This window comes from Urocitellus parryii, chromosome 4 (assembly GCF_045843805.1).
Source record: "Urocitellus parryii isolate mUroPar1 chromosome 4, mUroPar1.hap1, whole genome shotgun sequence".
NCBI classification, from domain to species: Eukaryota; Metazoa; Chordata; class Mammalia; order Rodentia; family Sciuridae; genus Urocitellus; species Urocitellus parryii.
The window spans coordinates 3,631,195-3,700,697 of NC_135534.1; the positions used below are offsets into that span (position 1 = coordinate 3,631,195).

Genomic DNA, 69,503 nt, shown 5'->3' on the forward strand with positions numbered 1-69,503 from the left:
GGTGGAGGTGAGAGCAGAGAAGATGGTGGAGGTGAGAGGAGAGACCTTGGTGGAGGTGAGAGGAGAGACCTTGGTGGAGGTGAGAGGAGAGACCTTGGTGGAGGTGAGAGCAGAGACCTTGGTGGAGGTAAGAGGAGAGATGATGGTGGAGGTGAGAGGAGAGACGATGAAAGGAGAGACCTTGGTGGAGGTGAGAGAAGAGACCTTGGTGGAGGTGAGAGGAGAGACCATGGTGGAGGTGAGAGGAGAGACCTTGGTGGAGGTGAGAGGAGAGACCTTGGTGGAGGTGAAAGGAGAGACCATGGTGGAGGTGAGAGCAGAGAAGATGGTGGAGGTGAGAGGAGAGACCTTGGTGGAGGTGAGAGGAGAGACCTTGGTGGAGGTGAGAGCAGAGATCATGGTGGAGGTAAGAGGAGAGATGATGATGGAGGTGAGAGCAGAGACCATGTTGGAGGTGAGAGGAGAGACCATGGTGGACAAGGTGAGAGGAGAGATGATGGTGGAGGTGAGAGCAGAGACCATGGTGGACAAGTTGAGAGGAGAGATGATGGTGGAGGTGAGAGGAGAGACGATGGTGGAGGTGAGAGGAGAGACCTTGGTGGAGGTGAGAGGAGAGACCTTGGTGGAGGTGAGAGGAGAGACCTTGGTGGAGGTGAGAGCAGAGACCCTGGTGGAGGTAAGAGGAGACATGATGGTGGAGGTGAGAGGAGAGACGATGAGAGGAGAGATGATGGTGGAGGTGAGAGGAGAGACCTTGGTGGAGGTGAGAGGAGAGATGATGGTGGAGGTGAGAGGAGAGACCTTGGTGGAGGTGAGAGGAGAGACCTTGGTGGAGGTAAGAGGAGAGACCATGGTGGAGTTGAGAGGAGAGACCATGGTGGAGGTGAGAGGAGAGACCTTGGTTGAGGTGAGAGCAGAGACCATGGGGGAGGTGAGAGCAGAGACCCTGGTGGAGGTGAGAGGAGAGACCTTGGTGGAGGTGAGAGGAGAGACCTTGGTGGAGGTGAGAGGAGAGATGATGATGGAGGTGAGAGCAGAGACCATGGTGGAGGTGAGAGCAGAGACCATGTTGGAGGTGAGAGGAGAGACCATGGTGGACAAGGTGAGAGGAGAGATGATGGTGGAGGTGAGAGCAGAGACCATGGTGGACAAGTTGAGACGAGAGATGATGGTGGAGGTGAGAGCAGAGACCATGGTGGAGGTGAGAGGAGAGATGATGATGGAGGTGAGAGCAGAGACCTTGGTGGAGGTGAGAGCAGAGACCTTGGTGGAGGTGAGAGGAGAGATGATGATGGAGGTGAGAGCAGAGACCTTTGTGGAGGTGAGAGGAGAGATGAGGGTGGAGGTGAGAGGAGAGACCTTGGTGGAGGTGAGAGGAGAGATGATGGTGGAGGTGATAGGAGAGACCTTGGTAGAGGTGAGAAGAGAGACCTTGGTGGAGGTGAGAGCAGAGACCTTGGTTGAGGTAAGAGGAGAGATGATGGTGGAGGTGAGAGGAGAGACGATGAGAGGAGAGACCTTGGTGGAGGTGAGAGCAGAGACCTTGGTGGAGGTGAGAGGAGAGACAATGGTGGAGGTGAGAGGAGAGACCTTGGTGGAGGTGAGAGGAGAGACCATGGTGGAGGTGAGAGCAGAGAAGATGCTGGAGGTGAGAGGAGAGACCTTGGTGGAGGTGAGAGCAGAGACCATGTTGGAGGTGAGTGGAGAGACCTTGGTGGAGGTGAGAGGAGAGACCATGGTGGAGGTGAGAGCAGAGAAGATGGTGGAGGTGAGAGAAGAGACCTTGGTGGAGGTGAGAGGAGAGACCTTGGTGGAGGTGAGAGGAGAGACCATGGTGGAGGTGAGAGCAGAGAAGATGGTGGAGGTGAGAGGAGAGACCTTGGTGGAGGTGAGAGGAGAGACCTTGGTGGAGGTGAGAGCAGAGATCATGGTGGAGATGAGAGGAGAGACCATGGTGGAGGTGAGAGGAGAGACCTTGGTGGAGGTGAGAGGAGAGACCTTGGTGGAGGTGAGAGCAGAGATCATGGTGGAGGTAAGAGGAGAGATGATGATGGAGGTGAGAGCAGAGACCATGTTGGAGGTGAGAGGAGAGACCATGGTGGACAAGGTGAGAGGAGAGATGATGGTGGAGGTGAGAGCAGAGACCATGGTGGACAAGTTGAGAGGAGAGATGATGGTGGAGGTGAGAGGAGAGACGATGGTGGAGGTGAGAGGAGAGACCTTGGTGGAGGTGAGAGGAGAGACCTTGGTGGAGGTGAGAGCAGAGACCCTGGTGGAGGTAAGAGGAGACATGATGGTGGAGGTGAGAGGAGAGACGATGAGAGGAGGACCTTGGTGGAGGTGAGAGCAGAGACCATGGTGGAAGTGAGAGCAGAGACAATGGAGGAGGTGAGAGGAGAGACCTTGGTGGAGGTGAGAGGAGAGACCTTGGTGGAGGTGAGAGGAGAGACCATGGTGGAGTTGAGAGGAGAGACCATGGTGGAGGTGAGAGGAGAGACCTTGGTTGAGGTGAGAGCAGAGACCATGGGGGAGGTGAGAGCAGAGACCCTGGTGGAGGTGAGAGGAGAGACCTTGGTGGAGGTGAGAGGAGAGAACTTGGTGGAGGTGAGAGGAGAGATGATGATGGAGGTGAGAGCAGAGACCATGGTGGAGGTGAGAGCAGAGACCATGTTGGAGGTGAGAGGAGAGACCATGGTGGACAAGGTGAGAGGAGAGATGATGGTGGAGGTGAGAGCAGAGACCATGGTGGACAAGTTGAGACGAGAGATGATGGTGGAGGTGAGAGCAGAGACCATGGTGGAGGTGAGAGGAGAGATGATGATGGAGGTGAGAGCAGAGACCTTGGTGGAGGTGAGAGCAGAGACCTTGGTGGAGGTGAGAGGAGAGATGATGATGGAGGTGAGAGCAGAGACCTTTGTGGAGGTGAGAGGAGAGATGAGGGTGGAGGTGAGAGGAGAGACCTTGGTGGAGGTGAGAGGAGAGATGATGGTGGAGGTGAGAGGAGAGACCTTGGTAGAGGTGAGAGGAGAGACCTTGGTGGAGGTGAGAGCAGAGACCTTGGTTGAGGTAAGAGGAGAGACAATGGTGGAGGTGAGAGGAGAGACCTTGGTGGAGGTGAGAGGAGAGACCATGGTGGAGGTGAGAGCAGAGAAGATGCTGGAGGTGAGAGGAGAGACCTTGGTGGAGGTGAGAGCAGAGACCATGTTGGAGGTGAGTGGAGAGACCTTGGTGGAGGTGAGAGGAGAGACCATGGTGGAGGTGAGAGCAGAGAAGATGGTGGAGGTGAGAGAAGAGACCTTGGTGGAGGTGAGAGGAGAGACCTTGGTGGAGATAAGAGGAGAGACCATGGTGGAGGTGAGAGGAGAGACCTTGGTGGAGGTGAGAGGAGAGACCTTGGTGGAGGTGAGAGGAGAGACCTTGGTGGAGGTGAGAGAAGAGACCTTGGTGGAGGTGAGAGGAGAGACCTTGGTGGAGGTGAGAGCAGAGACCATGTTGGTGGTGAGAGGAGAGACCATGGTGGACAAGGTGAGAGGAGAGATGATGGTGGAGGTGAGAGCAGAGACCATGGTGGACAAGTTGAGAGGAGAGATGATGGTGGAGGTGAGAGCAGAGACCATGGTGGAGGTAAGAGGAGAGATGATGGTGGAGGTGAGAGGAGAGACCTTGGTGGAGGTGAGAGGAGAGACCTTGGTGGAGGTGAGAGCAGAGACCTTGGTGGAGGTAAGAAGAGAGATGATGGTGCAGGTGAGAGCAGAGACCTTGGTGGAGGTGAGAGCAGAGACCTTGGTGGAGGTAAGAGGAGAGATGATGGTGGAGGTGAGAGGAGAGACGATGAGAGCAGAGACCTTGGTGGAGGTGAGAGCAGAGACCTTGGTGGAGGTGAGAGGAGAGAAGATGGTGGAGGTGAGAGGAGAGACCTTGGGGGAGGTGAGAGGAGAGACCTTGGTGGAGGTGAGAGGAGAGACCATGGTGGAGGTGAGAGCAGAGAAGATGGTGGAGGTGAGAGGAGAGACCTTGGTGGAGGTGAGAGGAGAGACCTTGGTGGAGGTGAGAGCAGAAATCATGGTGGAGGTGAGAGGAGAGATGATGATGGAGGTGAGAGCAGAGACCATGTTGGAGGTGAGACAAGGTGAGAGGAGAGATGATGGTGGAGGTGAGAGCAGAGACCATGGTGGACAAGTTGAGAGGAGAGATGATGGTGGAGGTGAGAAGAGAGACCATGGTGGAGGTGAGAGGAGAGACCTTGGTGGAGGTGAGAGGAGAGACCTTGGTGGAGGTGAGATCAGAGACCTTGGTGGAGGTAAGAGGAGAGATGATGGCAGAGGTGAGAGGAGAGACGATGAGAGGAGAGACCTTGGTGGAGGTGAGATCAGAGACCATGGTGGAGGTGAGAGCAGAGACAATGGTGGAGGTGAGAGGAGAGACCTTGGTGGAGGTGAAAGGAGAGACCTTGGTGGAGGTGAGAGGAGAGACCATGGTGGAGGTGAGAGCAGAGAAGATGGTGGAGGTGAGAGGAGAGTCCTTGGTGGAGGTGAGAGGTGAGACCTTGGTGGAGGTGAGAGGAGAGACCATGGTGGAGGTGAGTGCAGAGAAGATGGTGGAGGTGAGAGGAGAGACCTTGGTGGAGGTGAGAGGAGAGACAATGTTGGAGGTGAGAGCAGAGACCTTGGTGGAGTTGAGAGGAGAGACCTTGGTGGAGGTGAGAGGAGAGACCATGGTGGAGGTGAGAGGAGAGACCTTGGTGGAGGTGAGAGGAGAGACCTTGGTGGAGGTGAGAGGAGAGATGATGGTGGAGGTGAGAGCAGAGACCATGGTGGACAAGTTGAGAGGAGAGATGATGGTGGAGGTGAGAGGAGAGACGATGGTGGAGGTGAGAGCAGAGACCATGTTGGAGGTGAGAGGAGAGACCATGGTGGACAAAGTGAGAGGAGAGATGATGGTGGATGTGAGAGCAGAGACCATGGTGGACAAGTTGAGAGGAGAGATGATGGTGGAGGTGAGAGCAGAGACCATGGTGGAGGTGAGAGGAGAGATGATGATGGAGGTGAGAGCAGAGACCTTGGTGGAGGTGAGAGCAGAGACCTTGGTGGAGGTGAGAGGAGAGATGATGATGGAGGTGAGAGCAGAGACCTTGGTGGAGGTGAGAGGAGAGATGATGGTGGAGGTGAGAGGAGAGACCTTGGTGGAGGTGAGAGCAGAGACCTTGGTGGAGGTGAGAGCAGAGACCTTGGTGGAGGTAAGAATAGAGATGATGGTGGAGGTGAGAGGAGAGACCTTGGTGGAGGTAAGAGGAGAGATGATGGTGGAGGTGAGAGGAGAGACGATGAGAGGAGAGACCTTGGTGGAGGTGAGAGCAGAGATCTTGGTGGAGGTGAGAGGAGAGACCTTGGTGGAGGTGAGTGGAGAGACCTTGGTGGAGGTGAGAGGAGAGACCTTGGTGGAGGTGAGAGGAGAGATCATGGTGGAGGTGAGAGCAGAGACCATGTTGGAGGTGAGAGGAGAGACTATGGTGGACAAAGTGAGAGGAGAGATGATGGTGGATGTGAGAGCAGAGACCATGGTGGACAAGTTGAGAGGAGAGATGATGGTGGAGGTGAGAGCAGAGACCATGGTGGAGGTGAGAGGAGAGATGATGATGGAGGTGAGTGCAGAGACCTTGGTGGATGTGAGAGCAGAGACCTTGGTGGAGGTGAGAGGAGAGATGATGGTGGAGGTGAGAGCAGAGACCTTGGTGGAGGTGCGAGGAGAGATGATGGTGGAGGTGAGAGGAGAGACCTTGGTGGAGGTGAGAGGAGAGATGATGGTGGAGGTGAGAGGAGAGACCTTGGTGGAGGTGAGAGGAGAGACCTTGGTGGAGGTGAGAGCAGAGACCTTGGTGGAGGTAAGAGGAGAGATGATGATGGAGGTGAGAGCAGAGACCATGGTGGAGGTGAGAGGAGAGACCATGGCACAGGTGAGAGTTGAGACCATGGTGGAGGTGAGAGGAGAGACCTTGGTTGAGGTGAGAGCAGAGACCATGGGGGAGGTGAGAGCAGAGACCTTTGTGGAGGTGAGAGGAGAGATGATGGTGGAGGTGAGAGGAGAGACCTTGGTGGAGGTGAGAGGAGAGATGATGATGGAGGTGAGAGGAGAGACCTTGGTAGACAAGGTGAGAGGAGAGATGATGGTGGAGGTGAGAGCAGAGACCATGGTGGAGGTGAGAGGAGAGACCTTGGTGGAGGTGAGAGGAGAGACCTTGGTGGAGGTGAGAGGAGAGATGATGATGGAGGTGAGAGCAGAGACCATGGTGGAGGTGAGAGCAGAGACCATGGTGGAGGTGAGAGGAGAGACCTTGGTGGAGGTGAGAGGAGAGACCTTGGTGGAGGTGAGAGGAGAGACCTTGGTGGAGGTGAGAGCAGAGAAGATGGTGGAGGTGAGAGGAGAGACCTTGGTGGAGGTGAGAGGAGAGACCATGGTGGAGGTGAGAGCAGAGATGATGGTGGAGGTGAGAGGAGAGACCTTGGTGGAGTTGAGATGAGAGACCTTGGTGGAGTTGAGAGGAGAGACCTTGGTGGAGGTGAGAGCAGATCATGGTGGAGGTGAGAGGAGAGACCTTGGTGGAGGTGAGAGCAGAGACCTTGGTGGAGTTGAGAGGAGAGACCATGGTGGAGGTGAGAGGAGAGACCATGTTGGAGGTGAGAGGAGAGACCTTGGTGGAGGTGAGAGGAGAGAGAGACCTTGGTGGAGGTGAGAGCAGAGAAGATGGTGGAGGTGAGAGGAGAGACCTTGTTGGAGTTGAGATGAGAGACCTTGGTGGAGTTGAGAGGAGAGACCATGGTTGAGGTGAGAGGAGAGACCTTGGTGGAGGTGAGAGCAGAGAAGATGGTGGAGGTGAGAGGAGAGACCATGGTTGAGGTGAGAGGAGAGACCTTGGTGGAGGTGAGAGGAGAGACCATGGTCGAGGTGAGAGCAGAGAAGATGGTGGAGGTGAGAGGAGAGACCTTGGTGGAGGTGAGAGTAGAGACCATGGTGGAGGTGAGAGGAGAGACCTTGGTGGAGGTGAGAGCAGAGAAGATGTTGGAGGTGAGAGGAGAGACCTTGGTGGAATTGAGATGAGAGACCTTGGTGGAGTTGAGATGAGAGACCTTGGTGGAGGTGAGAGGAGAGACCTTGGTGGAGGTGAGAGCAGAGACTATGGTGGAGGTGAGAGGAGAGACAATGGTGGAGGTGAGAGGAAAGACCATGGTGGGGGTGAGAGCAGAGAAGATGGTGGAGGTGAGAGGAGATACCTTGGTGGAGTTGAAGGAGAGACCTTGGTGGAGATAAGAGGAGAGACCATGGTGGAGGTGAGAGGAGAGACCTTGGTGGAGTTGAGAGGAGAGACCTTGGTGGAGGTGAGAGGAGAGACCTTGGTGGAGGTGAGAGGAGAGACCTTGGTGGAGGTTAGAGCAGAGAAGATGGTGGAGGTGAGAGGAGAGACCTTGGTGGAGGTGAGAGGAGAGACCTTGGTGGAGGTGAGAGAAGAGACCATGGTGGAGGTGAGAGGAGAGATGATGGTGGAGGTGAGAGGAGAGACCTTGGTGGAGGTGAGAGGAGAGACCTTGGTGGAGGTGAGAGAAGAGACCATGGTGGAGGTGAGAGGAGAGATGATGGTGGAGGTGAGAGGAGAGACCTTGGTGGAGGTGAGAGGAGAGACCATGGTGGAGATGAGAGGAGAATCCATGGTGGAGGTGAGAGGAGAGGCCATGGTGGAGGTGAGAGGAGAGACCTTGGTGGAGGTGAGAGCAGAGACCTTGGTGGAGGTGAGAGGAGAGACCATGGTGGAGGTGAGAGCAGAGAAGATGGTGGAGGTGAGAGGAGAGACTTTGGTGGAGTTGAGAGGAGAGACCATGGTGGAGGTGAGAGGAGAGACAATGGTGGAGGTGAGAAGAAAGACCATGGTGGAGGTGAGAGCAAGACCATGGTGGAGGTGAGAGCAAGACCATGGTGGAGGTGAGAGGAGAGACCTTGGTGGAGGTGAGAGGAGAGACCTTGGTGGAGGTGAGAGGAGAGACCTTGGTGGAGGTGAGAGGAGAAATCATGGTGGAGGTGAGAGGAGAGATGATGGTGGAGGTGAGAGGAGAGACCTTGGTGGAGGTGAGAGGAGAGACCTTGGTGGAGGTGAGTGCAGAGACCATGGTGGAGGTGAGAGCAGAGACCATGGTGGGGGTGAGAGCAGAGACCATGGTGGAGGTGAGAGCAAGACCATGGTGGAGTTGAGAGGAGAGACCATGGTGGAGGTGAGAGGAGAGATGATGGTGGAGGTGAGAGGAGAGACCATGTTGGAGGTGAGAGCAGAGACCTTGGTGGAGGTGAGAGGAGAGACCTTGGTGGAGGTGAGAGGAGAGACCATGGTGGAGGTGAGAGGAGAGACCTTGGTGGAGGTGAGAGGAGAGTCGATGAGAGGAGAGACCTTGGTGGAGGTGAGAGCAGAGACCTTGGTGGAGGTGAGAGCAGAGGGTGCTCCGGCGTGTTGTGCTCCTGGGCAGTGTGCTCCTGGGGAGTCTCTTGAGTGTAGGGGATGGTTCTTCCTTTCTCTGACGCCCTTTTGCCATTTTAAACAACTTTCTGATGGAAACATTAGCTTTGTGGCCTCGTTCAGTTTTCTAAGACTCTCCGTAGGGGTGGCTGCTGGGGCCGAGGGCTCCCATGAGGCTCCAGGGCCCTGGGGCTGGGAAGCGGCCACCTCTGTACCAAGGCTCTCTATGGAGGGGAGGCTCTGCTGGCTCTGCCCAGGGTCATTCATGCAGAGTCACCAGCACTGCCTTTCTCACCAGGGACAGGCCAGGCAACTGCTGAGCATGGCCTGGGCTGGGGAGAGCAGGGCACCCTCTTCCCTCCCTCCTCCTTAGTCGACAGGCTGGATGCCTGTGGTGTCCTTCGCGGAGGCAGCCTGGCCCCGTCACATCAGCAGGCACAGGTGGAGGTGGAGGGGCCGTGGTGAACCCCGGGCAGCCAGAACTGCCAACTTTTTGTTGTGGAAAGCGGGGTCCTTGCCCCATTGCCAATCCAATGCTGAGGCCAAGGCTTGGAGAAAAAGGCAAAAGTTGTATTGACTTGTTAGCAAAGGAGGAGCTGGGGGACTCACTCCATCGCCGTGTGGGACAGGGCTGGGAGTCGAGGATCCTCAGGAGACACGATTGATCAGGGTCGTCCCGGGTCCCGGAGGGCCGCTGCTCCAGGTCCTGGGCTTGGGGTTCCTTTATTCCGGGGCAGCGAGTCTCTTCCAGGCGTGAAGGACATGGCGGCTCAGCCTGTGATGGGAAGAGTCTGTTTCCCCCCATCAGGGAGGGAGGAGGAGGAAGGGAAGAGATGTCCATTTTGAAATAAGCCACTTGCAGTTGAGCAGCCGGGTTTGAACAGGGGCGTGGAGTGGCCCCCTGGACGGAGGGCTCAGGAGCAGAAGCTGGAAAGGCCAGCAGCTGTTTGGGTCACAGAATGCTGGTGATCACTGTGACTTCTTGTCCTAACTGGGAACGCCAGGCGCTCCAAGTTCAAAACTGTCAAGTGTGTTTTCTGGCCAGAAAGAATGTCTAGCACATAGTAGGGATGCAAGACAGAAAATCTGTCCAGGGGCTGGGGCTGGGGCTCAGTGGCAGTGACACTGGGTTTGATTCTCAGCACTGCCTACAAATAAATAAATAAATAAAATAAAGATCCATCAACAACTAAATACATAGATCTGTAAAAAGAACAAAGAAAATCCGTCCAAGGGTGGTGCCTCTCCCAGGCTGACAGTAACCCCTGTTGCAGGGGCCTGGGCTGGCCCACGCAGCCAGCAGCGGGCGGACTTCCCGGCCCTGGGGTGGGAAAGCAGACTGGCCCTCCGGCCCCACACTCCTGGGCTCCCCCTACAGGACAGAGACTGCCCCTCCGCACTTGGAGGACCACAACTGCACGTTTTAGTTGAATGTGTACGATAAAACTCCTCTCCCTTTTGTTGTTATGCTTTGGGAACTTGTCTGAATGTTGTACAGCTGTTACACAGTAGGACTGAGTATAAAGGTTGATGTCCTCACTGTCTGGAACTTAACGTGAAGCAATTAACTTCCAGAACCTGGACAGAAACCACGTTCCATGAGACTGCACTCCCGGGAGCTGCCACCAGGGGCAGCATGTGCACATGCACAGTTGAACCAGCCTCCAACTCGGGCGCCACTTCTGAGCGCGCGGTGGGCTCTCTTGGGGTACTGGAATCCTGGGTGGGAGACTGAGAAAGAGTCTCTAGGACGGCCTTCAGAGGGCTTTGTGTGGTCCACACATGCCTGCATTACTTACACAAACACTCAAGTCTAAGCACCTGGGTGCTGGGGTACTGTGCTTGCCCAGCCTGGGAGAGGCCTGGGCTCTCTCCTGCCCTGGAAGATAAATGAGAGAGGAAGTGATGTCCTAAGGCCCAAGCCAGGTTGCCCAGCACCGGGGAGCACAAGCTGGTGACCCTGCAGCCCAGATCACCTAAAGAACAGAGCACCCAGCGTCTGTTTAGGGGAGGAGCTGGGTGCTGCCACGGGGAAGGGGCTGAGCCACCCGGAGGCCCCAGAACTCAGCTCTGGCCCCACTGCACGCCGTCAAGCCCTCCACGTAAAGATGGGCGGCGTCCCCGCTCTGTGTGGCCACTCGGGTCATCCCTTGGCTCAAGAGGACCCACAGGTCTGGTCACCAGTGGACGCCGGGCCTGGGTCACTAGAGCAGGTCCTGTTGCAGGCCCAGGCCACGGGCCTTGCACTTTCCGCAGGGTGGAGGTTTGGGAAAGCCTGGCACTGGCGCCGTTTGTGCACAGCCCCGGGCTCCACCCGAGTCTCTGTGTCCTGTTTTGGTAGTTCCGGCGAGATTCCAGTCTTTGTCATTATTGGTACCTGTGAGGGTGATCTGTGACCAGTGAGGGCTCCATGATCACCCAGGGGCACTGTGAACAGTGTCCCTGTGAGATGGAGCTGTGTTCTGAGTGCCCACCCACAGGTGGCCCCTCCACCCGCCCTCTCCTGGGCTCCCGGTCCCCTGAGACACAATATGGAAATGAGGTCGATGAGATAAAAGTCTCTGAATGCCCCAGTGGAAGGAAGAGCCTCACCTCTCCCAGTGTGGAGCAAACATCGGGGTGATGAAGCCGCCCTGGGAGGCCCCGGCAGCCGGGCGAGGCTGGAGGCTCGGCCCGTGCCCACTGCCCACACTGTCAAGGGAAAGGCCCTTGAAGCAAGTTGAGTGGGTGATCTCAGGGAGGAAGCAGCCTCTGGCCGGGCAGCACCCTGGTCTGGATGGAAGACCTGGCCAGCGCACCTCCTCAGCCAAAGCCTGACCAGGAGCAGGGTGCTAGCTCCCTCTGCGTCTACAAAGGCTGAGAGGAGAGCGGCTGCAGAAGAGCCGGAAGCTGGCAGAGGCCCATCCATGAGCTCGAGGACAGAGTGGCTCCGGGACACGAAGGTGCAGGAGAAGCAGCGCCTGGTCCTGGAGAGGCCACGCAGGGAGCTCGGCCGAGATCCTCAGCCCGTCGGCAGTGGGCACTGAGCAGCGGTGTCCCGTGCAGGCAGCGTGGGCTTCTGTGGGACCCAGATGCACTTAGGACACCACAGCAAGAAGTCAGGGCAGGCTGTCCCCAGGGCACTGATGCTGCTGGGCTTGGAGGTCAGCCGCTGCTCACTGTCCAGGACCCTCGGGAATTCTACCGCATTCCTGTCTGTGCTGTGAGCGCCACACAAAGCCCGAGGAGCAGCGTCTGTGTGCCACCTGTAACTGGAGATTCCACGTCCACTTGATGGAGATGGACGGTCCCACACTTCGGTCGTGAAGTGCTCCCGGCAGGCCTGGGCCTGGGAGCAGTTTGACTTTCACGTCACACTATTAAGAAATACCTTTCTTATGGCTCCAAGGGGCTGCAGAGAGGGAGTGCCCTGGAGGGTCTGGGGCAAGTAGGTCGCCCACCTTCTGGAGAGGATCCACCAGTCTAGACGCCATTGAGAACACCTGTGCTCCGTGGGCAGGAGACGGGAAGAATTTGGTCCCAGTCCTCATGGATACTCTGGGCGTGAGTGGGGGGATAACTGAAGGCGTGGTAGAAATGGCAAGTCACGAAGGAGTGGGGCTGGCAGATGTGACAAGCTGCCACCGGGACACAAGGCAGGGTGAGCTGCTGCTCAGCACCAGCCGAGAAGGTGGCTTCCTGAGATGGGTGCACTCCTGCTGAGGGTGCTGGGGAGGAGTCACCAACACGGCAAACTTCACCGCCATCTTATCAGGTTTCGGCAGCCACCACCACTCCACAGCAACCAGCAGCTTCGAGACTCTGCATCAGAAAAGAGATCACTCGCTGCAGACTCTGACGGTCGTTAATGATTTTTAACAATAATGCATTTTAAATTAATATTTGCATGTGGGTTTTTAGAAATAATGCTATTGCACACTTAATAGAATACAGTGTGAACTTCACTTTTATATAAACTGGGAAACCAAAAAAATGCATGCAACTCTCTTTTCTTGGTATTTGCTTTATTACGGTGGTCTGCAGTCGTACCCACAGTACCTCCGAGGTGGGCTTGCAGATCCACGGGATGGTACGTGGAGTACTATACAGCAGTGGAAACCCCACAGCCACACCTGTCAGCATGCAGGAACTGCAGGGGCTGGATGAAGCCAGTACGTCTCAGGAGACTCACCCGGGGTGGTGTGCCACTCACAGAAAGCTCGACCCAGGCGTCGTCTGTAGGGATGTGCCCAGGTATAAAGGGAGGGAGAGAATCACTGACACAAGCTTCAGTGTTGGCTGTCTTGGATGGCAGGAGATCCAGTGGGTGAAGCTCGCTTTCTCATGGTGGCCATGAACTTGAACTTGCCTCTATCTGGCTATGCCTCATAATACAAAATAAAACAAATGAGACTAAGCCCTGCCCTTGGTGCCCCAGCTCAGACCCGGCTGCCTCTGTTTCTACGGTCTCCTGGAGCTTTGTGGGGAGGAGACTGCTCATCCCAGCTCAGGTAGCCCCAACCTCACACTGAATTGGAGGCACAGGGCTGGCAGCTGTGGGGACAGGGGTGCTGGGTCCAGTGCACAGTGGCCTAAAGAGGTACTCAGTCCCTTGAGGGACTGTTGGCCCAGGTGCCCCCGGGCCCCACAGCTCCCAACACTCCCAGCTGTTGGAGATCCCTCCCGGGTGACGTCCCGGGATTGGGATCAGCCCACGCAGGGCTGTCCGTTTTCCCAAGACTGAGGGATTGTCCCAGACATAGTTGAACATTAAAACTGGAAGGAACCAGGCAAACCTGAGCCAACTGGCCACTCCCCCGGGTGTCTGGTCCCCGGTGGGAGGGTTGGCTGGCCACGGTTGGTTTGTGCTGTCGGGTGCACCAGCCGGGACCTTGCTGCCCTTCCTGAAGGCCGCACTTTCCTGGAAAGGAGCAGGCGATGCCAAGTTTTGTCCTCCAGCTGCTGGACAGTCCTCCTGCCCCTCCTGGGGACAACAGGGTTCGCCTGAGCAGCCCTGGCTGGGCGCTGATCTTGCCGAGGGCAGATCCAACTGGCAAAATCAGACTGGAAGGCCCCAAGGCTGGCAGCCAGACCCGAGAAATCAGCCACCACTCCATGACCGTCACGGGTGGCCTCTGTCCTGGGACATCATCAAGTGGATCTTGGCACAATTCCCTTAGGAAGAGCAACAGTAGCCACAGCTGTTTCCCAGGAGGACTGACTTCCTGTGGGCATCAGGGGTGTGTGGGCTCTGGGGGGCACAGGCAGCTCTCCGATGCCAGAGCGATCCAAGAACCGCCAGGTAAAGGTGTCAGAGCACAGGATCTCAGCCACCTAAAGGTCTCAAGTGGCTCTGTCGCTCAATGTCACCATCAGGCAGCACCGCCTCCATCAGTCAGTGTTCTGTGGGGCTGAGAGGAGGCTGGTTTCACAGCCAGCGCTGAGAAAGGCAGAAAGGAGCACAGAGCCAGTTGGCTTCAGTCACCGGCCCTGCAGGGACAGGAAGATGGAGCCAAACGACCCAGGACTGGAGAGCATCAGGTGGCTTCAGGTGCCAGGGTGAAAGCAGAGGGAACCGCATTGTGTCAGCTGCAAATGGCCATTTAGGGCCCTGGGCTGCGACCTCTCCTGATTTCCAGGAAGGCTGGGTGACATCTTGGTTTCAGCTTGGAGAGAGACACTTCAGCGGAAGTGACTCACTTGGCCTTCAGCCGGTCCTTGGAGCCCAAATCACAGCCAAGGCCCAAATCTCTTATCACTTAACATGCACATTTGTGTAACTGACTTGTGCTTTGTTGTAAAAGGGTGCCAAGGCTGTTGAAAGTCTGCCCAGGGCAGCAGGCGGGTACGGTACTTCTTTCCCGGTGAGCACCATAATGAGGTACCTTCCTTTCCAACAAATGGACTAGGTGAGTCTCAGGACTGAGAACCAAGAGGTGAAAGAGGTCCAAAGACAGAAATGATCACACATCTATCCACCACCTAACAGTTGACCCTTCCATCTCTCAACCCATTCATCTACCCATCCACCCATCCATCCACCCATCCACCCATCCACCCATCCATCTACCCATCCATCCACCCATCCATCTACCCTCCCATCCACCCATCCATCCACCCATCTACCCATCCACCCATCCACCCACCCATCCACCCATCCATCCACCCATCCACTCATCCATCTACCCATCCACCCATCCACCCACCCATCCACCCATCCATCTACCCATCCACCCATCCACCCACCCATCCACCCATCCATCTACCCATCCACCCATCCACCTACCCTGGGCCCCTCCTCTTACAAATCAAGTCAGCCTGCTGGCGTCTCCAATTTTAAGCTCCTTCAATACCCTCACCCTCTCCCTTGGGGAAATCTGAATTAACCAGAAGAGACAGGGAAGGGACAGGAGACAGAGCCAAACAACCCAGGGATGACCCTTGGTGTTGTGATCCTGTCACCCTGCGGGGACACACGGCAGGGCACAGCTTACAGAGCCCGGGGCTTCTCTGCAGCCTCAGGACCCCATCAGGCCCTGGACCCCCGGCACAGCAGTCCTAGTGGGTTGGAAGGTGGGCTGGAGGCGCCTGGGGGTGCGGGACATGACGGCGCCAGGAGGTGACCCCGACATGCTGGTGTGTCTGGCTTCTGTCTTCCTGTTGGTTTTGAAGACATTATTTTGGACAAAAGTGGATGGAAACAGACAGGAACTTTCTTGGTGAGAAGACCATTTCAGAGACTTGGATGCGTGGATGACCCCACCTGGCGGTCCTGCTCTTCCCTGACCCCAGTGGTCCTCAGCCACAGCTGTTTTGTGCCCCTGCTCCCTCACAAATGCAGGGCTTTGTCCCCGGGAGCAACGCTCCTGGCACCTGGGGGAGGGGTCCGCCCTGGAGACAACCCTCAGGGCTCAGAGGCAGGCCCAGGCAGTCACACTGAGGGAGCAGCCCTACTCTGCGTGGCCACCCAGAGCAACCGCCCACGGACTCCCTCTGGCCAGGGAGTGTCCGGCTCACTTCACATTCCCGAGAATGCAGTTCTGCCAGGTTTTACACGGTAGCCCAGGCTCCATGCCCGCATGAGAGGTGCCCGACACCCTAAGACGGCAGGTGGCCTGTTTGGTCAGGCACCCCCGACCTGCATGTGATACTGTGGACACAGCCGGGCTGCGAGAAGGGCAGACCACGGCGAGCCACCACCCCGGCCTGCCACAGAGCCACGTGAAGCAAGACGCGTGTGGCTGAGTGTGGGGAGAAGAGGGAGCACAGCACACTGCGTGGGAATGTGACCCAGGAGCTGATATCTATCTGCCACCACCCAAATGTCCGGCCATCCCCATGCTGAGCCATAATCCCACCGTGGAGACATCTACAGTGGTCCTGTGGGAGGGGCTGTCACCTGTGCCTGTGGATGACGCCTCAGAGGCTGGAGACCACCATCTTGCCCCGTTGTGCTCCTCCCCTCGTCCACCAAGAGAGGACACAGATTGTCCCCTTTTGGCCTTTTGCTCCCTTGTGCCATGTGAGGACTTCTAGATGGCAGGTCTATGCCTGCTCCAGTCTGCACCTCTGATCCCAGCCTCCTCCTGCACCTGTGGGAGAGGACGCAGGCGGGGGCAAGGACAGGGTGCGTAGCAGGAGAGGAGGGGGAGGGGCCTCAGGGGGAGCGGCAGGTGGAGCCCAGCTGGTCTGGATAGGCTCCTGCAGGGGGCTCGGGCCAGGCTGTTAGGAAATCCCGCAGCGCTCAGGAGCGCTGCTGGAGATCCACCTTTGGGATCTGCCCAAGGGCGCTGTGGGCAGGGCCTTTTCCGCCGTGCAAGGCCTGGGAAGCAGGCTACGGAGGGACGCCCCTGTCCCACGGCTGACTTACCATGGATGCCTTGGGCTTTCCGTTCCCTGTGGCACAGTGGAGGAGCCACATGGTGTCAGGTTGGCTCACCAGGCTCAGCAGCTCTTCACCCAAACCCTGGCTGGCCCCAGGGGCAGCTCTGGGCATTAGTGCCAGGTGGAGGTGCCCCTCCACCCCTTCAGCTCACTAGGAATGGTTGTTCAGAAACTTATCCCGCAATAGCTTGTTGGGGACGCTTTGTTTCCAAATCACAATTTGTTAAACCACAGTAGCAATCGTTACCGTTTCCCCCAGCTGCCATCTGAGTGCCACACTGGTTGGGACATTGTTCACATTTTGTAGATGTTAAAACTGAGACGTGTCAGTGCTGAGTAACCTTCTGGGGACCTTGACCCTCTCTGCCTGGCGGAAGACCTGTGTCCTTCACTGCTGCCTGCACCCCATCTCAGTCTAGCTCTTTTTTAAATTAAATACATTCCGTCGCTACCAGAGGATATGAGCTCATCTCTGGGCTCAGCAATCCCACACTGCAGAAATAGGGGTCAATCTTGAGTCATCTCTAGTGACCGCCAACACCAATCTGAAAACCCCGAGGCTCTGAGAGCAGCTCAGAGATGTGGCCCCTGAGCCCGGGCTGCCGGCTCCGGCCCCCCACACTGCCCCCACCGTGCCCGCCTCACCTGGGGAGCTTCTCTTACCCGGTGTTTGATGGAGGGATGCTTGGACCTACAATTGTTTGCCGGGGTCCTTAAGACAAAGTACATTGGAAGAGAAGGAACGTGTGTGCGCGAGCGGCTCTGTCAGGACCGCTGCAGGACCTCCAAGTTCAGAGGAGGTGGCTTTCGCTGGAGAAAAGGACCAGGCATTTCCTTTTGATGACTCAAATAATTATTCACATAATGGTGAGTGACAGTAAAGGCCTAAGGCAGCACGCGGAGATTAAGAGTGACATTAATTAATCCAGATGAACAGGATTAAGGCCCAACTAAAAATAGGCAAAAGTGTTCAAGGGACTTTTATCCAAAAGAAGATACTAAATGCAGATACACAAGTAAGCAGTGAAAGATGCCCAGGGTACTTGGCCATCACGGCAATGCGCATTAAAACCTCAAAAATGTTATGTGGAGCGTCACCTGGTGCCGTGTGGCTCCACCCCGGGTGAGCTCCTAGGAGAGCGAAGTCCTCTGTCCACACGGAGGCTCAGGCGTGGATTTCCACAGTGCTGCAGTCCATAGAGGCCAAAAATCCCGAAGCTGAAACGTGCCTGTGCTGATTGGCAGGAGCCAGCGTGCGTGGTGCTTCTGCCAGCCCACTCCATCCCACGCAGACACGACCAAGCCCCGACAGGCACCAAGCCCTGACATGTCGCTGCACAGATGAACCTTGGAAACCTCACACTAACAAAAGGAGACAGAAAGCAAAGGCGAATCAGCCCGTGGACCTGTTCCCAAGAAACGCCAGAAGAGGAGCATCTAGAGATGGCAGCTGTGCGACCCGCCAGCGGGGCTGTGCGTGATGGAGGAAGGTGGACCTGGGTTTCTCCCAGAAGGCCGAGGCCAGGCTCCGCCTCCTCGTCTTGTTTGACAACCCGGCCTGGAGGTTCCCGCTCGGCTTGTGACCCCTGTGTACACCCCGACGTGGTCCCTGAAGAGGGATGCTTCCCAGGCTGGTGCCAGCCTGCTTCAAAGCCCAGAGCGCCAGCAACTGACACCCAAAGCACTGAGGCCGCGATGCCCAGCTGCTGGTGAAGGAGGATGAACAGTCCACCCGACTGCTCCTCCCGAGGAGGGCGACTCCATCAGAACCAAACCCAACCTGAGCAGGACTGCCTGGCCTCCAGGACCCAGAGGAAACCCACTTCCCTACCTGCTCTGTGGACATGCGGCCCCTCCCGCCACTGTCCCTACTAACACACGCTTCGTGACAGCCCTGGTCACAACTGAAGACCATTAAACACTTTTTAATTCTAAGAATGCTGTTATAACACCTGGCTTCCCAGGAGCAGGCCCGTGACACCCATCTGGCCATTCCTCACCAGGTCCCCAACCTGGAGCAGTGCCCAATCCCTGGGAGGCTCCTGATGACCATCCGCTGAGTAAATGCTGAGTACGGCCAGTTGGGAGGTCAGCGTCTCTGATGTAACCCCCTGAACTGCCTTCACAAGAGCATTTTCAGAGAATAACCATCCATCTTTAATTCCTAATGATTTTCTGGGCACTGGAGCCAAATTCTAATGGCCGAGCCCATGGCAGCCAAATGGCCGCACAGTTGATTGGCTTGCAGCATGAGGGGCCCTGGGAAGAGGCGACATCCTAGAGGACCTGCTCAGGTCTGGCCTCTGCTCTCCTGCCGCTGTGCCTCCTGGGCGCACTCTGGCTGGGTGGCCAGCCCAGCTGGGGGGCAGCCCCAGACCCCTCTTGGGATCTCTAACTCCTGAACCCTGTGGAAGGGCCCATCCTTCCTGGGTGCTCTAGCCAGGTTCCAGGAAGGCACCCTGGCTTGCCTCACATGCTCACCTCTCACCGAGGGTCAAGGGTCAAGGGCAGCAGTCACCAGTGACCACAGACCCAGAACAGCATCAGAGTTTCTGTCGTGTTTGGAGGTCAGCAGTCTGAAATGGACTTCCTGGGGCCAAAGTCGGCATTGGCAGGGCTGGGATCCCTCTGGGGCTCTTGGGCAGGGTCCATTTCCTTTCTTTCCCAGTTTCCAGTGGCCACCCAGGTTCCTTGGTTGGTGGCCTCTTCCTCCATCTTCAGAGTCAGCAGCTGCGCATCTTCCAGCCCCTGCCTGGCTCTGACCCGCCGCTCATGATGGCATTGGGCCGCCGGGATAATCTGGTGATTTCCACCTTATATGCATAGCTGAGCCACCCCTGCAAAACCCCTCTTGCTGTAGGTGTCCCCATAGGCCTGGGTCCTGGGCAGTAGGACGAGGCAGCAGGACCAGCCCAGCACAATGGCCCAGGTGTGGAAGGGTCCCATTGGCTGAGACTGTGGAGATAACCTTCCCCAAGGCCCAGCACAGACGATGAGGGAAGAGGCAGGCTCCAACCGGCTGACGGTCACCCCAGTGCAGCCCACGAGGTCACCGGCCACCACTCCCCATCCCAACAGCTGCGTCAGACAGAAGCTGTGACCTAGAGGAACACCTGGCGTCCAGGGGCCCCACCTCTTCCCCCCTTCCCCGGTCCACCTCCAGTCCTCTCTGGCACTCACTGCCTGCCCAGCACAGTACCTAAAGTTCTGGGTGACTCAGTCTTTCCTTCCGTTTGTTGGTCAGTCCTGGGGTCAGTGGTTCCCCCTCTGAGAGCTGACCCTGTCTTCAGTTTTCTGTTCCCGTAGATCCTGACTTCTGTGTTGATGCTGAGTGTCCAGGTCCTCAGGCTCAGTACCGTCGGACACGCCACCCTGGGCTGGCAGCTCTGCCTGGCTCTACAGCCGTGGGCGAGCTCAGGGACCCAGCCCCCCTGAGGCAGGTCCCCTGCTCTGAGCTGGCTTTTGTCCCACTGGAGACAGGTGAGCCTGGTCAGCCGGGGAGGGCAGTGCAGTGACAGCCCCGTTTCCTCTCCTGTCACGAGGTAGAAGGAAAAGGAATCCAGCCTGAGAAGGTTTCAGACCACCCAAGGGGAGAGCCACCCTGTCTGGGAGCTAGCGCCCTGGACGCCAGCGCTAGGTACCAAACGGAGAGGACGGCAGCAGGCCAGCCCCAGAGCCATTTTATTTCCAGACCCGACTGCACCTTGGTGGAAGTGTGTGCTCGGGGGCTCCTGCCCCAGGTCTGCTGCCGCTGGTTCCCTGGGGCAGGCCCTGCACATTGAGCTGATCCTTCCTGGTCATCCAGCAGCCTTCGCTTCCGTGGGTTTTGCATCTGTGGATTCAATAAAACTTGGAATAGCAAATATATTTTTAAATCGTATCTGTTTTGAACATGTTCAGATTTTCTCTGGTCAGTATTCCCTAAATCACATGGTAGAATGACCATCCAACCGTACTGCATGGCACTGGGCTTTGTTAGTAATCCAGAGTTGACTTCATGCAGAGGGAGGCTGTGGGCACGTCATACGCAGACACTGTGCCATGTTACACCAGGGACCTGTGCACTGTGGGCTTTGGTATCTGTGGGCATCCTGGAACCAGGCCACCTGGACCCCAGGGAAGACTGGAACTGTGGCAGCACTTGCCCTGCGGGCGCCCCTGGCTGAGGAACGGGGCAGGGAAGTCACATCAGCCTCCCTGCTGCAAACTCCCCCAGATCTCAGGCCTCACTGCAGCAGGCCCAGGCCCTGCCTCCCCTGGGACCCACCGCAGGTTCCTGCTGTGCAGGGGGCTGGCGTGTGCAGATGATGAGAGCTCCGGGGGAGCGTGCCTAGACATGGCCGTGGCAAGGGATCAAGGCTTCCGAAGGCAATCTGGCAGATGTCCAGGGACCCTGTAAAAACTCTTGGTCTTGCAACTAGTCATTCCGAGGAGGTGCATGTTGAGGGGACGGTCCATCATGCAGATGGAGCCTGGCGGGCAAGGACGTTCACAAGGTACTTAAAATGACCAAAACATTTGGACCGGGGGCCGGGGTGCAGTGGTTAGCACTTGACTGGCATGCACGAGGCCCTGGGCTCCTGCCCAGCAACGTGAAACATAAAATGAAACTGGGCCCAACACCCCACCGTAGGTCACGGCCAGACACAGTGGACAGACGGACGAGGCAGGGCACTGGGCAGCAGACCCAGCTGTGGGATGGCATTGCATGTGCTCGGGGGTGGGGGGGATCCTAGGAGTGTCACCTGACAACATCATCAGAGCTTAGAGCACGTAAGGTCTCACAGTGACCGGCCACTTCATGGTCTCACAGTGACCGGCCACTTCATGACGTGGGACATGTTCCCAGGATATGCCTTCACTGTCAAATGACATGTGGCTGGACTTAACGTGTTTCCATAGCACACTTAGCAGCACAGGGACGTTCATAGGGTTGAATGACCACATGATGTGAACGTCCACATGTATCCTATGATGCCCGTGTGGCCGTCCCTCTGTGTCATAGAGGCTTGGTTCCAGGCCCCTCAGGCGCCCAAGTCCAGCAATGCTCAAGGCCCTTCAGAACAGGACGTGACCTCAGCGGGGAACCTGCCCCACCCTGCTGTATGCACCGTTCCTAGACACCTTGGAGCGCTGAATGCATCTAAACACCCTGTGAGTGATTGTCATTCTGTATCACTTAAGGAGGATGATGAGGAAGTCTGCACGTGCTCAGTGCAGGTGCAAAGTTTTCCAGTTATTTTCAACCTGGTGTTGGCTGAACCTGGGAGGTGGGGGTGGGCTGGAGCCACAGGCCACTGGATGCCCTGGTGTCCCCAGAATCGGACTGCGGGCAGCTGCCCACAGAGGTGCTGGGTGACCATTCGCCGTCACAGGTGGGAACTGGAAGGTGAAGAAGACCCTCGTGGACAGAGCGGTTGTTGATTAGCCGGGACCGGGCGGGGCTCTCTTCCCTCACGGTTCAGTTTCCTACCATAAGGCACATAAACCTTCCAATAAGAACCAAAATCTCTTTTAAGTGAAAAGAACATTTGTCATGGTCAGGACTTAATGAAAGTGCAACATCCTAAAGAGGACCTGGGCTCACTCACTCCTGAGGGCAATCGATTCTTTAAAACTTCATCCAGGGCCGGGCTGGGGCCCCGTGGCAGGGTGCTCGCCTCACCCACGGGAGGCACTGGGTTCAATACTCAGCACCACATAAAAATGAATAAAGATATTGTGTCCATCTTAAAAAAAACTTTAAAAAACCCCAAACTTCATCCATAAAAATAGATTGAACATGGGCCTTCCACAATGTCCCTGGGCCATTGGGGGCGAGTCTGTGGGGGTGACTCCCTCCTCCACCTCCTCTCGCGGAGTCCACACTTGTGAACATTCGGGGAAAGTTCTCTAGACGCAAAGCAGAGGAGAGCGGCTCCCACAGGGCCCAGGAGCCAGGAAACCCCCGGGAGGAGGAGGCCTCTGAGCCTCCTCGGGTGCAGGCCACGGGGCACTGCCTCTTGCTGGGCTCCTTGGGCTCTGGTTGCTCAGAGCTGCATCCCACCTGGCACAGCAGCTGCCCCAAGGACAGCACCTTGCACCTGGTGTCACTGACGTGTGGTCTCCCCTGCAGGCACAGCCAGGTCCCACACCGCCCGGAGAGCCAAGTGCCCGTTATCTGTGACTACGGCTCAGGCTTCAGCAAGCTGGGCTTCGCAGGATGCGAGGCCCCCTACGCCGTCTTCCCAACCGTCCTGGGCAAACTCCGGCATGACGTGAGTGGCCAGGGCAAAGGGCATCCCCCTGGGGTTACACAACCCAGAGGCACTGCTGGCCCATGCAGCCACCCCCTCCCCCACCCGCTGGCCAAAGAAGTCCTCGGGGCAGGTGGGCATGTGTCGGAATCCTGGGCTCGTGGCTGGTAACGCGAGGCTGGCTGGGCCCCCCGAGGTTCTGCTCCTCCTCCTGCCATGCTCTGGTTGTGCTCTGTAACGGACTACCTGGGGCTGGTCATTTATGTTAAAAAACAAACATTTCTTCCAGTTCTGGAGACTGAAGTCCATGGCTGGGGGCCCTCATCTGGTGAGGGAATTCTTTTTTTGTTTTGTTCCAGGAATTGAACTCTGGGGCACTCGACCACTGAGTCACATCCCCAGTCCCCCCCTCCCCTTTTTTGGTATTTTATTTAGAGACAGAGACTGAGTGGCTTAGCACCTTGATAAGTTGCTGAGGCTGGATTTGAATTTGCAATCCTCCTGCCTCAGCCTCCCTAGCCACTGGGATGACACCTGGCTGGAGAGGGCCTTCTTGCTGACCACCCCAAGTGGAAGGTGGAAGAGGCAGGGGCATGAGAGAGGGGGAGGGTAGAGGGAGAGGAAGGGGGGAGGGTAGAGGGCTCCGTCCCGTTCCCTCCAGGACATTAACCCTGGGGTCACTTCACTCCCAACACTGCTGCATGGGCTCAGGTTTCCAACACAGGAGCCCTGGGGGCACCTGCAGGCCCAGCAGTGGGCACAGAGGGCCACTGTGGGGAGGCCCCGGCTGCCTGCCCACTGACCCTTGGGGACTGGTGGGGGTGCCGAGGAGCAGTCCACTTAGGAGCCCGGGAGTACTGATGGGAACTGACACTCAGCCTCCGCACAGGCAGCAACGGGCATCTGCCTCCCCAAGAGCACGTGTCAATGACAGAAAGTGACCCGCGTTGCCATGGCTCCCTGTATTTCAGCAGATTTCAGATTTTATTATGGTGTTGACACACACGTCACGTCTCCCATCTTGACCGTGGTCAGGTGCACAGCTCAGGGCTCGGGGCCCACGCGCCTGCCGGGCAGCCATCATTGCCTCCAGGGCTTCCTCTCCTCCCAGGCTGGAGCTGCGTCCACCAAGGCTCACCCCTGTCCCCCCGTCCCCTGAGACCCTCACCATCCTTACGTGGTGGAGCCACGGTGCCTGTCCCTTGGCGACTGGCTTAGCTCACTGAGCAGGTGGCAGGACTTGACTCCCACAAGGAGCACCTTCCCACCCTGGGCCCCGTGCGCTCGGCCGCTCCCCCTCCCCTGCCCGGGCACTGCTTCTGCATCTCGGCTGCGGGGAAAGATGCCGCGCGCAGAGGCCTCTTACGACGGGCCTTCGATTCCCTGGGGTCTCCGTCCAGAGACAAGCTGGGCCACGTGTTTTTCTTTGTCTAAGAAATTCAGATTTTTGTGTCCTTTCTAAGCACTAACTCACTTTTCCACGAGGCCTGGGCACACTGACGCGGGTCTGTGGCTGGGTGCCAGCTTCTGCTCTGAGCCTCGCCTTGGGCACAGTGGGCTCGGGCACCCCACCAGCCAGACCCTTTACCCTGCGCAGGATGTTCCTTGCCCATGCCGCCGGCACAGCCCCGAGGGCCTCCACGTTACCCCAGTGACCGTGACTTGATGAGTTACAGAGAGGGACTGTGAGGCCGCTGGGCAGAGAGCAGCCCCAGCCCCAGGCAGTGAGTCCACATGTCCGTGCCCTGGGTGAGGCGGAGCGGGGTCCTGTGGACTGTCCTGAAGGTGGCAGCTCCTCCTTGTCCTGCATGGTGGAGACCTCGTGTCCCTGGACCATGAGGACACACCCTGGCCCCAGCTGGCTAGGCAGTTGTCCCCAAGACCCCAGCGGGGGCCTGAAGCCCTGGAGAGAGCGGAGCCCAGCATGGGCTGTCCTACACACCCCTCTTCTCAGCACAGGACTGACGGAGGGGGCGAGGTAGGAGGGGGCACTGAGGCCTGCAGCCGCCGTTCTGTGGGTGTGGTCTCTCCAGGGTCCAGACACGCGTCCGGACTGTGGATGCAGGTGACTAGAAAGTGCTGCCCAGAAAAGGGGCGGGCGGGCCACCGAGACAGCACCACAGGGTGGTGTTGGTGCAGAGCCCAGGGTCACCGCACAGGGACCCGAGTGGTGTTGGTGCGCAGCCCAGGGTCACAGTGAGAGCCAGAACTTCCACAGTCAGTCAGTGACAGAGCAGCGGGCCGTGGCGCCTCACGGGCTGGGCTCCCTGAGCTGAGTTCCGTCTTCCAGGAGCCCCGTGGCCGGCCAGCCCGCCCCTTGGCCTGCCCTGCGCCTGGGTGCAGGAGCGGCTCTGGCTGCAGAAGAGGCTGTGTCCCCGGCAGGCCTCAGCGCCTGGCCCCTCCCCACACTTAGGCGCTGCCGTCCTTGGTCCTCCAGGTGCCGAGGTGGAGGCTGGGTTACCCTGGACTCTGCCCAGAGCTCCCGAGGGCCGCAGCCCAGGGGCAGCCTGTGGGGAGACTGGTCGGGCTCGAGTGGCAGGATGAGGGCTTTGCTGGGGCTGTTCCAGACAGCGCAGCCCTGACCCGCCGGCTGCCCAGCCTCGGGACCTAGGCCAAGCCTGTCCATCTGGCTGCGGCAACTCCAGCAGGATGAGGCTGTCCGCACCCTCAGAGCCACACGCATGTAGACGGGGGTCCACTGAGCGGTGCCAGGGGAGGCAGCTGCACCGTTGCCCTCGGTGTCTGTGGGTCCTTTCAGTCTGAAGTGCACCCCGGCGGCTGGCCTCCTGGGACGGCTGCCCCAGCTTCGCTGTGGAGAGGGACAAGGAGCAGAGGTCGCCATGTCCCGCTGGACAGCAGTGAGGGCTGGGAGGTGAGCAGGTGTCGGAGGCTCAGCTAGGGGTCCCCACCTGGGTCCAGATCCTGCCGTGGGAAAGACACGATGGCCCAGGACATAAAGGTCCCTGCAGTGGGCTGAGGTGGCCTTGAGCTCAGGCCTTGCTTTGAAGTCCCCGCTCCGTTGTGGCAGGCACCACTCCACACCCAGCCTGCAGCACTCGCTGGCCTTGCTGGCCACCTCTGCACGCTGGTCCCCGAGGCCACGCCTCCTACAGGCTGCTCCTGGCAAAGACCCTGGACTCCTGAGGAGCCACATTGGCTCAAGAGCACCCCCGGCTGGCCCAGCCGTCCAGGACACCCTCTCGCCCTGCAGCCTCTGTGTCAGGGGCTCAGCCTCGGGCAGGGGCTGCGTGGCTCTGCAGCCTGCCCCTGGCCCCGCCCGTTGCCACCCACACAGGCACATGCCCTGCTACAGGCCCCCAGCCCCTCCCCTCTGCCTTGAAGGTAGATGTTCACCTTCCTAGAAATGAGGAACCACATCATCACCTTCCAAAGCCAGCACACAGGACGTGTCCCCTCTCTCCCCCAAGAGCCCCTCTCTACCCTTGTCTGGGTCTCCTCTTCTCAAGGTGAGACCGTGTCCTGGCAACGATCCCCAGGGCACTGTGCCTCGAGGACAATTGGCCCGAACCTCTCGGTGTCAGTGGGGTTGGAGAGGGATGCCCACGCTGTGACTCGAGCCACTTTTAACAGCCCCTGCACTGCTCAGCATGGGCTGAAATGAAAGCCAAGGGCAGGGACCCCACCCCTCCTGAAAGCCAAGGGCAGGGACCCCACCCCTCCTGAAAGCCAAGGGCAGGGACCCCACCCCTCCTGAGGCTGGATCTAGCTCGCTGTGGGTTTTTTTGGGGGTGGGGTACTGGGAATTGAACTCAGGGGCACTCAACCACTGAGCCACATCCCAGCCCTTATTTGTATGTTATTTAGAGACAGGGTCTCACTGAGTTGCTTAGCACCTTGCTGTTGCTGAGGCTGGCCTTGAACTCGATCCTCTTGCCTCAGCCTCTGGAGCTGCTGGGATTACAGGGTGCACCCTGGTACCTGGCTATCTTGCTGTGTTTTTCAGACCATGTTGGTGGGAATGGAGGAAGAAGACTGGTTCATCGGAGATGAGGTCCAGAACAAGCGAGGGATTCTCAACTTGCAATACCCCATCTCCCGGGGAGCCATCACCAACTGGGACAACATGGAGAAGGTGGGCTGCAGGTCCAGGTGGGGGCACCTGTCACCTACCCTGCTGGGCAGGAGGAAGGGCTCTGTCACGTCTCAGCTCTCAGTCCCTCTGGACATTGTGTTATGGTCCCAACCACTAGGCCCCAGAGTCGGGAGACCCAGGCTTGAGTCCTGTCTCCTCTGCTCATTGTCAATGTCACTCTGGACTTGTGGCATGGCCTCCCTGGCCCTCTACAGTGATGGGTATCATTGCTCCTACCACCACACTGCCGTGAGGCTTCAGGGATGACGGGGGAGGAGCCCTCGGTCTGAGAGTGTCAGAAGTCATGATGACTGTGAAGTTGAGTCCCGCTCTTCATACCTGAGGTTCTGGCCTGAGCCTGCATGTGGGTTTGGGCAGGTTGCAACGGCCTTACAAGGTGTCCTGTTGTGGCACGAGTGTCCCAGGGCTGCTGTAACAGCTATTACTGTGGCTTAAACCACAGTTCTGAAGGCCGGAAGTCCAGGTCATGCTCGCAAAGCTGTCCAGGCCCCTCCCGGGGCTGGTGGTGTGCCGTCCATCCACGGCTCCTTGGCCTATAGCGACATCCCTGAGCTCTGTCTTCACCGGCCCATGGCCTTCTCCCCGTGTGTGTCTGTGTCAGGACTGCCCCTGTCTAAGGGCCGCTGGCACTCTGTCTCCACCCGTGATGTCCACAGCAGCTCTGTTTCATGCAGCGGGCTCTGGAAGGCTGGGACTTCAGCATGTGAGCTCAGGGGACAGGATTCAACCCAGAATGGTCACCTAACACCTGGCTCGGCCCAAGCCTGAGGCATCCAGCACAGTGGCAGTGCCCGCCTCTCACCTTTGCCTGGGCCTGGGATTCAGGCCTGGCTCAGGGTCTTGGGAGGCTGCAGCAGATGTGGCTGGGAACCGTCATCGGACAGCTTGGCCGGGCGGGAGGTCCCTGGCAAGGGGCGCTCCCCTGAGGCTGGCGGGGGCTCCTCCTCGTGGGTGTCTGCCTGGGGCTGCCCACGTACTCAGAACAGGTGCCTGGCCTCCTCCAGAGGCCGGCGGAGGCCCAAGGCGCTGTGGCCCAGCCTTGGAGGTCACACTGTCATTTCTGCCTAGTCTATGGGTCCCACAAGCTCTCCTGAGTCCAGGCAGGAAAGGCCACCCAGGCCTGGTTCCAGGAGGTGGATCCACTGCGCACAGCCCTGGCCCTGGCGAGTGGCGCCTCATGACACCTGCCTGTGACCTCATGGGTGCCTCCGAGGCCTGGTTCCTGCACACAGCCCACCCACACAGCTCGCCCCTCACTCTCCACACAGCACCCAGTGGGCGCTCCCTCAGTCAGGGCAGACAGGAACTTCACCCACAAAAATGAATAGCGTCCGTTGAGCACCTGCTGTATGCCAGGTACCTCGCTGGGTTTCATGGCCAGGTTGTGCACTCCAAAGTGCCTCAGGATGTGACTGGGTTTGGGAGGCCTTCAAGGTGGAAGTTAAGTTAAAATGAGGTCATTGGGGGAGGTCTCAATTCACGGTCCTGTAAGAAGAGGAGAGGAAACAGACACACAGAGGCCTCAGGAGGAGCCAGCTTGTGACACTGGGACCCCAGACGCAGCCCCCAGGACACTGGACCCTGGCTGCCTGAAGGCCCGGCTGTGGCGCTCTGCAGGGCTGCCTGGGGAGGGGGCACACCCGTTCTTACGTGGGCGTGGGTCCTCACAGCCTGCTCTGGGGGCAGGACCGTCTCCATTCTAGAGATGAGGTCAAGGTTCACTGGGCACCTTGCTGTGCAGATGCCCCGGCATGTGGCAGGGCTCCCGTCCATACTGGGGCCGCAGCGGGGGCTCTCGCTGTGCACACCCAGCCCATCGGCGTCTAGGGCTCGCCCCGCAGTGTTGGTGCAAGCGTCCGTGTCCCCGACCGGAGCTGCTCTGGAAAGCACCCTCGGCCCCGGCTCTGCCCCCGTCCCCAGCTCCCGGCTGGTTATTGAGTGCCTGGTCAAAGTCACCCTTCCCGCTGCCTCCGCAGGTCAGGACCCCCCGAATCAGAGGCCTCCTGTGACCCCCAAACCACAGCGGCCAGTCAGCATATTTGGGTGGGTCCAGGATCCAGGCCCCCTCCTGGACCCGGGTGCAGGGTTGCAGCAGTGCAGGGCGACCTGCGCATCGTGCCCACACTCTGACCACGCCTGGGAGCCGTCCTCTACTCCATAGTTAGGGAATGACTACCAGAAAAAAGTCCAGATGTTCAGGGCAGATGCAGGTATTTTTGGAGTGTGTTTTCCATCCTTGGTTGGTTGAGTCTTTGGATGAGGAATCCACAGATGTGCAGGCTGACTGCATTGCTTTGTGAGCTAGAGAAGGGGGATGGGAGACTGTTAGTTAGATGGCAGGTGATTGATAGGAGGTAGGTGATGAGTGGCAGGTGATTGATAGGTGATGGGTGATTGATAGGTGGTAGGTGATGAGTGGCAGGTGATTGATAGGTGATGGGTGATTGATAGGTGGTAGGTGATGAGAGACAGGTGTAGGTGATTGGTAGGTGATGGGTGATTGATAGGTGGTAGGTGATGAGAGACAGGTGTAGGTGATTGGTAGGTGATGGGTGATTGATAGGTGGTAGGTGATGAGTGGCAGGTGATTGATAGGTGATGGGTGATTGATAGGTGGTAGGTGATGAGTGGCAGGTGTAGGTGATTGGCAGGTGATGGGTGATTGATAGGTGGTAGGTGATGAGTGGCAGGTGTAGGTGATTGGCAGGTGATGGGTGATTGATAGGTGGTAGGTGATAAGTGGCAGGTGATTGATAGGTGCTAGGTGATTGCTAGATGACAGATGGTAGAAGATGGACGGACGGACGGACAGCACCCTGCCTGGAGGGGCAGCCGGCTCTGCCTTGGGCAGTGCAGCTCACCTGCCGCTCTCCCGCAGATCTGGCATCACTCTTTCTACCACGTGCTCTGCATCGCCCCCGAGGAGCACCCTCTCATGGTGACAGAACCTCCCTTAAGCAAAACGTCCACCAAAGAGAAAGTGACCCAGGTAACAGGGCCAGCGGGGCGGGGGTCAGCCTCCGGCCTCCTCCTAAGCTGGGGCAGCCTCAGGGCCTCGCCCTCTCTGGGTGCATCAGGAACAGGCACTGGGCGCAGTTGTCCCCATTGACGGTGGCAACAGGAGTGGCGGCTACGTGGGGGGCTTGCCGAGTGGTCAGGCTCTGGGCCGGGCACACGACAGCAGCGGCTTCACACCCATCCAGCCTGTGGGCAGGCGATTGGAAGCCCCTGTGTCCAGACGGACACGCTGGAGCAGTGGGAGCTCAAGTGATCTGCCTCAGGTCACAGGCCGGTGGCTGGTGGACCCAGAGGGTGTGACCCCAGGCTCCACCAACCACTGCTCTGTGGTTCGTCCTCCCTGGAGGCCTGGTTCTGATTTGAAAGCTGCTGGGCTCTCCTGTGAGGGTACCCCTGTCCTGCCCCTGCAGAGGGGTCAGTGGTGTGTGCCGGTGGGGTCCCTGGGTAGCTGGACGGCGGAGCCAACAAGACCTGGTGCAGATCACCGCCCTCAGGACTGCACGGGGGCGGGGGTGGGCAGGGCTGCAGGGTGCCCCGGGCTGCCTGAGTCCTCAGCTCATCCCTGGGCTCCTCCTAATGAGGACATCCAGGGGCTAATTAAGCAAGCAGCAGGGCTCTTCCATCTGTCCGGCCATCCTGAAGCTCAGCGGTGTCTCTCCATTGAGCAGCGACCTGCAGGACAGGCCCAGGGCTGAGGCGCCACCTGCACAGGCCCAGAAACAGCAGCTGCATCCTGCACGGCCCGGGTGCGAGCTGCCGCCTCACTAAACAAAGCCCCACGAGGGCCACTGACCCCTCCTCTGAGTGGACATTGAGATCATGGAAGTGGGGCAGTGCTGGCTTTCCGGGACCAGCACAGGAGCTGCCTGTCTGGAGAATGACCAGTGTCCATGAGGCCCTTGGCACACTGGAGGAGGTCGGAGAGGGGCAGGACCCCCTGGCCCAGGGAGCAGGCCGCTGCCCAGCTGCAGAGGAGCAGCAGGGTGTTGCCCGGAAGCTCTAGCAGGAGCAACAGGCTCACCTGGCTGCGGAGGCCAAGACCCCAAGACCAGCCTCGCAAGCTGGAGACCCTGAGGCTGATGGTGTGGCTCCCGCCTGGAGGCTGAGGCTGAGGAACCCGCTGGAGCCTTAAGGCAGGGAAGAGCTGAGTCCCAGCTCTGGGCAGGCGCAGCGGCCTCTCCTGTCAAGACTCTGTGCTCTCGAGGGCCATCTGGGGCACCCTGGGGCACCCCCGTAGGAAGGTCTGACTGCCGTCAGGTTGACACGTGGAGTTGGCCACCACAGCAGCCCAGCAGGTGGCTCCAGCCGCCTCCCCTCAGCCCTCCTCTGGCTGTGTTGGAGTCCAGCAGGGAGCCAGAGGTTGCTCACTGGGCCATGCTGAGAGAGTCAGGAAGGGACACCAAGACGGGCGTGTGTCTCAGAGAGGGCGCTTCGCCCCGAGCAGCGGACCCTGTTAGTGATTGGGGGTCATGGCCACCCCTTGCCCTAGAGAGTCCTGGGTACAGAACGAGAGAGGCCCTGCCCAGGAACCCGTGGTCAGAGGAGGCCGGCAGGAGGGGCAGGGGCTCCAGCACGCACCCCTCCCCTGTGTCCCCAATCTCTTTCTGGTGCCCCTAAGAGCCGCCCAAGAAAAGACCCCAGACCTCAGCCTGGGGCAGAGGGCAGCGGGAAAGGAGAGGTCTCTGCAGGCCAAGGGGCAGCAGCCACCCTGCAGCCACCCTCCCAGCCGAGTTCCCTCCCTGCCAATGTCCCTCGTCCAGCTGCCACCCGTGTGGCCCCTGCAGGGGCCTGGGACGGGCGGGGACGTGCAGGGCTGGTGCTCCTTCTGCGGTGCCCCTGTGGGATCCGGAAAGCCATGTTCCTGAAGAGAAGCCCGGCCCTGAGTCACCTGGTCCTGGCCTGGCTCTGCCGCACACCTGGCCTCAGGCAGGTCAGTGGTCCTGGCTCTGCCTCAGTGTCCTCTTCTGGAGGACAACAACGGACCCCTGGGGTCACGGTGAGGAAGAATGAGCTGGTACCTGAAAGCCCTGTAGCTCTCCAGCCCCACGGTTCCCAGGCCTGTTCCCCCCTGAGCCACGGGAGCAGACTGCAGGGGCCCTGAAGACCCCGCAGCTCCTGACCCTCAGGCTCCGTGACCTTGGGCTCCACAACCTTCAGGCCTGGCGCAGGTGGGCAGGGTGGGGCGGTTTTGGGAGCCGGCGCTCTATGGAGCCCTCCCTGTTAGAATCGTGCCTCCAGACACACCCACTCTGGTGGGCCCACCGGCTGTGACTCCTCTGGAGGGGATCTGCGGCTGGGGCTCCTGTGAGAGTGGCTGCAAGGAGCCCACCTGGGCCAGGCCGCGTGAGCACGGGGTTTCCCCCGGGTGGATTCCCGCCTACCTCAATGCTGCTGCTGCCCGCATGGTTGGAACTGGACGGTCCCCAAAGCTCATGTGTCCCCAGGGCATCTGTGTTCGAGGAGGGGAAGTGATCGGCCCGAGGGGCTCCGACCTCATGGCCTCACGGTGGTCGTCCCTGGATGGAGTGGGCTACTGAAGGGGAGGAACTGTGGGCCGCGGGGCGCGGGTGCGGGGAGCAGGTCACTGGGCTGTGTCCTTCGGGACGGTATCCTGACCCCGGCTGCTCAGAGCTGCCAGCTTCCCCCACCACGCCCTTCCCCAAGATGTTCCAGAGCAATGGAGTCAGTGGGCCACGGCCTGAGCAAAGGGACAGGTCGCGTCAGGTAGTTTGGCGACAGTGATGGAAAACTGCTCGGAAGGTTCCTGGCTCTGCGCTGTCAGCCCCTCACCGTGACCCGCGCAGCGTGCGGCTCTAACACATCGCCTTGACCCAGTTTGGAGGCCCCGCCTGAGGCCAGTCAGTCCCCCTTCTGGGTGGGTGGTTAAGTCCACACCTACCACTGCCCTCGTTTGGATGTCACGTGCAGAGCCAGTATGTACCTGCTCTAATTGTCCTGGGCCCGCTGCGGGGCACCTGAGGACAGCCTCCATGTGCAGAAGGGCTGGGAGAGACCCTGGGACCCAGCACAGAGGAGCCCGGAAGCCCACGTGCAGCTCCAGCTCAGAGTCACTGTCCCTGGACGTGAGTCCTATTGTGGTCCTGTCTAGAGGGCTTCTCTTGCTCAGAGTATAGGTGACAGAGGTGCCTTTCATCCACCCCAGTGACACTGCACAAGAGTCTTCAAAGCCCTCAGAGCACAGCACGGCCCCCCTGCAAGTGGAGCTCACGGCCACCGTCTCGGGTGCAGGGCCCAGCCAGCAGCCGCTGTGCTCAGCCTCAGGGCCACCTGCTCACCTGCCTTCTGTCTCCTGTGGCCAGGGGCCGCCACGTACCTGTGTGGGAAGAGCCAGGTTGGTCTCTCCTGGCCACTCCTGCCCTGGCTCCCCGTGGACGCCTGGGCCATGTTTCTGGAACACACCACGTCTGCACCAGCGAGGCACCAGGGGCCCGTGTCCAGTCCCCTCAGAGGAACTGAACCTCCCCACCTCCCCGCTGCAGAAGGGAGGGCGTGTCCAGTGAGGAGAGCGTGCTCCAAGGAGCCTCTGGGGCAGCAGGGGCTGTGGGGGACCTCACTGCCCTCCTCAGAGGGGCCTGCTGTCCCAGGAGGAGCCCGAGGGTGTTCCGCAGACGAGGAGGGGCTCACAAGGCTGGGGAGGGCGCGCCTCGGAGCCCCTCTGCCCCTGTGGGCTGCACAGCGGTGGAGCCTGCCCTCTGCCCGTCTGGGCCTGGCTGCCAGCGTGGTTGCTGTCCCCCTAGATCCTGTTTGAGACCTTCGGCGTCCCCGCCCTCTACATAGGCAACCAAGGTGTCCTGTCTCTGTACTCCTCCGGCCAAACCTCAGGTGAGTGGCCCTGTGGGAGCCCCTCCCCCAGCCCACAGTCCCGTCCCAGCGCACACTCCTCCCTGGCACCTCAGGGAGGGGACCACACAGGGCGCACCCCTCCTTCCCCCCCTCTGGTTAAGCAGGATGCACCCAGACTTTTAAAATCCGCTGGACCCACCTTATCTTCATTGAGGTGTGATTGACACACAAGCCAAACGTGTTTCAGGGGCACGCTTTGACAGGTTTCACGCATGGATCACCACAACCACCATAATGAACCTACCTCACCCCCACGGCTCCCCCCGCCACCCTTCCCACCTGTCCCCAGCTGACTCCCAGCCTGTCTCCACAGATGGGTTCGCATGGCCGGCACTCGGTATGAACGGCATCAGAAGGCCAGGGCTCTGCCCTGTGTCCCTTTTTACTCTAGATTATCTGGAAATCCACTCCTGGGTATTGCTGTGGGTCGTTCCCTGGGGTGGGTCACCCTCATTCACTTGCCCATGAATGGGTTTGGGCCGGTTCCAGTTGGAGCTCTTGGAAGAAGGTGGCCATGCGCGTGCTGTGGAGGTCTTTGCATGCATGGACGCTCTCGTTGGCTTGTGGTAAATATCCAGAGGGGGACTGGCTGGGCCACGTTGTGGGCAGGTGTTGAACTTCTAAAGACACCTGCAAGCCAGCCACTGAGGCAGCCCCACCACTTTGTCCACAGCTGCCGGAGCTCTGGGCATGGAGTGGGAACGCAGTGGTGTGTCCCAGGGTTTCGATTCACACCCTGACCACGCTGCCACTGGACCACGCTTCCTGGGCGCCCTCGAATGTCCCCCGGTGAAGCGCTCCACAGTCTTCTCTGCACTCTATGTATCCTGGACACAGGCCTTCTGTCAGACGTGTATTTTGCACATACCTGTCTCTGCCTTCCCTTCATTCTCGTCACAGTGTCTTTTGAAGGTTTCAATTTCCATAAAGTCCAATTTATTGTTAGTTCATTGTTTTGTGGGCCGTGACTTTGGTATTGTATCTAAGAAATAGGTGCTTAACTGGGTTTAATGGCACACGCCTGTCATCCTAGTGACTCAGGAGGCTGAGGCAGGAGGATTGCAAGTTAGAGGCCAGACTCAGCAACTTAGAAGGCCCTGCCTCACTATAAAAATAAAGAGGAAAAGAGGAACCAAACGCAAAGATTTTCTGCTAGAACTCTCAAAGATGTTAGTTCTACGCTAAGTCCTAGGGTCCATTTTGAATAAGGCATAAGGTATGAACGAAGCCTGTGTGTGTGTGTGTGTGTGTGTGTGCGCACGCGCACAGAGCTCCTGTTTTTCACGAGTGTCTGTGGAAGACACTGCCCTCTCTCCGCTGACTTACCTGGCGCACTCTAAGTTTTCCGTGTGCTTGGGGCAGCTCTGGATCCCATCTTCTCAGCTTTGGGTCTGGCTGTGGGATGCCACCACGTTGTCCTGAGAACAGCTCTTTAGGAGTCTCCAAAGGAGGTGACATCAGTGCTACTGCTTTAGTCTCTTGATTCTGAAAGGTTTTGATCATTTTAGGTCTTCTGCATTTCCATATGAATTTTAAAATTAGTTTGTAATTTCCTAAAACAAACAAAACCCGCCCACCACCCCTTCGGGTTCTGTGGTTTGGTTCTGCTCTTGCGGTGCTGGGTCTGGGCCTAGGCCTGTGCTTGCTGGGTGAGCGCTGGCCCTGAGCTCGCCCACCCCGGGGTCTGAGGGTGGATAGGAGCCGGCCTGCATAGTTAGCTCCAGGGTGACCATGGCATGCATGCTAGGACCCTAGTTTCTCCCGTCAGTGTCCTGTGTTCTCAGTGGACAGGTCGGGGGTCTGGTCATATCTGTCTGTTTCTTACACTTGGGTGGTATTATAAATTTTATTTTATTTAAACTGTCATTATTCATTATTATTTATATAGAAATGCAATAGGTTTTTTGCTTTTGTGGTACAGGATCAAATCCAGGGTCTCACACATGCTAGGCAAGCACTGTCTCCCGAGCTACACCCCGGGTCCCTATGATTGATTTTTGTACATTAACATTATATACTGATATTTTAATTAAATCCACTTATTTAGATTTTGTAGGATTTATTATTTGGACCATCATCTTGTCTAGGTTTTACTCTATTCCATGATTTCGGAATTGGATGCTTTTAATTTTTATTGCTGGGTTGCATGAAGCTGTGGGGCAGAGGTCCTTGTCTTGCTCTTGATCTTAGAGGGAACAATTCGGTTTTGCAGCAGGAAGTGTTGTGATAGCTTTGGTTTCTCATGGGTGTCTTTATGCATTTGGTGATGTCTTGTGTTCTTGGTTTGCTGAGAAATTTCTTATCAGCGGCAGAGGCTGGGTTTTATCAAGGGCACCATCTGGGTTTTCTCTCCTCCTCGGCGGGGTGTTTCCTTGTTGGAGAGGTGGCACTGCGTGGCCTTCCAGGCCAAGCCCATCTGGTCATGATTGAGCCATTGTATGGGTCACTGATTCTGTTTGAATTTTGAGATCATGTCCACAGGTGACAATGGCCTAGTGTCCCAGCCTCCAAGACACTGTACTCTTGCCTGGCACCCAGAAATTTGAAGGCAGACCCTGTGCTCTTAGTTGCAAGAGTGGGAGGGAGACCCTCTCCCTGGTCCCCAGTGTGGCTGGAAGGGGAGGGACTCTGCTTGACCAGCTTCATTGAATCGTACAGTCTGTGGCTGCAAGTTCAACAGGTGCCAGGAGTCAGTGGCCCGGATCCCGATCAGCTCTGGACAGCCCCAGAAGCCACTGTGTCTCACAGAATGAGTCGTGCATTTCCACTGCCACTCACGCCCTTTTGGACCACCCCGCCCAGTGTGCCTTGCTGGTGGAAACGCAGGCTCCTCCACTGTGTCCAGCTCCCCCCCACACAAACACCTGGGTGCTGCCCAGAGATGCTCGTGCCAGGGCACTCTCCTCCCCTCTGACCTCTTGACACCTGCTCTGACATTCCTCCCTCTAACAATCAGAGAACGAGGCAGGCTCCCATCCTAAGCAGCCCCTCCCCAGGCGAGTGTGCTCCCCCAGGAAGAAGCCAGCTCCTGGGACCCTGTGCCTTCCCTCTGGACCTTTCCTGCTCTGCCTTCTCTTCCTGTGGGCCTGGCAGTGGCAAGTGGCACATGATGATGCCAATGTGTTCTCTTTCCCAGGAACAACCATCGAGTCTGGAGAAGGGATGACGTACTTTGTGCCCATCATTGATGGCTGTCCTCTGCTTCAGTCAACCACCCAGATGAATGTGGCCGGCCAAGACCTGACCATGTACCTCATGCAACTGTTGGCCCAAGAGGGGAACCTACTGGTGAGCACAGGTAGGAAACCTCTGTTCACAGCCAGGTAACGGGTGTGATGTCTTTCCTGGCCTACTCAACCCGCAGCCCTCCGTCGTAAAGTTAAGGCGACAGGACCAGCCTCCAAGTTCTAACTCAACCCTCTCTATATGTAGGGACATTTCTTCCCTTGACAATGTTGAGAAAGATGATGGTGATGATCATGGTAGTGGTGATGATGGTGATGATGGTGATGATGTTGAGGGTGGTGGCAATAGTGATCATGTTGGTGATAGCAGTGATAATAGTGGTAATGGTGAAGATGTTGGGGATGGTGATGATGGTGGGGATGGTGGGGATGGTGGGGATGGTGGGGATGGTGGGGATGGTGAGGATGATGGGGATGGTGGGGATGGTGGGGATGGTGGGGATGGTGGGGATGGTGAGGATGGTGGGGATGGTGGGGATGGTGGGGATGGTGAGGATGGTGAGGAGGGTGGGGATGGTGGGGATGGTGGGGATGGTGGAGATGGAGGAGATGGTGATGATGGTGGGGATGGTGGAGATGGAGGAGATGGAGGAGATGGAGGAGATGGTGGCGATGGAGGAGATGGTGGAGATGGTGGAGATGGAGGAGATGGTGGAGATGGTGGGGATGGTGAAGATGGAGGAGATGGAGGAGATGGTGGAGATGGAGGAGATGGTGGAGATGGTGGAGATGGAGGAGATGGTGGGGATGGTGGAGATGGAGGAGATGGTGGGGATGGTGGAGATGGTGGAGATGGTGGAGATGTGAGGATGGTGGAGATGGAGGAGATGGAGGAGATGGAGGAGATGGTGGAGATGGTGGAGATGGTGGAGATGGAGGAGATGGTGGGGATGGTGGAGATGGAGGAGATGGTGGGGATGGTGGTGATGGTGGAGATGGTGGGGATGGTGGAGATGTGAGGATGGTGGAGATGGAGGAGATGGAGGAGATGGAGGAGATGGAGGAGATGGTGGAGATGGTGGAGATGGTGGAGATGGAGGAGATGGAGGAGATGGAGGAGATGGTGGGGATGGTGGGGATGGTGGGGATGATGGAGATGGAGGAGATGGTGGAGATGGTGGAGATGGTGGAGATGGTGGGGATGGTGGAGATGGTGGGGATGGTGGAGATGTGAGGATGTGGAGATGGTGGAGATGGTGGAGATGGAGGAGATGGAGGAGATGGAGGAGATGGAGGAGATGGAGGAGATGGTGGGGATGGTGGGGATGGTGGGGATGGTGGAGATGGAGGAGATGGTGGAGATGGTGGGGATGGTGGGGATGATGGAGATGGAGGAGATGGAGGAGATGGTGGAGATGGAGGAGATGGAGGAGATGGTGGGGATGGTGGGGATGATGGAGATGGAGGAGATGGTGGAGATGGAGGAGATGGTGGAGATGGTGGAGATGGAGGAGATGGTGGGGATGGTGGAGATGGTGGGGATGGTGGAGATGGAGGAGATGGAGGAGATGGAGGAGATGGTGAGATGGTGGAGATGGAGGAGATGGTGGAGATGGAGGAGATGGTGGAGATGGAGGAGAAGGTGGAGATGGTGGAGATGGAGGAGATGGTGGAGATGGAGGAGATGGTGGAGATGGTGGAGATGGAGGAGATGGTGGAGATGGAGGAGATGGTGGAGATGGGGGAGATGGTGGGGATGGTGGAGATGGAGGAGATGGTGGAGATGGTGGAGATGGTGGTGATGGTGAGGATGGTGGGGATGGTGATGATTGTGAGGAGGGTGGGGATGGTGGGGATGGTGGGGATGGTGGGGATGGTGGGGATGGTGAGGATGGTGGAGATGGTGGAGATGGAGGAGATGGAGGAAATGGTGGCAATGGAGGAGATGGTGGAGATGGTGAGGATGGTGGAGATGGAGGAGATGGAGGAGATGGTGGGGATGGTGGGGAAGGTGAGGATGGTGGGGATGGTGATGATTGTGAGGAGGGTGGAGATGGTGGAGATGGTGGGGATGGTGAGGATGGTGGAGATGGTGGAGATGGAGGAGATGGTGGAGATGGTGGAGATGGTGGTGATGGTGGAGATGGAGGAGATGGTGGAGAGGAGGAGATGGAGGAGATGGAGGAGAATGGTGGAGATGGTGGAGATGGAGGAGATGGTGGGGATGGTGGAGATGGTGGAGATGGTGGAGATGGTGGTGTTGGTGATGATGGTGGGGATGGTGATGATTGTGAGGAGGGTGGGGATGGTGGAGATGGTGGGGATGGTGGAGATGGTGGAGATGGAGGAGATGGAGGAGATGGAGGAGATGGGGGAGATGGTGGAGATGGAGGAGATGGTGGGGATGGTGGAGATGGAGGAGATGGTGGGGATGGTGGAGATGGTGGAGATGGTGGGGATGGTGGAGATGTGAGGATGGTGGAGATGGAGGAGATGGAGGAGATGGAGGAGATGGAGGAGATGGTGGAGATGGTGGAGATGGCGGAGATGGAGGAGATGGAGGAGATGGTGGGGATGGTGGGGATGGTGGGGATGATGGAGATGGAGGAGATGGTGGAGATGGAGGAGATGGTGGGGATGGTGGAGATGGTGGGGATGGTGGAGATGTGAGGATGGTGGAGATGGTGGAGATGGTGGAGATGGAGGAGATGGAGGAGATGGTGGAGATGGAGGAGATGGTGGAGAGGGGGAGATGGAGGAGATGGAGGAGATGGAGGAGATGGAGGGAGATGGTGGGGATGGTGGGGATGGTGGGGATCGTGGAGATGGAGGAGATGGTGGAGATGGTGGGGATGGTGGGATGGATGGAGATGGAGGAGATGGTGGAGATGGTGGAGATGGAGGAGATGGAGGAGATGGAGGAGATGGTGGGGATGGTGGGATGATGGGAGATGGAGGAGATGGTGGAGATGGAGGAGATGGTGGAGATGGTGGAGATGGAGGAGATGGTGGGGATGGTGGGGATGGTGGGATGGTGGAGATGGAGGAGATGGAGGAGATGGTGGAGATGGTGGAGATGGAGGAGATGGAGGAGATGGTGGAGATGGAGGAGATGGTGGAGATGGAGGAGATGGAGGAGATGGTGGAGATGGAGGAGATGGTGGAGATGGAGGAGATGGTGGAGATGTGGAGATGGAGGAGATGGTGGAGATGGAGGAGATGGTGGAGATGGAGGAGATGGTGGAGATGGTGGAGATGGTGGGGATGGTGGAGATGGAGGAGATGGTGGAGATGGTGGAGATGGTGGTGATGGTGAGGATGGTGGGGATGGTGATGATTGTGAGGAGGGTGGGGATGGTGGAGATGGTGGGGATGGTGGGATGGTGGGGATGGTGAGGATGGTGGAGATGGTGGAGGATGGTGGAGATGGAGGAGATGGAGGAGATGGAGGAGATGGAGGAGATGGGGGAGATGGTGGGGAAGATGAGGATGGTGGGGATGGTGATGATTGTGAGGAGGGTGGAGATGGTGGAGATGGTGGGGATGGTGAGGATGGTGGAGATGGTGGGATGGAGGAGTTGTTGGAGATGGTGGAGATGGTGGAGATGGTGGAGATGGTGGAGATGGAGGAGATGGTGGAGATGGTGGAGATGGAGGAGATGGTGGGGATGGTGGGGATGGTGGGGATGGTGGAGATGGAGGAGATGGAGGAGATGGTGGAGATGGTGGAGATGGAGATGAGGAGATGGAGGAGATGGTGGAGATGGAGGAGATGGTGGAGATGGAGGAGGATGGAGGAGATGGTGGAGATGGAGGAGATGGTGGAGATGGAGGAGATGGTGGAGATGGTGGAGATGGAGGAGATGGTGGAGATGGAGGAGATGGTGGAGATGGAGCAGTCTTCTCATGAGGTGGAGGATGGTGGAGATGGTGGGGATGGTGGAGATGGAGGAGATGGTGGAGATGGTGGAGATGGTGGTGATGGTGAGGATGGTGGGGATGGTGATGATTGTGAGGAGGGTGGGGATGGTGGAGATGGTGGGGATGGTGGGATGGTGGGGATGGTGAGGATGGTGGAGATGGTGGAGATGGTGGGAGATGGAGGAGATGGGAGATGGAGGAGATGGTGGAGATGGTGGGGAAGATGAGGATGGTGGGGATGGTGATGATTGTGAGGAGGGTGGAGGATGGTGGAGATGGTGGGGATGGTGAGGATGGTGGAGATGGTGGAGATGGAGGAGATGGTGGAGATGGTGGAGATGGTGGAGATGGTGGAGATGGTGGAGATGGTGGTGTTGGTGATGATGGTGGGGATGGTGATGATTGTGAGGAGGGTGGGGATGGTGGAGATGGTGGGGATGGTGGAGATGGTGGGGATGGTGGGGATGGTGGGGATGGTGAGGATGGTGGAGATGGTGGAGATGGTGGAGATGGAGGAGATGGAGGAGATGGTGGAGATGGAGGAGATGGAGGAGATGGTGAGGATGGTGGAGATGGAGGAGATGGAGGAGGATGGAGGAGATGGTGGGGATGGTGGGGAAGGTGAGGATGGTGGGGATGGTGATGATTGTGAGGATGGTGGAGATGGAGGAGATGGAGGAGATGGTGGGGATGGTGGGGAAGGTGAGGATGGTGGGGATGGTGATGATTGTGAGGAGGGTGGAGATGGTGGGGATGGTGAGGATGGTGGGGATGGTGGGGATGGTGATGATGGTGAGGAGGGTGGGGATGGTGAGGATGGTGGGGATGGTGAGGGTGGTTTTGATGGTGGGGATGGTGGGGATGGTGAGGATGGTGGGGATGGTGATGATGGTGAGGAGGGTGGGGATGGTGAGGAGGGTGGGGATGGTGAGGAGGGTGGGGATGGTGAGGAGGGTGGGGATGGTGAGAATGGTGGGGATGGTGAGGATGGTGGGGATGGTGGGGATGGTGGGGATGGTGAGGATGGTGAGGATGGTGGGGATGGTGGGGATGGTGATGATGATGGTGGGATGGTGATGATGGTGGGGATGGTGATGATGGTGATGATGGTGACAACACACAACGGTCCCACTACCGGCCAGATCCAAGCAAGTAGGGGGTCTATAAGGAAGAGAAGGGGGTCTGGCTGGAGGAGGTCCTTAGGGTCACTTGCCTTGAATGTAGGGCAAAGAGAGGACCCAAGAGGGGCAAAAATGAGGGGGGCATTGACAAGAGTACTTGATGACAGGTGACAATCGTTGGCTCTTCTGATGAAGGTGTAGGAGCGCCGGGCTTAAGCCTGGAAATATGAATCCATGGGGTAAGTTGGTTATTAGATAGCTTGAATTTGGCCACCAAGGGAGTGCACATAATCACCAGAGCAGGACGCACCCATTTTGGTTTTAGAGGGGGGCTTTTCCCCCGGTGGGCAATAGTGAACAAGTTGACCAGGTGTTAGGAGGTAGGGTTTTGAGAGAGACTGGGGTCATAAGGAGCCAGTCTTGATAGCATCAGAGTTCAGAGCATAGATTGAAGAGGAGGGGCAGGGCATAGGTTTCGGAGATGGGTAGGGGTTCTGTAGGGAGTCTGGGAGGAACGAGGGGACGGCCATACATGACTTCCTAAGGTGAGAGATTAACAGGCTTCTTTGGCAAGGCCCTAATGTGCAATAGAGCCAAGGGGAGCACCTTTACCCAGTCCAGGCTTAATTCCATGGTGAGCTTGGTGAGGGTCTCTTTAAGGGACCGATTTGTCCTTTCAACCTTTCTGGAAGCCTGGGGGCAGTAAGGGCAATGGAAATGCCAAGGGAGTGATAGCGCGTGAGCCAGTCCCTGAGTTATCCCAGAGGTGAATTCTGGGCCATTGTCTGATGGGATAGAAGTGGGCATCCCAAAACGGGGGATTATGTGAGTCAACTACCGTAGAGGCCTGCTTGTGAGAAGTGGGAAAGGTTTGTTTTTTACTCAGGGCATGTTGGTGCAATCATTCTGCCAGTCTGCAGCCGGGGTAGACTGCAGGCCGGATGAGAAGGGAAAGGTTTAGGTTTTAATGGAGTATTGGTATTGGTTCTCTGGCAGATCTGACAAGTGGAAGTGATCTGCTGTAGGAGGGTCTTATCGAGTGGGAAAGGGTGAAAAAGGAGTGAAGGAAAGTAGTGAGACTCTGTGGACTAGAATGGAATAGAGAGTGAGGAACTGGAAGAGTTGCTGGGGATCTTTGGGTCATAACAAAGAGTAGCAGAGAGGAGGTAAAGCTCTGTAGGGCGGCTGATGGAGCCGCTTGATCGGCCTTGGGATTCCCCATAGTAGTAAGGGAGGAGTCAGTTTGGGGCCTTGCAATGGATCATTCCCAGTTGGGAAGGCAGCCTGGAGGCTCGTAGTAGGCCAGAAATAAGTGTGGGATTAATGACTGCCGTCCCCGGTGGTCAATAGCCCCCTTTCTTCCAAACGGCTGCATGGGAGATCGGTATATAGGGAGAGGGTTTTTCCCTCCGCTAGCTCGCATGCCCTGTGGCAGCTCTGAGTTCAGCTTGTTGGTTGGAGGTATTGGATGGGAGAGGTTTTGCCTCTATGATGGACGAGAGGGAAATGACAGCATACCCCGCCACTTTAACCCCTTCAGGTATAAAGGAGCTACCACCTGAGAACCAGACGAGGTAGGGCAGGGGTCCCTCAGAAATGGTGGCAGGGCAGGGTCACATCGTCTCCAATACCTCCAGGCATTTGTGGACGGGATCTTGTGAGGGAGAAGATGGGAAGAGGGAGGCAGGGTTTAATGGGAAGAGAGGAGGCAGGGTTTCAGCAGGGCTGAAAAGAGATGGAGGGATTTTCAAGGGGAGACAAGGAGGGATAGAACCCTGGAAGGAGGAAGTGACTGTAGCCCCCTGTAAGTGAGGAAATCCTTCAGATGGTGAGGAGATGAGATGGTTAGCGGGGAGCCAAAGGTAAGCTTGTGTGCTTCTTTCTGGAGGTCATGGGCTACTGCTAGGGCTCTGAGCCATGGGACCAGCCCCTGACAGTGGGGTCGAGCTGTTTGGATAGGTGGGCCACTGGTGCAAATGTGGGGTCATGTTCCTGACCCAGAACACCCAGACTTTCTCCCTGTTTTTACATAGAGGGTGAAGGGTCGGGAGAGGTCGGGGAGATGCAGGGCGGGTGCCCGGAAGAGGGCCTTATTAAAGGGCTTCCCTACCGCTGAGAGTAGGGGTTCATCTTGGGGGTCCTTGGCCAGATTATATAGCAGCCTGGTGAGGAGGGAGAAATTCCAGGCCCTGAAGTACCCAGCCAAACCCAAGAAGGAGAGTATGTCACCTTTGGTCTTTGGTGTAGGTATAGTCACAATAAGCTGTTTTCTGTCCACCATAATGGCCTTTTTCCCTTGAGAGATAGATACCCTAGATATGTGACCTCTTTACATGCTATTTGGGCCTTTTGTGGAGAGGCCCCATATCCCTTTAAGGCCAAGAAATTAAGCAGGAGAACTGTGTCATCTGTTGAGTGCCCTTTGGACGGGCTTTGGACGAGCTAGAAGAATCTGTAGAGGTTTGCAAGGGGAGCAGAGAGCAGGATTGGATGGGGGCAAGAAGAAAGCCGGAAGAGACCCCTTAGAACGGAGGGATCCAGGGACCCAGGAAGGGGCCACCTGCTTTGGTGGTCCAAGGGATAAGTGGGCCAGGCCTGGGTGCTATGTTTGATCCAAGAGGCATTGTAGGGGAGAGTCGACCGGCAGAGAGGACACAGTACCCATGTAAGGAGGAGGGAAGAGGACGCAGAGAAGGAGGAAACTGATTTATTGGCAAAAGGGGCGTCCCCGCTAGAGCCAAAATCAGGAGTGCCTAAGTGGCAGGTTTGAGCTGCAGAGATTGGTTGTCACCGAATCCTGACAGTCGAAGCTCTCGTCCTGGACGGAACCAGAGCCGTGGGAGACCTTGGCCAAGGCTTTTAGGGACCCCTCCTGGAGAGGCCAGATACTCCCAGGGCTGGAAAGAGGGGAGAGGAAGGGGTGGGTAAGCGTCTCTCTAGCGGCCGAGTCTTAAGGTGAGAGGACTAGGACTTTCGAATCTGCCCAAGGAAGGAGTCCTTGAGGGCCACCGTAGCCTTAAAGGCTGTGGTGGGGTGCTTTCCTCCCCGCAGGTGGGCAAAGAGATTTGCTGGACGATAATCAACATATTGCAAGAGGGAGGATTCGGGGCCCTGGGGGTGAAAAGATTGGAGGTCAGAGGCCAAGGTTTGCCCAAAGAGGGGTGGACTATCTCGAAATCCCCGAGGAAGGACAGTCCAGGTTAAAGGCAAAAAGATATCCTCTAAATCTGTGACCGAGAAGTGGGTGGCAGTGTGGGGGACCTGAGATAGCAGGGTGTATGGGTTGGGAACCAAGGATGTATGGGCCTAAGGGAGGTGTTGATGAACTAAGCGATAGGACCCGTTGGGCTTTTTACTGCTAGTTTGGGAGTATTGTAAGGGGAATGAGCAGGACGGAGGTACCCCTTGCTAAGAAGGTCCTGAATAATAGGTTGTAGGCCCAGAAGAGCTTTTGTGCACAGGGGGTATTGAGCCTGTTGGGAAGCTGTTGGGATCTTTGAGATGAATGTTAACTGGTGGGCAGGAAACGGTGGAGGGGGTGTGGGTATCCCATACAATCGGGTCACCAGGTTAGTATGGTGTTTCATGTCGGCCTCCCAAGTGGAGCAGAATGGCCAGTCTTCTGCCAAAAGGGGCCAGAAAAGATGAACAGGCCAATTCTGGGGCCTGACTGATGCCAAGAGCCCAGATGTCGATTGTTGTACTGAATTTAGAGAGAATATCTCGGCCGAGCAAAGGAACTGGACATTGGGGCATAACTAGGAACATCTGAGAGAATGGGAAGTTGTCTATGGAACAGAGTAACAGGGGAGTCTTTCTTGGATAGATGGTCTTTCCTCCTACCCCGACAATAGGAGAGGTGGATGGCACTGTTTGCCCCCAGAGTTCTGTCAGGACTGAGAAGGTGGCCTGGTGTCAAGGAGAAAGTCAACCTTGCGTCCATCCACCTGAATCTGCACCCTGGGTTCCTGTCTATTGATCATTACGGCCAGGGACAAGGACTCAAGGCACTGTCAATCGATTGCCATGCCCAGAAGGTCTGAGGGTTCCCTGGCCATAGGCCTCCTATGGGATCTAGGACAGTCAGAGCCCCAATGACCTTGTTGTTGACATTAAGGGCATGGGGTACAAGGAGTGCTTGGTGCGGGGCATGCCCTGGCCCAATGTCCCTCCTTGCCACACTTGAAGCAGGTGCGGAGGCAGGGGGGAGCTGACCTGCGATGATGGGCAGCCACCCGGGGAAGCACCCTGCAGGGCCTGGGCGAGTATCTGAAATTTCTCAGTCTGGGGGGTGGCAGGGCCTTGTTCGAGCTTTTCTAGTTTGGCCCAGATGTCAGGGTAGCTCTGCGAGAGGAAATGTGTCATAAGGACATGACGACCATCTGGGGTTTCAGGATCTAGGTGACTGCTGAAGGGCTTTTGTAAACTGATCCAGAAATTCCAATGGGGTCTCTTGTAATTTTTGGAAATTGACGGCCTTACATGCCGTTTTTTCAAACCCAGCAATAATATGTGTGGAGAATCGGTCCCTACTCTGTATGCCAGCTTGTGTATTATAATCCCAGTCGGGAGTTTGATCTGGGGCAGCAAGTGGTCCCGGAGGGTGATTGGGTTTAACTCGGTGAGTTTCATCCGCATGGGCTCTGGCAAGTTCCCAGACTCTGGTACGTTCCTCAAGAAGGAGAGTATTAGCCAATAACATATATATGTATCATGGTGAGTGAGGCTATAAGCCTGGAGGACCCACTGAAACTCCCTAATGTAAGTGGTGGGATCTGTGGGAATGAGCCCAACCTTCGCTCGAGTTGCATGAGGTCATTCATAGAGAACAGGACATGTACCTGGATAATGCCCTCAGGCCCAGCAACCTCTCTTAAGGGGGCCATGGTTTGTGGGACTAAGGGCGGGACCTAGTTTGGGGGGAACTAAAGGTGTCGGCCGAGTCAGGGGGAGCACCTGAGGGGCTGGACAGAGCCAACGGGGGAGGTTGGTAGAGAGGGGGTTCATCTGCCGGATAGGTCGGGTGAGAACGAAGAAGAGAAAAAGCCTCAACATAGGGGATCTCCTTCCACTTTTTCGAGCACTCGCAGAAGTTAAACAGATCTCTGAGAATTGCGGGATCTAGGGATCCTCCTGGAGCCATTGACTTTGATTGTCTAATTGATAGTAAGGCCAGTCGTGTGTGCAGAATTTAATAAGGGGGAGTCTGCAGAGAGGGAAGAAGAGGCCCCCATAGGTCAGGAGAGGGACAAGGGTGGTTAAGAGAGAGAGAGAGAGAGAGAGAGAGAGAGGGAGAGAGAGAGAGAGAGAGGGAAGTGCCTATTCTTCCACCCCCCAGTACCTCCCGCTCATGAACCAGGTTCCAGAGAGTCCACCGTGACCATGAAGGTTGTGGTGGGGTGCGTTTTCTCCTCCAGATTGGGCGTCAGAGGTTTGCTGGACGATTATGGTCAGAGCCCCTGCGTAGCCCGTCTGAAGTTGGATACCCGATAGGGGAATCACCTACTGAAGAGTCGGTGTTGTGCCGAAAGAGTGGACCTGGAAGGCAAGCCTTGAGAGAGGGTTCCCTCGAGCAGTGAGGCATTCCCCTCCTGGGTTTTGGCACCAATGAAAGAACGAGCAAGGCTTGCCGTCGGAGAAAATGCCCTTTATTGAGGAACAGCTCAGCATAGTTATAGAGCTGGGGGTGGTTTGACAGTTGGCATGGGGTGCTTTCTGATTGGTGGGTAAGGATCATGTGAGCCAGCAGGGCTAGTCTGATTGGTGGGTAAGGATCATGTGAGCCAGCAGGGCTAGTCTGATTGGTGGGTAAGGATCATGTGAGCCAGCAGGGCTCACCATTGGACGGCTCTTCTTGGGAGATGGGGAAGTTAGTCTTTGGAGCTGGGGCAACTCCTAACAGTGATGATGGTGATGATGGTGGGGATGGTGAGGATGGTGATGATGGTGGGGATGGTGAGGATGGTGGGGATGGTGGGGATGGTGGGGATGGTGGGGATGGTGGGGATGGTGGGGATGGTGATGATGGTGGGGATGGTGGGGATGGTGGGGATGGTGGGGATGGTGAGGATGGTGTGTATGGTGTGTATGGTGGGGATGGTGAGGATGGTGGGGATGGTGAGGATGGTGTGTATGGTGGGGATGGTGATGATGGTGGGGATGGTGGGGATGGTGGGGATGGTGATGATGGTGTGTATGGTGGGGATGGTGGGGATGGTGGGGATGGTGATGATGGTGAGGATGGTGAGGATGGTAGGGATGGTGAGGATGGTGGGGATGGTGGGGATGGTGGAGATGGTGGGGATGGTGGGGATGGTGATGATGGTGGGGATGGTGATGATGGTGGGGATGGTGGGGATGGTGGGGATGGTGGGGATGGTGAGGATGGTGTGTATGGTGTGTATGGTGGGGATGGTGAGGATGGTGGGGATGGTGAGGATGGTGTGTATGGTGGGGATGGTGATGATGGTGGGGATGGTGGGGATGGTGGGGATGGTGATGATGGTGTGTATGGTGGGGATGGTGGGGATGGTGGGGATGGTGGGGATGGTGATGATGGTGAGGATGGTGAGGATGGTAGGGATGGTGGGGATGGTGGGGATGGTGGGGATGGTGGGGATGGTGATGATGGTGAGGATGGTGGGGATGGTGGGGATGGTGATGATGGTGGGGATGGTGATGATGGTGGGGATGGTGGGGATGGTAGGGATGGTGGGGATGGTGGAGATGGTGGGGATGGTGGGGATGATGGGGATGGTGAGGATGGTGGGGATGGTGGGGATGGTGAGGATGGTGGGGATGGTGGGGATGGTGAGGATGGTGAGGATGGTGGGGATGGTGGGGATGGTGAGGATGGTGGGGATGGTGGTAGCAATGGTGCTGGTGATAGCAATGGTGATGGTGAAGGTGATGGTGATGGTGGTGGTGAAGGTTATGGAGTGGTGATGGTGATGGTGGTGGTGGTGGTGGTGGTCATGGTGAAAGTGATGATGAAGGTGATGATGGTGGTGGTGGTGAAGGTGATGGTGGTGGTGATGACCATGGTGGTAGTCATGGTGATGGTGACTCTGTGCAGGGCATTGGGCCAAGTTAGCACTCCACCCATGTTCTGTCTGTTTCTTGCCACAACCCTATGAGGGAGAAAAGTCATTTCTATTGCAAGACAAAGAGGCAGAGGAAGAATGGGGTCTTTGTACCCCATAAGTAGTGAGGGTATTGGCTCTTGGGACATGAGTCCAAAGACTTCAGACAGACAGTGCCCGTCCCTCTTTTTGGCTATGTTCCCAGCCTGAAAAACTGTACAACAGCCATTTCCAGTAAGCCTGCAGCCCTGCACTGGCCTTTCTGGTCTTCCCAGGCAGAAGTCCATGGCAAATGCCAAGCAAAGCAGGGAGCCCTGAAGGATGGCACCCATCAAGAGGGACATGAGAAGGGCTGGGCTTGGCCAAGTCAGCTTGTTGTTGACAGATCACATTTAGCAAGATTTTTATGTGCATTATTTCAATTTGTCCTTAATATAATCCTGAAAGTGACCATTAATTTTATTCATTCATTCAGAAGAAAAGGCAGGCTTAGGGAATAATGGATTTGCTGAAATCTAGGCATTTGGTAAAATGTTCAGAGTTGGGATTTGAACTCAGATTTGTTTCACTAAAGCTTGAACCAGGTGAAGAAGGGAAAGGCATCAGGAGAAGTAGGAGGACAGAACAGATTTGGGCAGGAGCAGTTTGAATGGTGGATCTGGAAGTCCCTGGGCTGCAGAGCAGGTGGGATTCCAGGCAGCACTGCGGGGACACCTGATTGCACCTCAGAGGTTTAGGTTGGTTTAACATTTGTTGCCAGCTGCCTGGAAAAGGGTGGGCATCGCCTTCCAGGAGTGTCCAGATGAGGGGCCCATGGGCTGTGCATGGTCCTCCAGAGCAGCTTGCAGAACCTCCTACTACAGTAAAAAATCAATGTAGGTTGTTTTTCTAATCCCCAAAGCACACCCCACATGGCAGGGTCTCAACCTACAAAATGCTGACATCTTGCAACCCCTCCCTCTCAGGGCAGGCCCAGGGCCTTGCACCATGGACAAGAGGACCTGCTGTCCAGGCTGCACATGGAGGGCAGCTGGCAGGGCTTCTGTGAGCGGCTTTCTTGCCTCCTCTAGCTGGGGCTTTTCCTTTGTGTCCTGTAGGGGATCCAGAGTTCGTCAGGGACATAAAAGAGAAGTGCTGCTACGTGGCCTTGGACTTCAACAAGGAGAAGTCCAAAGATAACCTGCTGTCCTGCCAAAACAAATTCCTGCTTCCTGATGGCCAGGAGATCACCCTCAGGCAGGAGCATTTCCTCTGCCCGGAGGTGCTCTTCCAGCCCAGCCTCATAGGTGGGTCTGCAGGGAAGGCAGCAGGACAGGCCCTGGGGGCCTGGGAAAGGAGGTGCTGGGCCCAGGAGGAGGTCCTGTTTGAGGGGCAGACAGGCTCCTCTGGTATTAGCTGTCTCTCGCCAGGTGCCCACTGTGTGCCCCTGGCCTTGTGGACCCTTGGAGATGGGGGCCTTTTCTCTGCCCCCATCTCCTGTCCGCCTGCCTTACAGAGGAGGAAACTCACCCCAGGAGTCTTGAATCATTTGCCAAGAGTGGTGCGTGACTCCACTGGGCTGCAGGTCTTCCTGGGTGCATTATAGTTTTAAAACTCCACCTACTTACAAAATAATTTGCATACAAAAATGCTGATAATTGAGGCAGAAAGGTGAAACCTGTAGATTTGGAGGGAATCGGAAAGATCTGGCTGACCAGGAGGTTTGAAATGAGCCTCCAGCTGAGTAACCTCGGCAGGCAGGCAGCACTGACGAGGACAAGAGGCGGATGACAGAGTCACAGGAAAGGGGAGATGAATTTGCTGGGGAGTCCTGGAAACAAGTGCTCCATGGAATCCCCTTCTTGGAATGACTGTGACATTTGTGTGGGATGCAGAGGTGTAAAACCCGGGCTCTTTCCCAGGACTTTCCCAGCGGTCCTGGGTAGGTTAGGGGGTTGGCTGTTGCCCTGCGTGCCTGGAAGCACCCAGTCTTAAAACCACACACACACACACACACACACCCTGGAATATCGTGAGGACAGACAAGTCACTGGAGCCCTTCTGCCACTGCATCCAAGTCCTCTTCAGGGTCTGGGTGGATCCTGGACAGGGTTCAGGGCCGGCAGAGCCTCCTGCCAGGCAGGCTGAGCCGCCCCTGTGAGTAGCTCCTCAACCTTGGCCAAGGCACCCAGTGTAAGGAAGGACAGAGGCTCAGAGGCGCATGGCGTCTAAGATGGCCACACACCAGTGCTGCTGTCATTCTGTGGGCTCAAGAGTGTCGCTCAGAATTCTTGTCCAAAGGCTCCGAGCAGGACGCTGCCCCTGCCGAGCCTTTCAGAACATAGTCATACGGAGCACGAGAGACTGACACCCCAGCACCCCTGGAGGATGCACTGCTCTGTGGGCCGGCAGAGTCAGTCCTATGGGGTTGCTGCCAGGCTCCCTTCACCACCTTGTGGATGCTCACCTGGCCTTACCTGGGGACATCGAAGTCCTCTGCTGCACCGGGGGAGGGGGATATGGGCGCCCTGCAGGGCCTGATGCCCATTCCATCAGCTGCAAGGGAGGGCTGGGTATGGGGCAGGCCTCCAGCCCCCAGGGCTTCTCTCTCCCCTCCTGGCAGAGAGGAACAGCCTGGGCATGCCCATGACCGTCTTCCGCTGCATCTCCTCCTGTCACCCCCGCCAGTGGAAGACCCTCTTTCACCACATAATCCTGTCTGGAGGGACCGGCTCCTGCTCGGGGCTGCGGTCACGGCTGCAGAGAGAAATAGCCAACCTGGTTTGCCCAGCACACGACATCCAGGTGAGGGTCCCAAGCCACCTGGGTTCATGCTCAGACATTTCTAGAGCGCCCCATTGGAGCCAGCTGTGGGTCCTGGCATTGGGGGACGCATCCACAGACCGACACGACCCAGATCCTTGAGCTTCCGCTGCAGGGGTGGAAGCAGGAACAGGCAGACACCGTGGGGGGGAGGGACGGTGTGGCCAAGGGGCAGGGGAGGCAGGAGGCGGAGCCGGGGCAGTGCAGGCGCAGCTGGTGAAGGCCCTGGAGAGGCGAGGCTGGCTTCCCGAGGGGGGCAGGGAGGTGCTGGGGCTAGTGAGCAGGGCAGAGAGGGCCAGGCCTTCACCCGAGAAGACCCGAGACCACCACGACCTGGCAGAGGAATACCATGCAGCCCGGGCAGAGGGCGGCCCAGCCTCCTGGGCAAGAGCGGGCTGTCCCCGGTGTGGGGTGGACTGTCCTTGGTGAGGGGTGGACTGTCCTCAGGTGTGGGGTGGACTGTCCTTGGTGAGGGGTGGACTGTCCTCAGGTGAGGGGTGGACTGTCCTCAGGTGTGGGGTGGACTGTCCTCAGGGGAGGGTGGACTGTCCTCAGGGGGGGGAGGACTCTCCTCAGATGAGAGTGGACTCTCCTCAGGTGTGGGGTGGACTGTCCTCAGGTGAGGGGTGGACTGTCCTCAGGTGTGGACTGTCCTCAGGTATGGATAGTCAGGTGTGGGTGGACTCTCCTCAGGTGTGGGGTAGACTGACCTCAGGTATGGGGTGGACTGTTCTCAGGTGTGGACAGTCCTCAGATGTGAGGTGGACTGTCCTCATATGTGAGGTGGACTGTCCTCAGATGTGAGGTGGACTGTCTTCAGGTGTGGGGTGGACTGTCCTCAGGTGTGGGTGGACTGACTCAGGTGTGGGGTGGACTCTCCTCAGGTGTGGGGTGGACTCTCCTCAGATGAGAGGTGGACTGTCCTCAGGTGTGGACTGTCCTCAGGTGTGGATAGTCAGGTGTGGGGTGGACTGTCCTCAGGTGTGGGGTGGACTGTCCTCAGGGGAGGGTGGACTGTCCTCAGGGGAGGGAGGACTCTCCTCAGATGAGAGTGGACTCTCCTCAGGTGTGGGGTGGACTGTCCTCAGGTGAGGGGTGGACTGTCCTCAGGTGTGGACTGTCCTCAGGTGTGGACTATCCTCAGGTGAGGGTGGACTGTCCTCAGGTGTGGATAGTCAGGTGTGGGGTGGCCTGTCCTCAGGTGTGGACTGTCCTCAGGTGTGGGGTGGACTGTCCTCAGGTGTGGATAGTCAGGTGTGGGGTGGTCTGTCCTCAGGTGTGGACTGTCCTCAGGTGTGGGGTGGACTGTCCTCAGGTGAGGGTGGCCTGTCCTCAGGTGTGGGGTGGCCTGTCCTCAGGTGTGGGGTGGACTGTCCTCAGGTGTGGGGTGGACTGTCCTCAGGGGAGGGTGGACTGTCCTCAGGTGTGGACTGTCCTCAGGCGTGGGGCGCGTACTGCCAGGAAGTAGGACTGCGGGGTCTGGAGCAGGCCCTGCAGCTTGGGGCCATCCCTCTGCAGCGTGCAGCCTCCAGCCCACCGCAGCCCAGTCCCTTGGTTGAAATGCAGTCCTTTCTCGCCCCTGGGGACCCCCGTGGTGAGCTGCCCTCTCTGGTGGCTCTTGCTTGGCTTCTGGCCTCTCAGCCTTTGCTGCCGCGGGGCTCCTGGGACGGCCGTGTGATGCCCTCCTCGTGGCTCTGGGTCCTTCCGTCTTACCTGCGGGTCTGGAGCTGGCTACAAGCTCCATGGGCCAAGTCGTCGTGGCTCAGGTGTGGCCTTCGCGGTCAGCTCTCAGTGACACCTCTCTGCCCGTCTGCCACCCTTCAAGACTGCCCTGTGTCCTCTCTGGGGTGGGGACCTCTGCATGCTAACTGGGGGGGAGAGTGAGCAGTGGGCTCAGAATCTCCCTCCCTTTCTAACCCTCGGCCACCAGAAGGCACTGAGGCCACCTCCTGGCAGGGCCCACGGGCAGCAGTGTGGACTTGCCCTGCGCCCTCAGCTCCCCAGGCCTCTCTGAGGCCTCTCCGTTCCTGGGCTCTTGGACTGGGCTGCAGGCAGGACCCTCCAGAGAGAACTTGGTGGCCCGTGTCCTCGGTGCACCTTGCACTGCCCGCTGAAGTCACCTGCCCCTGCCCTCCCTCCTCTTTAGTGTGGGCCAGGCTGCTGTGTGAAAGTCAACGAGGCAGTGGCCCTTGTTCCCCCAGCCAGTGGTGACCAACATGAGCCCTGCTTCCCACCTGCCACCCTCAGCCTCACACTGAGGTGCTGTCCCTCCCCTTCTTCCTAAGACCCAGGCGCCCCATGAAGCACCACAAGGGGCGCCACAACGCTCCTCGGGGAGCTGGACAGAGCCTGCTGCCCCTGCAGGCTTCCCCGCGTCACCCCGCGTCACCCCGCGATGTGGAAGACTGGGAGTGACAGAGGAAGCTGGTCCCTGCCACCTAATTTCCTGAGCCTGCAGCCCTCAGGCCCTCTGACATGAAGCTGCGGACTTTTTCATCCTAGTGGACGATGCCTCCCCTAACTCCGTGTCCCCAACTCTGTTCCTGACACCCTCCTTCCTGCCCTCCAGAGCCTTGCCCAAGATGACCTTTCACAAAATCAAAGAGGAAGGCTACCAAAGCCCGAGGGCACACCAGTCAGCTGAGTGCCATCAGTCTCTTGGCCACAATTGCAAAGGGGGTCTGTGGGGCCATCTTTGTCCTGCAGAGTGTGGCTGGGCTGCCCTGCACCAGCCCTTCCGTCCTCCCCATCGCCCACCCCAAGCCCTCTCCACGGAGCTGGGAGGTGTCTCTCGTCTGCCTGGTCTCTCTCCTTTGACCCGTGCCTGGACCTGGACAGGGGAGGGAGGCAGATGGCCTGGAGCACCCAGGAGGCTCAGGGAAGTGCTCACCTGAAGAAGAGCGAGCCCCGTCCCCCGCCCGCTCACCCGCCTGGGAGAAGAACCGGCTCTCGACAGCCGGCCAGCCCTGACGTGACGTGGTCACACGGGGAGTGTCCACTCTGTGGTGGTGCGAGAGCCATCGTGTGGGTCGACTGGAATCGGGAACTTGGACCTTTTCCCAGGCAGCAGGGGGTGGCTCGGCCCTGGCTCCTGCTCAGCCCCGCCATGGCGGCAGCAAGACTCGCACCCTGGCGGCTCTGGAGGTGGAGCTGGGGTGTTCTGCAGGCAGGGCTCCCCGCGGCTCCCTCTCCAAGGCCTTCCTGCTGGGACCGGGGCCCACCCACGTCCCTCTCCAGCTCTCATGAATGTTCTTAGCTGAACTTTTTTGCCATTATTATTATTTTGGGATACTCTTTCTTTCTCTTAGAATCATTTCTAAATGGGGGTTTGGGGCCAGAAATACGGGTAAACTCTAGGACCTCGTGGACGTGTTGACAGGCTGCCCGTGGACACACCAGCGGCTTGGTTTCACCCCCTTGGCCAGCCTGAGAGATGGGGAAAGTACTGTCCCTCTCTTTCTCCTCTTCTAAAACATCTTCCCACAATTGCCTGTTCCAACCTGTGGCCACGGTTTCTATGGGTATTTGCTTTCTTCTTAGTGCACCCAGCACCCAGGTGTGTCTGCTCCTGAGTGTGTTTGGATAAGGTGCAGATGGAGTGGGTGACTCCGCAGAGGCTCCGGGCGCCTGGCATGGGCCGTGCTCCCTACCTGAAGGGCTGACCTGGAACCCACGGCCCCTTCTCCCCCGACCCTCCGTCTCCCTCCCTCTTAAAATCACAGTGATACGTGTCGTAACTGAAACCAGCCACGGGGTCCGAGCCGAGCACAGTTCTGTGGGTGACAGAGCCAGCAGGTGTCTTGTCTCCCCCCACCGCACCCGAATCCCCCCCCCAGCTTCCCCGTGCACACCCCGAGGCTGGGACTCGGCTCTCCGATGTCTCAGAATAACCGTCGTGTGGCACGCTGTGCCTGTGCACCTTACTGAAAGTCTGAGACCAGAGGACGACAAGCCCCTGTAGAGCTGTCCCTGTAGAGCTGTAGCCGACTGGGCTTCTTCTCCTCCCCTCCCCCTGCTGCCCTACCTTCCAGGTGTACACCTCTCCATATGCCAAGTACGGGGCCTGGGTAGGTGGCTCCATCCTGTGCTCGCTTTCCACATTCGAGGACATGTGGGTGACCAACAAAGAGTATGAAGACATGGGATCCTCTGTCGTGTGCAGAAGAAGCATCTGATACGTAACTATAAGGGGCCCCTCACCCGTGTCGTCCACCCAAGTCCAGGACAAAGTGGGCCAGAGTGCAGAGCCCGCTCACACACAAGGTCCTTCCTCCCCTGGCTGCCAGTAAACAGGTCACCAAGGGACAGCGTGTCTCTTCCTGATCCCCCTCCCTGCCTCCCAGCCGGGACAGCAGCACACGCCCCCGACCTCAGCACCATAAACAGGCGGCCCTCAAGCTGGTGGCTGTGCCTTGGGGTGGCCAGGGCTCCTCCGGCACTGCCCGCCCCGGGGGTGTATGGGCAGAGCAGGGCCTCTGCAGCGTGTCCTGGCCCTCCGCGGGTGTCTTGGTCCATTTAGAAATAATGGAGGTTTATGTGGCTCCTGGTTCTGGAGGCCGGGAGTCCTGGAGTGTGGTGCTGGGGTCTGGCGAGGGCTGGAGCTGCGTCACCACATGGCAGAGGGATCACAGGGAGAGACATTAATGCCATCACGAGGCCCCACCCCAGGGCCTCACCTGACCCTGTCACCCCTCCAAGGGCCCCTCTCCACATGCCAGGAGGGGCTGCATTTCCACCAGGGGACTTAGGGGCACCCAGCCACCGGCCACAGCTGCACTCCCAGTGGGGCACTCCAGACAGAAGGATACCCAGCACAGCTCCCGGGCCCCCACACCAGCCCCAGAGGTGCCCCTGCCAGGCCCGGCCCACGAAGGGACAGCACAGGAGCTCTGGTGGCGTGAAAGCGCAGTTGCGATGGGGTCCAGGGCGCAGTGGGAGGGGCGTTGGTCCTGGAGGAGCCGGGTCCCGCGGGATTGCGGTAAGCGGTGTCTCAGAGCTGATTTCAGGGTAAGTGGACTGGGGCTGAGCAGGTAGCTGCTGGATCCAGGGTATTTATCTATTTATTGGGTCCAGGGATTGAACTCAGGGGCACCCGACCACTGAACCCCATCCCCAGCCCTATTTTGTATTTTATGTAGAGACAGGGTCTCACTGAGTTGCATAGGGCCTCACTAAGTTGCTGAGGCTGGCTTTGAACCCGCGATCCTCCTGCCTCAGCCTCCCGAGCTGCTGGGATGACAGGTGTGCACCACCTCTCCTGGCTTGGATCAGGGTCATTTAGGTGGAACGGGGAGCTTGAATCTGTAAGTAAATCTGGTAAGAGAGCTGGGCAGGAGCAGAGGGACATGGAGAAAAAGGAACCACGCACCTTGGAGGAGGAGCCGCCAAGGCCCAAAGCAGCGTCCACACAGGCTGCTGCTCAGCTGGAATGCTCCGGGGACCTGGAGTCCCACTGCCTGGCCCAATGACAGAATGGCCCACCTGACTGCGTCCACCGGGAGCCCAGGGAAACCCGCTCAGACCTCTAGATCCGCCTGCTTTGGCCGTGCGCTTCTGGTCGGCTGCACAAGCCACTGGTTGGAGGGCCTTTTGCTGCAGACGACCTCTGACCCCGTGACCATGGTAACCGTGTGGAGGTTACTTTCTGGGACCTAGAGGTCGTTTCTGTTGCGACCACTGACTCTTCACTAAGGCCTGCACAGGTGTCCCACGGGGACCTGGCCTTGGGGGGCCGGAACTCCCCCTCTGGTCACACGGCCTCCACCGCTGTCTGAGGTGGAGGAAGATGGATCACTCCTGTGCAGAACGCTGACTGCCTCCAGCCACTGCCCACTCCTCTGTCACCTGTCGCTTACCCAGGGACGCCCGACCTTGGGGAGGTGGTCACACATGGCTCTCCCGGGAACAACCTTCTGTTCTTCCTTGTAACCGCACCTGAGTGCTAGTGGCACAGCCTGCTTGGGGGATCTCAGACCTTCCCTAGGACCGGCGCCCATCACCCAGCACTGCTGACCCCACAGCGGCACCCTGGCCTCTGCCTGGTCTCACAGCAGCCTGGGAACAGGTCCCGGCTTTCACCACGTAGCAGGAGTGTCTCGAAGGCACAAGTGGGATGGCATGTCTCCTGGGCTGAAGGCCCGGAGGACCCCACAGGCCCGTCTCACCCAGGGCAGCCCCTGCCCCATGGAGATAAGGGACATCACCCTGGGGCTGTGTGGGGCTGGGGGACAGTACCATGGCTCCTGAGGTCCTCGTGGAGGTGGGCACCTGGAACAAGAGAAATCGGGGCACAGAAGGACGTCGGCACGTCGCCCTCACAGCGGCTGTTTGCAATGGTCAGAGGCGGAGGCCACGTGTCTGCTGACGGCTGAGTGGATCAGGGGCCGTCCATCCAGAGAGCGGAGTGTTATTCAGCCTTTAGAAGAAAGTAGGCGGGTGGGGTGGCGCACGCCTGTGATCCCAGCTACTTGGGAGGCTGAGGCAGGGGATGGCCAGTTCGAGGCCAGTCTCAGCAACTTAGCGAGACCCTGTCTCAGAAGAAAAAATAAAAAGAGTGGGAGGTGCAGCTCAGGAGGGCAGCCTGGGTTCCATGCCCAGCACTGAAGTGACAACCGTTGTCACAGGAAGAGGGGGAAGGAAGCCTGGCACCCGCGCCACCCGGAAGGACCTCGAGGACCTAGCCACACACAGGACAGGGACCCAGGATTCCACTCGGAGGCCCCGAGGCTTCCGTCCCATCGACACAGAGAGCAGGAGGGTGGGGTCGTGTTTAAAGGGACAGGACCTCAGTTTAGGGGGGAGGTGAGGATGTTTCGTAGGTGGACCATGGTGACGACTGCACACCCATATTCAATGTCACTGTGCACCCCAACAGTCAAGATGCTGAGGTTCATGTGCATGTTACCAAAGAGCCCCGCAGCAGCCTCCCACCCAGGAAGAGCAGGGGAGCCTTTCCTTGGAGTCTCTGCTGGACGCAGGGGAGGTGGTCAGACATGGGGGGTGGTCAGACATGGGAGGTGGTCAGACATGGGAGGTGGTCAGACATGGGGGGTGGTCAGACATGGGGGGTGGTCAGACATGGGGAGGTGGTCAGACATGGGGGGTGGTCAGACATGGGGGGTGGTCAGACATGGGAGGTGGTCAGACATGGGGGGTGGTCAGACATGGGAGGTGGTCAGACATGGGGGGGTGGTCAGACATGGGAGGTGGTCAGACATGGGGGGGTGGTCAGACATGGGAGGTGGTCAGACATGGGGGGGTGGTCAGACATGGGGGGTGGTCAGACATGGGAGGTGGTCAGACATGGGGGGTGGTCAGACATGGGGGGTGGTCAGACATGGGAGGTGGTCAGACATGGGGGGTGGTCAGACATGGGAGGTGGTCAGACATGGGGGGTGGTCAGACATGGGAGGTGGTCAGACATGGGAGGTGGTCAGACATGGGAGGTGGTCAGACATGAGGGGTGGTCAGACATGGGGGGTGGTCAGACATGGGAGGTGGTCACACATGGATGTCACCCCACCTCCCCGTCACTCACCCTCTCTGGCCACTGTTCTTTGTGCTGCTCCAGGAGCATGCAGCCTCCCTGGGCCTCCAGCCTTGCCCATGCTGGGCCTCCTGCACACGGGGCCCAGCTCCTCTGCCACTCACTGCCTGCCGTCCTCCGGAAAGTCTCTTTCTTGGAGGTGTCGTCCCTGGCTCTGAGCCTGTCCCACATGGCCCCCTCTTTGTGACCTGCTCTGCTTGGCCTTCATGGCTTTTCACCTCAACATGGTACGCATTTGCCTCTGGGAATTGTCTGTCCCCTGCTGGAATGGCAGATCCCGAGGGCAGGGACTTTGTGTCACCCCTGTGCCCAGTACTGACCCACTGGGAGGCTTAGCAAGTTGAGCAAATGGCTGGGTGAAGGAAGGGAAGAAATCCAGGCAGATGGACAGCCTCTGGACACCGGGCGGACAGCACCAATGGGGCCCCCAGGAGGCGATCCCTGGAGGCAATGGGATGTGAATCGATGCTCAAACCTCCTGTGGATTTCTTCAGATGTGGCAGAACGGTGGGTTCCACAGGCTGAGATGCAGGCAAGACGGCAGTGGGCTGGTGTTTGACACGTGTTGGGCAGGCAGACGGGGCGGGCAGGACCCACTTTGGCAGGGCTCGCTGGAAAGCTCTAGACGGCTCAGGGGCAGTCCTGGTCTCGGCCCCAAGGCCATCCTTACCTGTCCCCAGAGGCCACTCCAGCCATCCGCCCTGCAGTCTTTCACCTGGGGAGGGAGCTCTTGAGCCTCCTTGGTGGGGCCGGGGGAGTTGGTGAGCACAGCTTGGCAGAGACCAACCCTCCCATTCCATGCAACTGTGAAAACCATGAAGTGTGCGCACAGATAAGCTGACACCCAGAGTGTGTGTTGGGGTTTTCAGTTAAAAGCAGCAGGACTTGATGGCATGGCACCAGTTATGCAAATTAAAAGCACTGGCATGTATTTTATGAGGAACATGGGCTTCAGGGTGTGTGTAAAGCAGTAAGTGAGCACTTCAGGCAAGGGAGAGGGAATGGGGGGGACAATGGGGACCACAGGAGGGTGCTCGGCCTGCAGTGACCTGGTGCCCAGGACCATGCGGCAGCCCGTGCCTGTCTCTGCTCCCATGCCTGGCCTGCCAATAATAAACAAATGGGAGACAGAGGACAATCTTGAGGTCAAAGGGAAAGCAAAAGATTTCCAAGAAAATTAAAAATTAAACACCCTTTTGGATTGGGGTTCCCCTCAGTCTGTTCCAGGAAAATCTGAACTGCAAAGATCAGAGTCCTGTGGCAGAGCTGCACACACAGGGGCTGACTTCAGATTCCAGAAACATTCCAGACTAGACACTGGAATCCCACGGATTAAAACATCCAGGGAAATTGGAAAAAACACAAATATTATCCTGCAAGTTCTTAGCAGAATTCACAATAAAATGGAGTCAGAATAAACAATAGGGTTAAAACCCAGAATGGAAAACACACACTGTCATGATGAGCCCTTCCTCCCCCACTTCCCTCCCCCTCCCCCTCCCCTCTCCCCTTCCCTCCCTCCTTCCTCCCCCCTCCCCTTCCCTCTCTCTTCCCTCCCCCTCCCTCCCCCTCCCTCCCCCTCTTTGGGTGGAGGGTAGAAGGCACCTTTCGGTGGCAGCTCTGAGGCTGCAGGAGGAGAGATGGAGAGAGACCCTGCTCCATGCCAGAGTCCTCAGGCTGTCAGTGAACGGAGTCCAGGGCACAGTCCTGCCCCTGGCCTGGGCACAGTGGGACCTTCTCTCCTGGGAATTCCACGTGGCTCCCCTGGCTCCCATCGCTCAAGTGGACCTCATACGAGGGGCTCATGGCCCTCGAGCAGCAAAAGTGCAGGACACTCTCTCCTGGCCACACCACCATTCCTGGAAAAGCAGCAGCATGGAGAGGAACAGCCCCCCAGGGCCCCCTTTCCCTGTGGCCACCAGCCTCCGCAGCCAAGGCTCCCGGAGTCACCTCCTAGGGCAAAGAGCAGGCTAAGGCTGCGGACTCGGCTCCGGGACGTCGCCTCCCCAAAACTCTCTGGATCCCTGGAAACCAAGGGAGGGTCCAGAGTGACGGAGAGGGAGGGACGAGGGGGAGGCACAGGAAAGGACTCGACCCAACATGAGCATCGGAGGTGAGAACGGGACTCGCTGCTCCCACACCTGGCCAGACAGGCAGAGCCCAAGGAAAGAATGAGCACGGAAGTGTGACCCCAGCAGAGGAGCCGTCAAAGGCAGCAGAGGACGCAGGACATTTGCCGAGAACGGAGCTGGGGAGACGGACGGGCTTTGCCAGCCTTGCCAACAGCAGCTCTGGGTGACGGACTGAGGTCCAGGAGACGTCTCCAGCCCCCAGTGCTGGGCCTCGCTGCTCTCCAGGGTGCAGCCAGACACGCAGGAGACCCTCATGGGGGCAGTAGCCTCTCCCGTGAGACATAAGTTGTCCCTGCCGGTCCTTGCTCACAGCTCGGCCTTCAACAGCCAAGACCCGTGCTCGGAAGCTGGAGGAGGTGCTCACGGTGTGGAGGGGAGTCTGCTCATCCCGGGAGAGGTGGGAGTCGACTCTCGACTTTGCCAAGACGGCAAGCCTGGCAGTGACCACCACCACCCCACGCGGCATGCCCTCCGGCCAGTAGAGACTGCAGGCCAGGCGGGAAGGGAGTGTTGGTAGAGGAGGGTCCAAATCCCCAGGCAAGGGGCTCCCAGGCCTGCAGTCACCACACAGAGGGCCCTCCACAGCACTGAGCAGCCGGACAGTAGCCACCAGCCCCGAGTCCAGCTTGGCTTCTCTTTGGCTCTTTTCAGAAAAATTTTGCCACTTTTCTGAAACAACTTGACTCTTCAGGCTGTACCTGTGTAACTTTAATAAAAATATGTACCAAAGAGAACAGTCTCCAAACACTAACAAGAAGCACTCCAGAGATTGAAGGCCACCTCCGTGTTGGTTTGGTCTGGTCTGGTTACGGTGCTGGGCATTGGCCCAGGCCTGGCGCAGGCCAGGGTCAGGCCACCCTCTGAGCCCCACCCTAGCCCTGTAGTGGGCGTCCCTAAGACACATCTCTTGGTAACCGGTCAGACCAGCAGGAGGACTTCCGACAGGGACCCAGAAGGTGGGAGCAGTGCAGGAGAGGCACAAGGCGGCTCTGCCCATCAGATCTGCTCCTGCCTCTTGCTGGGCACAGAGTGAGACCATGTGTCCCTGTCCCTGGCAGTTAGGGGGACCCAGGTTCTGGGATCTAATCAGGGAGCACCAGGTGAGAGGAACTGGGCCCAGGATTTGTGGGGTGCGTCCCCACGGCCCACCCACAGCCCTCCTCTAACGCCCTCCCTCTCTGTGGGCTGGAGAGCAGACGGCCTTCAGCTGACTTGGAGGCCGTGGGTTGAGGATGGAAGGTGAAAAGAGGAGGCAGGGTCTTGGAGTCCCTGCTTGGGGACAGCCACCAACCCCGATGCTCAGTAAGCTGACTAGCATGGAGGGCAGCGGCCATCCCTTAACACAGCTGGGGACTTCATAAACCCAGAGCAGGCTGACCCAGAGGGCAGCCCTGTGCCACCAGAGACAGAGCACCTCTCAAGTCCTGCAGCCTTCAGAAACCCATCCGTCAAGGTCGCTAAGCCAGCTTCCACGTAGGCAGAAGGACGGCGTCAGGAAGACCGAGCCAGGCTGGGGTGTGGCTGCCTGGACATGGGAGGTCCTGGCCCTGTCCTCAGCACCAAGCAAAACAACAGCCACGCCCTTCCAGCAGGAACAGCTGGTCCCCCCTGGGGGGCGCAGCCGTGGAAGTTGGACAACCTGAGGCCGGCCCAGCGGTCGAGTAAGATAACGAGCCGCACACAGTCCTTTTTTATTACAAATACATTTGAACCGAGTTCTTTAAATCCCTGGGGAACTAGGATGACCACATGCACGATGCCCTACAATACCATCACTGTTATATCTAAAAACACTAAGGAAATAGCACTGGGAGAAAAGAAAACAAATGATAGAAGATATCTCATGCGAGAAACAAGAAATCACGAGACTTACATTAAGAAAGCCATAAACTTCTCCCAAAGTACTGACTAAGACAAGAACAGGGAGAGAAATCACTCGCCCAGAGAGGAGGCAAACATAAAGATGTCAGTGAGCCGAAATCGGGGCCCATCTGAGAACAAATATTGCTGGCTTGGGTTCATGAGGGACCAGAGCGTGTGAAGGGATCTTTGGGGGGCTGGTGTTATTTGAGAGATGGAGAGAGACATGCCGCCCCTGACCCCAGCTTTCTTGCCTTTCTGAGGCCCTGGCAGTGCACCTGCCTGATGGGCACGCTTGCCCAGCTGAACCTGCACACGGGCAGAGCTCAGCCGCGGTTGCCTGGCGACCAGCAGGTGAGCACACCAGGTGGTGCCTAGCTTTCCTCCAGCAGGGTCCTAATCCAGGTGGCGTCCAGCTGTGCTGACTGTGACAGGGGCAGTGGTGGCGGTCCCTGGAGTCGGGGGTGGCACACCAGCTTCCCAGCAGAGTGGGTAGCTTCTGGTTGGCACAGAGGGAGCGGGGCCTGTGCTGGCCCAGTCTGTGTTCAGAGTCGTTCCCCAGCACTTGCTCAGCTCCTGTCTTGTTTCCCCTGATGACCCTGAGCTTTCCTTTCCACCTCAACCAGCTGCGGGGGGGGGGGGGGGCTTGTAGTCTGCAGCTGAGCCCCACTTATTGGCAGGTGGGCATGTTCTGGGGAGAAACTCATCACTCCCGATAGCTTCTCCAAAGGTCTGCACCCCAAGCCAGGCTCAGAGCCTGGCCCACTTGTGATCTGTAAGTTCTGCTGGGCGGCAGCAGGTGTCCCAGAAAGCTGGAGGGCATCCAATCACACTGACATGGCTTGAGAGAGTGCTTCTCGGAGGCCGGGTCTCTTCTGCCATCTGGAGTTCCAGACCCTGGGTCTAATTAACACCTTGCTCACCTGCAGCCGCTTTCACTTCCAATCCATCTCAACAAACTCAATGCTTTAATGAACAACCAGTAAGCATTCAGCAGACCCTACGCCAGGGGCAGGGCAGCACAAACAGATGCTGTAGTTCCTGCCCGGGGAGCCCAGCCACTGCAGAAGAGGAGGCCCCAGAAATCAAGCCATCATACCAGGGGCCATTGTGGCCAGGACTGTGCACTGGTGGGGAGAGGAGGAGGGCCAGGCCACAAACACCCAGGAGTCACAGGAGCACCTCCTGCCACAGACGCACCAACGGGCCCACGTTCTTGATGGTGGAGGGACTCCATGGGGGGGGACCCATCCCTCACACATGGGCTGGCCACATGGCTGGTTTTGGCTAATGGCACATTAGCAAGCGTGAAGCAAGTGGAGGCTTTGTAGGTGCTTGTCCATTGGACCGGCTCTCACCAACCTTGAATGCAGCCAGACGGTGCCAGCTGGTGAATGCACTTCGATAGTGAGAGACATGGCTCAGGAACCCCAGGAACCCCTAATAATGCCCCCTGACCATCACCCACCTGCAAGCCACTGCCAAACATGAGTCTGAAATCACTGACCTCCAGCTGACCACAGAGGAAGGCACAAACCCAGCAAGGCCAGCAGAAGAACCACCCAGCTGGGCCCAGCCCGTCACTGGGCCACCAAACCACAAACTAATGATGGTTTTAAGCCACCAAGTCGTGGGGCTGAGATGCCTACTCTGCCCAGATTTCTGCGAGGTCCCCAGGCAGTCACTAAAGGAAGAGAAGGGCTGCTCTGTGCACTCTAGGATGGGCCCCGCCCCTGGGATTTGCCGCTGGAGCAGGGGACTGCCTGCACAGGGGCTGGCCTCCTCCATCTGAGGCAGCAGTGGATGAATCCCCGAGGGCTTTGGTGCAGACCGGGTCTCCAGGGGCATGTGCAGCAGCCTTCAACAGAGGCATCCCCCAGGGTCGGGGACTGGGCTTGGCAAGAGCACATGGAGTGACGCGGGGATGCTTGGTGACAATCCCATTGGCCCTCCTGCCAGTGTCCCCTAGAGGCCAGCGGCTCTGCTGCCTTGTGGTCAGGAGGACCGGGTGTGAATTCCAGCTCTGCCTTTCAGTTCAGAGGTGACCGTGGGCGAGGCTTCACCCAGCTCGGAGGCCGTCTCCTTGCTGGCTGCCTCCGTGGTCTGGTGACGCCCACTCCCGGTGCTGGGAGCAGAGACGTGGGCCCCAGGGCCGGCTCCACTCATGAAGAGGCTTGGGAACACCGAGCCGGCCTGCCTGAGAGGTGCCTGAGGCTTGCCCTGACTCAGATGACTCTGGCTGCTGGAGGGTGCTGTCACAGTGGATCTGGGCCCCTGAGAGGCCCGGCTCCCTGTGGGGCCAGTGCTCGCTCAGTTCCCTGGTCTCCACGCAGACTGCCCTCCCTCCTGCAGTCAAGTCTGTCTCCAGAGCTTCTGGGGGAGGTGTCCTGCTGGCCCGGGACCCCAGGCCTCCTGACCACACCCCACCCTCAGCTTAGACACCCCCCCCCCCCCGGGGTCTGGCTGGACCCCCTGCCAGGGTTGGGACAGAAGCTGGTCAAATTAGGCCAGAGAGGCCCAGCTCCACTCTGTGAGTTGAGGGCTGCAGGGGGGAGCCCATCCTGCGGGAAGCAGCTGGATCCCTGGGCGGTGCCTGCAAGGTCACCTGCAGAGAGGCCAGGGAGTGCTGAGCAGAGGACGGAGCCGAGAGCCAGGGGCCTGAGCTCTGTGCCCAGCCTGGCCACCTGGGGCCATCGCGAGAGCCGCCGCTGCTCGAGGCACAGCCCCCTGTCCTATGAGCTGCCTGTGGGTCGGGACACACAGATGCTCTGCCCCCAGATCAGAGAGCAGAGGTCACAAGGCAGCTGTCATGGTGCGAAGCCTCCCTGCACCTGGTGTCCTCTCTGAGGGGCGTGCAGAGGAGTGCTGCCCCCCACCGCGTTGCCGAGCCCACACACCTCGACGGCCAACCAACCACGTGACCTCTCTTCCCCGGGGAGTTGGAGGGAATGGATGATTCAGAGGCTGTGCCCATCTTGTCCCAGGAGCTCAGGCCCTGGATCCTCCTGGGCCTCTAGGACAAGTGTGTCCCCAACTGGGCAGGGCTGGGCTGGGCAGGGGTGCAGTGTCTCCAAGGGGCCATCCTACCGCCTCGTGGCTGCTGCTCAAAACCCCAGCGGGCAGGGTGTGCACAGGCACAGGAGCTGGACAGAGTGGCCACATTGTTGGGAACTGCAGGACTTTTGTTGGAGGGTTCGAGGGAGAAGTCGCCAGATGATCGGAAGCCTGGGTGTCTTGGAGAGCCTGGTGCGTGGGCTCTTCTTCCTGTGCTCCTGTCTGGGCACAAGGCCTCCTCAGCCCACTCTGTAGGAGACAGTGAGGCCTGGGGCTCATTCTCCAAGTCACGTTTCCAGAGACCTGCAATTACTCTGAGTGGGTCAGCTGGCTCCTGGGAGGACCAAGGGGCCCTCCGAGGTGGTGTGCAGGCTCTGGTGGCCAGCTGGCACCTGTGCCCATCCAGCCTCCATGGGCCCGAGGAAGCTCAGGGGCTGACTGGGCACTGCCACCCTGCAAGGCCCCTTCTCAATTAAGGCTCATTTTGTGAAGAAGATTCCCGGCACCTCGCCCCTCCCCAGCCCTTTCCCAAGGCTCCTGCGAGACAGAAACCTCTCCCTCCTCCAGCCAAGGCCAGGGCTGCAGGGGCAGGTGGGAACCCCCGGCAGTGAGGACCCCCTGAAGCCTACAAGTAGACCTGAAGACCCAGAGGGGAGAGCGAAAGACAGAGACCTGGGGTGGGAGAGCGGGCTCTCGGCAGGGAGCCCTGGGCGAGGAGCCCTGGGTGGCAGAGCTGAGTGGAGGTGCCCGGCCACCAGCACGGGGGCTCGTCTGCAGACCAGGGCTCTCCTGCAGGGCTCCCACTCCTCCTCGCAGCCCTCTGTTCAGGACGTGCTGCCGCATAAGGCGTCGTCCCCCGCTGGGCCTCTCAAAACAGCAGACGCTCCTCAGGTGGTGGTTCCCAGGGACCTGATGCCCGGGACAGGCCAGCTGGGCGGTGCTGGCTCCAGGTGTCTCAGCAGGACTGAGTCCCAGAGGTTGGTGGGACAGGCTGAGTCCTGGGGCTGTGTTCTGGCCGTCGACCTGCAGGCCCGTGGTCGGCTCAACCCCACGTGGGGCAAGGGACTCGAGTTGTCCTGTCCCTGTGACGGGCACTGATGTGGGCACTGCCTGGCTGTGGCCTCACTGTGGCCCTTCTTGGATGGCAGCTCTGTTGTCAACTGCAAACACGGCACCTGAGGGCTGAATCCTGGCTCTGCTCATGGTGTCCTTGAGTCCTTGAGTCTGTTTTTCCATCTATAAAATGGGTGTGAGTCCCTGCGGTAAGTGTCCGTGCGGGCCAGAGAGGTGGTGTCACCTGTGTGGAACTGCGTTGGCAGGTGTGAGTCCACACCTGACCTCCGCCTTTAGCTGCTATGACATCACCCAGGTGTGCTGTGTGGCCCCCGCAGTCCAGGTGGTCTGACCCCACGGCAGCCAGCCCCTCCCAGGGTCTGCTGTTCAGTGGCCCTCCTGCTCCAGAAAAAGTGCCTGGTGACTCGGGGTCGCCCTGCCCTCCTTGCAGAGGCCCCGACACCTCTCCTTGCTCTCTGGTCTCGTGTGGGACACTGGCCATTCAGTCCATCTGTGCCACCTGGTTGGGGGGAGCCCCTACCTGTCCTGGGACCTCTACCAGGTCGTGTCTCCAGTGGACTTGACTGTGAGGAGTGGGCTGCCCCCTGTAAACAGCTCCAGCAGGCGAAGCCCCTGGCTGCCCAGCCACCCTCCCTCAAGTTAGACCCCGCGTGCCCATCTGTGCCACAAGGGAGCCTGTGGCCTGCCCTTGGGTGCTCACGTCCCATGGTGGTCTTGGGCCTCTGTCCTCCTTTGGAGTTCTTGGGTGAGGTCTTGGGTGAGGTCTTGGGTGGGGTCTTGGGTGGGGTCTTGGGTGGGGTCTTGAGTGAAGTCTTGGGTGAGGTCTTGGGTGGGGTCTTGGGTGGGGTCTTGGGTGGGGTCTTAGGTGAGGTCTTGGGTGGGGTTTGCAGAACATGGTGCTGGTTTCCAGGTCCTGAATCTTGTGCTTCTTCCTTGTGGTTACCAAGATGGTGGACACATTCCACCTGTCCATCTCCCGGACTTCAGCTACATACGGGATTCGACTGTGGTCCCACCCCTGGTTGTCACTGTGACGGTCACCCACGGCAGAGAGTCCCGCTGCCCCTGCATACTGGTGCCTGTCCTCAGTTGGAGCCCTCCTGTGCCCAGAGCCTAGACCTGAGCCTGGCACCTCATGGTCTCCTGTAAATATGTGTTGTGTTGCCTTGAGTCTTTGTGGAGATCAGGGCCGTGCCAGGGGGGACCCCAGGGCTGCGGCCACGGCACCCCCAGGAGCTTGTTACCACTGCAGATTCTGAGGACCCATCACTGAGGACTTTGGGGGCTGGACAGGGACCTGGGAGTCAGCCCCCAGGGACTCTGCCCACCTGAGGCCTCCCGTCAGTGCATGAAGGATGCAGGCGAGGCTGGAGTCCCTGCAGCTCCTTGCCACCAGCAGGTGGCACCCTGACACAGGTGGCAGGTCCCATCTGCATCCTGACTTTGCAAAGCTGGTGGAGACCTGCAGGACCACCTTTGACTGGGGGCAGCAGATGAGCAGAGATGATCCACCTCTGGGTGGTCAGCCCATTGGGAGGAGGAGGAAGAGGAAGAGGGGAACAGGCAAGGAGCGGTGTGTGTTTGAACCTTTAGGAGGGACTGGGCTGCGCCAGCCCGACTCTACATGAATGTCATCAGGAAGCCATTCAGCGGCACGAGCAAGACGTGAGGATGGCGGTGGCTCTGGCTTAGGGAGCTCGGGACAGCTGATGTGTGTCCAGGGGCTCGAGGAGACTCTTCAGGTTTGGGGGCCCGGGCCGTCCCCGACAGGCCAGCCCTGCCCGCCTTCTAGATGTGACCCTGCTTTGTCAGATGAACCAGTTCAAGCTGTTTCCTGTGGGCACGGGCCCTGTGCAGCAAGTGGACAGGGTCAAATCCTCGTTCGGAACCGCTTTCCCAGCACGGACAGCCTGGGGGAGGCCTGGGGCGGGACAGAGGGCAGGAGACGTGAGGATATGCAGAAGCCAGCTGAGAGGTCGGGTGGCCGCTGGAGCAGGGGACCTGGCCATGGACATTTGCCCTGCTCCGAGGGCTGGCCAAGGTCACAAGGACTCAGGGGACAGACCTGCAGGCTCTGCCACTCTGCCGCCCAGTGTTCCTGCAGTTGGAATCCCTCAGGAACCAGCAGGAGGGG

The 69,503-nt window shown here is 58.2% G+C and overlaps 1 protein-coding gene across 1 annotated transcript; it reads left to right on the forward strand.

Moving 5' to 3' along the window:
- The first annotated feature begins 12,563 nt into the window (after positions 1-12,563).
- Positions 12,564-55,878, forward strand: LOC144254130 (actin, larval muscle-type-like). The gene is made up of 11 exons (XM_077796852.1): positions 12,564-12,648; positions 19,667-19,840; positions 21,680-21,749; positions 22,476-22,617; positions 26,561-26,689; positions 29,589-29,699; positions 33,487-33,571; positions 36,729-36,890; positions 49,999-50,187; positions 51,504-51,685; positions 55,735-55,878. The coding sequence occupies exons 1-11, from the start codon at positions 12,564-12,566 to the stop codon at positions 55,876-55,878; spliced, it is 1,473 nt and encodes a 490-aa protein (XP_077652978.1).
- The last annotated feature ends 13,625 nt before the right edge of the window (positions 55,879-69,503 follow it).

Coding starts and splice junctions, on each gene's coding strand:
- LOC144254130 (XM_077796852.1), top strand. CDS start 12,564: ATGGTACGTGGAGTACTATACAGCAGTGGAAACCCCACAGCCACACCT. Junction 12,649..19,666: donor GCAGGGGCTGGATGAAGCCA/GTACGTCTCAGG, acceptor CTGTTCCCGTAG/ATCCTGACTTCTGTGTTGAT. Junction 36,891..49,998: donor GAACCTACTGGTGAGCACAG/GTAGGAAACCTC, acceptor TGTGTCCTGTAG/GGGATCCAGAGTTCGTCAGG.